This window comes from Manis pentadactyla, chromosome 4, assembly GCF_030020395.1.
Source record: "Manis pentadactyla isolate mManPen7 chromosome 4, mManPen7.hap1, whole genome shotgun sequence".
Taxonomy (NCBI): domain Eukaryota; kingdom Metazoa; phylum Chordata; class Mammalia; order Pholidota; family Manidae; genus Manis; species Manis pentadactyla.
The window spans coordinates 44,437,652-44,509,740 of record NC_080022.1 but is presented as its reverse complement, the minus strand read 5'-3'; the positions used below and the strand labels follow the sequence as shown (position 1 = coordinate 44,509,740).

Below are 72,089 nucleotides of genomic sequence, written 5' to 3'. Positions count from 1 at the left end.
CCCTCGACTCACCATAAACCTGAAATTCAATCACGCCCTTGTCCTCACATCATAGCCAGACCTAACTATAACTGTAACCCTATCATTCCCATACATCTTACAGAACATCTATCCCTAAACCTAGCCCTGTTCCATGGACCTGACCCTTCACCATCAGCATCGATGTCACCAATGCATCACCATAATCCTGAAGCTCAATCTTGACATCGCCCTCATATCAGAGCAGGATCCTAACTTTAAGCATAAATTTATTCTCCCCATACACCTTACCAAACAACTAACCCTAACCCTAGACCAGGACCCTGGACCTGACCGGGCACCATCATGATCAATGTCACTCATGCCTCGCCATAACCCTGAAGTTCTCTCATGCCCTTGCCCTCATGTCAGGGCCGGACCCTGACTCTAACCATAACCCAGTCCACCCAGTCCACCTTACATAACGCCTGTACCCAAACCCTAGCCTTGGCCCCTGGACTTGACCTTCACCATCAGCATTGACGTAATCCATAGCACACCATAATCCTGAAGCTCAATCTTGACATCGCCCTCATAACAGAGCCAGAGCTTACCTCTAAACATAATCCTATCTTCCCCATACACCTTACCAAACACCTAACACTAACCCTAGCTCTAGCCCTTGGCCCAGACCCCTCACCATCAGCATCAACATCACTCACGCCTCACCATGAACCTGAAATTGATATCGCCTTTGCCCTCACATCAGAGGCAGATCCTAACTCTAACCTTCACCCAATTCTCACCATACACCTTTCTGAACACCTAAGCCAAACCCTGGCCCTGGCCACAGGACCTGACCCCTTACCATCACAATTGACATCACTCACACACTACATTAACCCTGAAGGGCAATCTCACCCTCGCTCTCACAATAGAGCAGGACCCAAATTCTAACCGTAACACTATCATCCCCATACACCTTAACGAACACCTAATCCTAACCCTAGCCCAGACCTATGACTGAACCCTAATCGTCACCATCGACGTGCCACATGCCTCACCCTGAACCTCAATCTCACCCACACCCTCACATCAGAGCTGGACCCTAACTTTAATCATAACCCTATCCTGCAAGTACACCTTACTGAACACCCATCCTTAACCCTAGCTCTGGCCCCTGGACCTTAACCCTCACCGACAGCATCAACGTCACCCAAGACTCACGATGACCCTGAAGCTCAATCTCGCCCTCAGCTTCACATCATGGCCAGAACCTAACTTTAATCATAACACTATACTCCCCATACACCATACCAAAAACCTGACCCTAACCCATGCCTTGATCCCTGGACCTGACCCTTCACTGTCACCATCAACGTTACCCATGCTTCACCATAACCCCGAAGTTCAATCTTGCCCTCGCCCTCACAGCAGAGTTGGACCTTAACTCCAACCAAAATCATATCCTCCCCGTGCACCTTTCTGAACACCTAAGCTTAACCCTAGCCCTGGCCCTTGGACCTGACCCCTCACCATCACCATCAATGTCCCCAAGCCTCACCAAAAACCTGAACCTCTATCTCATCATTGCCCTCACATCAGAGCCCTTCCCTATCTCTAACCATAACCCTATACTCCCCATACACCTTACTGAACACCTAAGCCTAACCCTAGCCAAGTCCCTGGAAATGACCCCTCATCGATACCATAGATGTCACCCACACCTCACAGTATCCCTGTGCATCAATCTCGAACTTGCACTCAAAACAGAAACGGACCCTAACTTTAATCATAACTTTATCCTCTGGGTACACCTTTCCGAAACCTAACCCTAATGTTAGCCATGGACTCTGGATGAGACCCCTCACTGTCATCATCAACATCACCCATGCCTCACCTTAACCCTTAAGTGCAATCTTGCCCTCACCCTCACATCAGAGCCAGATCCTAACTCTAACCATAAACCTGTCCTCCCCATACACCTTTCCGAACACCTAACCTTAACCATAGCCATGGCCCCTGGACCTGACTCCTCACCATCACCATTTACATGACCCATTCATCACCTTAACCCTGAAGCAAATCTCACCTTTGCCCTTACATCAGAACCAGACCCAAACTCTACTGTAACCCAATCTACCCCATACACCTTACAGAACACCTAACCCTAACACAAGACATGGCCCTTGACCTGACCCCTTACCATCACCATCAACATCACCCATGCTTCACCATAAACCCGGACGTAAATCTCGCCTCACCTTAACATCAGAGCAGGACCCTAACTCTAACCGTAACCCTTTCCTCCCTGTACATGTTACCGTAACCCTTTCCTCCCTGTACATGTAACCCTAACACTAGCCCTGGCCCATGGCCTGATCCCTCACCATCACCATTGATGTCTACCATGCCTCACCATAAATGTGAACATCAATCTTGCACTTGTCCTCATATCAGAACCAGACTCTATCTCTAACCGTAACCCCATCCTTCCCATACACCTTTCTGAACACCTAACCTAAACACTAGCCATGACCCCTGGACCTGACCTCTCGCTGTCACCATCGACATCACCCATGCATCACCTTAACCATGAAGTACAATCTCGATCTCACCCTCACATCATAGCCATACACTAACTCTAACCGTAACCCTATCCTCCCCATACATCTTAACCAAACACCTAACCCTAACCTTACCTCTGGCCCCTAAATGTGACCCATCACCATCAGCATTGATGTGATCCACATCTCACCATAACCCTTAAGTTCAATTTTGCTCTTGCCCTCACATCAGAGATGGATGCCAAATCTAACCATAACCATATCTTCCCAGCCTTATCAAACACCTAACCATAACCCTAGCCCTGGCCCCTCTACCTGACACCTCACCATCAGCATCGATGCCAACCCTGCCTAAACATAACCCTGAAAATCTCACCCTAACCCTCATGTCAGAGCTGGACCCTAACTCTAACCATAACCCTATCCTGCCCATACACCTTACTGAACACATAACCCTAAACTTAGCCCTCGCCACTGGACCCAAACCCTCACTATCATCATCGACAACCCCCACTTCTCACCACAACCCTGAAGCGCAATCTCACCCTCACCCTCACATCAGAGCCAGACCTTAACTCTAAAAGTAACCCTATCCTCCCTGTACACCTCAACAAACACCTAACTCTTACCCTAGTCCTGGCCCTTGGTCCTGACCTTCACCGTCACCATTGCCTCACTGTAAACCTGAACTCTATATCGCCCTCACCCTCACATCAGAGGTGGAGTCTAACTCTAACCATAATCCAATTCTCCCCATACACCTTTCTGAACACTTAAGCCATACCCTAGCCCTGACCTCAGGACTTGACCCCTCACCATCACCATCAACATTACTCATGCATCACATTAACCCTGAATCGCAATCTCACCGTCACCCTCATAACAGAGCAGGACCCTAACTCTAACTGCAACCCTTTCTTCCCAGGACACCTAAACAAACACCTAACCTTAAACCTATCCCTGGCCCCCTGCCTGACCCCTAAACATCACCATCAATGTGCCACATGCCTCACCCTAAACCTGACCTTAAATCCCACCCATGCCCTCACATCAGAGCTGGACCCTAACTCTAAGTGTAACCCTATCCTCCTGGTACACCTTACAGAATACCTATCCTTAACCCTTGCCCTGGCTCCTAGACCTGAACCCTCACCATCAGCATCGATGTCACCCACTCCTCACTGTAACCCTGAAGCTCAATCTCACCTTTGGCCTCACTTCAGAGCCAGAACCTAACTTTAACCATAACGCTATACTTCCTGTACACCTTACCTAAAACCTAACCCTAACCCTAGACTTGGCCCCTGGACCTCACCGCTCACCATCACCATCGACATCACCCATGCTTCACCGTAACCCTGAAGCACAATCTCGCCCCAGCCCTCACATAAGAGCCACACCCTAACTCTAACAGTAACTCTGTCCTCCCTGTACACCTTTCTGAACACCTAAACCTATCCCTAGCCATGGCCCCTGGACCTGACAACTCACTGTCACCATCGACAGGACTCTCGCATCACATTAACCCTGCAGTACAATCTCGTCCTCGAGCTCACATCAGAGCTGGACCCTAACTCTAACCATAACTCTTTCTTCCCAGGACACCTTACTGAACACATAACCCTAACTCTAGCCCTTGCCCCTGGACCTGACCTGTCACCATCAGCATCAACATCAGCCACGTCTCACCATAACCTCCTCACATCAGAGCCAGACCCTAACTCTTACAATAAATCTAACCTCTCTGTACACCTTACTGAACACCTAACCCTAACCCTAGCCCTGGCCCCAGGACCTGATCCCTCACCATCAGCATCAATGTCAACCCTGCCTAAGCATGATCCTGAAACTCAATCTTGCTGTCACCTAAACATCACAGCCAGACCCTAACCCTGACAGTATCCATATCCTTCCTGTAGACCTTTCCGAACACATAACCCTGAACCTAGCCCTCACCACTGGACCTGAACCATCACTGTCATCATCCACATCCACCACGCCTCACCACAAACCTGAAATGCAATCTCGATCCCATCCTCACATCAGAGCCAGGCTGTAACTTTAAATGTTACCCTATCCTCCCTGTACACCTTTCTGAACACCTAAACCTAACCCTACCAATCGACCTCACAAATGCATCACTTTAACTCTGAACTGCAATCACACATTCGCCCACATATAAGATATGGAACCTATCGCTAAATGTTACCTTACCCTCCCCGGACACCTCACTGAACACCTAACCCTAAGCCTAGCCCTTGCCCCTGGTCCTGACCACTCACCATCAGCATTGATGTCACCCACGCATCACTGTAACCCTGAAGTTCAATTTTGCCCTCACTCTCACATCAGTGTCTGACCCTAACTCTCACTGTAACACAAACACCTAACCCTAACCCTAGACCTGGCCCCTGGGCCTGAACCCTCACTGTCACCATACATCCTCCATGCTTCACAGTAAAACTGAACCTCAATATTGCCCTCACCCTCACATCAGAGCTGCACCCTAACTCTAACCATAACCCTATCCTTCCAGACACCATTCCAAACACCTAACTCTAACCCTAGCCTTGGACACTGGACCAGATGCCTCACCATCACCATCGACATCACCCATGCCTCACTGATACACTGAATGTCAATTTCGCCTATGCCCTCACATCGGAGCCAGACCTTAACTCTAACCATAAGCTTATCCTTCACGTACACCTTATAAAACACCTCACCCTAACCCTAGCCCTCGCCCCTTGACTCAGCCCCTCACTGTCATCATCGACATCACCCACGCCTCACCGTATTCCTGAACATCAATCTCACACTTGCCCTCACATCAGAGCCAGACCCTAACTCTAACCATAACCCTATCCTCCCCATACACCTTACCAAACACCTAACCCTGACCCTAGCCTCATCCCATGGACTTTACCCCTCACTGGCACCATCGATGGCACCCATGCCTCACTGTAATCCTGAATCTCAACCTCTCCAACACCGTCATATTAGAGCCTGTCCTTAACTCTAACCATAACCCTATCCTCCCCATAAACTTAACAGAACACCTGACCCTAAACCTTGCCCTGGCCCTTGGACATTACATGTCCCTGTCATCATCGAAGTCACCCCCACCTCGTCATACCTCTGAACCTCATTCTCACTCATGCCCTCATATCAGAGCTGGACCTTAACTTTACCCATAACACTATCCCCCTGAACACCTTAAAGTACACATAACCCTAACCCTACCCAGTCCCTGGACCTGAACCCTCACCAGTACAATCGATGTCACCCACTCCTCACCATAACCCTGAACCTCTTTTCTGCCTTTTCCCTCACATCAGAGATGGACACAAACTTTAAACATAATCCTATCCTCCTCATACACCTTAATGAACAACAAACCATAACCCTAGCACTGGCCCCTGTACCTGAGCACTCACCATCACCATCAACGACCCCCATGCCTCACTGTAACCCTGAACCTCAGTCTCGCCCTCACTCACACATCAGAGTCATACCCTAACCCTAAAAGTAAAGTTACCCTCCCCATACACCTCATTGAACACATAGCCTAACCCTAGCCCAGTCCCTGGTCATGATGCCACCCATCAAAGTCTCCCATGCCTCATCATAAACCTGAACCTCAATCTTACCCTCCCCCTCACATCAGAGCCGGATCCTAACTCCAACCAAAACCCTATCCTCTCCATGCACCTTACCAAAGACCTAACCCTAACCCTAGCCCTGTCCCTGGACCTGACCACTCACGGTCATGATCGACATCATCCATGCCTCACCGTAACACTGAACATCAACCTTGTCCTCGACCTCATATCAGAACCCCTAACTGTAACCATAACACTATTCTCCCCATACACCTTACCAAACACCGAACCCTAACCCGCCTTGGCCACCAGACCTGATAACTCATTGTCACCATCGACATCACCTATGACTCATGGTATCCCTGAATGTCAATCTTGCCCTCGCCTTCACATGAGAGCCAGAACCTAACTCTAACCATGTCACTATCATCTCCGTACACATTACTGAACATCTAACCCTGACCCTAGCACTGGCCACTAGATCAAACCCCTCACCATCACCATCGACATTACCCATGCCTCACCATAATGCTGAATCTCAATCTCACACTCACTCTCACATCAGAGCTGGAACCTAATGGTAACCCTATTCTCCACTTACACCTTACTGAGCACCTAACCCTAACTCTAGCCTTGGCCACTGGATCAGATACCTCATCATCACCATGGACATCACCCATGACTCACCAATACACTGAAAGTCAAACTTGCCTTCACCCTCACATTGGAGCCAGACCTTAACACTAACAGTAACCCTATCCTCCAGGAACACCTTACTGAACACCTAATCCTAACCCTAGCCATAGCTCCTGGTCCTGACCCTTCACTGTCACCATCGACATCTCCCATGACTCACCATAAACTTGAACCTCAATATCGCCCTTGCTCTCACATCAGAACCAGAACCTATCTCTAACCATAACCCTATCCCCCCATACACCTTACCTAACACCAAATCTGAACCCTAGCCTTGGCCATTGGACCTGATACCTCACCGTCACCATCAACATCACCCATGCCTCACCATAACCCTGAACCTCAATCTCACTCTTGGCCTGCCATCAATCCCGGACCCTACTTCTAACCATAACTCTTAGTGTACACCTAACACTAACCTAGCACAGTTCCTGGACCTCATCCATCACCATCACCCATGCCTCACCATGACGCTGAACATCAATCTCACCCTCGCCCTCACATCAGTGCGGGACCCTAACTCTAACCATAATCCTATGCTCCCCATACACCTTAACAAACACTTAACCCTAACCCTATTCCTGGCCCCTACACCTGACCACTCACCATCACCATTGATGTCACCCAAGTCTCACCATAACCCTGAACCTCAATCTCACCTTTGCCCTCACATCAGACCCAGATCATAACTCTAAACATAATCCTATCCTCCCATACACCTTAACGAACACCTAACCCTAACCATAGCCCTGGCCCCTAGACTTGACCTGACACTGTCACCACCTACGTCACCCATACCTCACCATAACCCTGATCCTCAATCTCTCCCTCATCTTCACATCAGAACTGGACCCTAACTCTAACCATAACCATATCCTCCCCATACATCTGACCAAATACCTAACCCTAACCCTTGCCCTTGCCCTTGGTCCTTACACCTCACTGTCAAGATCGATGTCATCCCTGCTTCACCATAACCCTGAACCTCAATCTCGCCCTCTCCCTCACATCAGAGCTGGACTCTAACTCTAACCATACCCTATCCTCCCCATACACCTTACCAAACACCTAACCTTAACTCTACCCCTAGTCCCTAGGCCTGACCCCTCACCATCACCATCAATGACACCCCCACCTCACAGAAATCAGAGTACAGGAATACAGAGAAGTTGAGGCAGAGAGAGATGAAAGGATCTCTAGGAATGAAATAATATTAAGATAACTGTATGCCCAATCCAAAAAGAACAATATTTACATTATAGGGTTATCAGAAGAAGAAGAAAGAGAAAAAGTGATAGAAAGAATCTTTGAAGAAAGAGTTCCTGAAAACGTCCCCTATCTGGGGAAGGAAATAGTCTCTGAGACCATGGAAGTCCACAGATCTCCCAATACAAAGGACCCAAGGAGGACAACACCAATATATATAATAATTAAAATGGCAAAGATCTAAGACAAAGATAGAGTACTTAAAACAGCCAGAGAGAGAAAAAAGATCACATACAAAGAAAAACCCATCAGCTTTCATGAGACTTCTCAGCAGAAACCTTACAGACCAGAAAGGAGTGTCATGATATGTTCAATGCAATGAAAAACAGCAGGGCCTAGAAACAAGAATACTGTATCTACCAAGATTATCATTTAAATTTGAAGGAGGGATTAAGAAATTCCCAGATAAGCAAAAGTTGAGGAAATTTACCTCCTACAAAACATCTATACAATGTATTTTAAAGGGACTGCTCTAGATGGAACTATGCCTAAGGCTAAAAAGCTGTCACCAGAGAAAATAAAACCACAGCAAAGAAAGTAGACCAACCAAATACTAACAAAATGCAAAATTAAATCAGCTATCCACAAAATTAGTCAAGGGAAACACAAAGAGTACAGAATAAAACACCTAACATATAAAGAGTGGAGGAGGAAGAAAAAGAAGGGAGAGAAAGAAAGAATCATCAGATTGTGTTTATAATAGCATAATAAGTGAGTTAAGTTAGATGGTTAGATAGCAAAGAAGCTGCCCTTGAACCTTTGGTAACCACAAATCCAAAGCCTGCAATGGCAAGATAATCACCCTAAATGTAAATGGACTGAATGCACCATTCAAAAGACACAGAGTAATAGAATGGATAAAAAATCAAGACCCATCTGTATGCTGCCTATAAGAGACTCACTTCAAACACAAAGACATACATAGACTAAAAGTGAAGGAATGGAAAAAGATATTCATGCAAACAATAGGGAGCAAAAAGCAGGTGTTACAGTACTTGTATCAGACAAAATAGACTTCAAAACAAAGAAAGTCACAAGAGACATAAAAGGGTATTACATAATGTAAAAGGGTTCAGTCCAACAAGAGGATATAACCATTATAAATATTTATGCACCCAACCCAGGAGCACCTACATATGTGAAACAAATGCTAACAAAATTAAAGGAGGAAATAGAATGCAGTGCATTCATTTTAGGACACTTCAACACACCACCCACTCCCAAGGACAGATCAACCAGACAGAAAATAAGTAAGGACATAGAGGCATTGAACAACACATTAGAACAGATGGACCTAATAGACATCTACAGAACTCTACACCCAAAAGCAGCAAGATACACATGCTTCTCAAGTGCACATGGAACATTTTCCAGAATAGACCACATACTAGGCCACAAAAAGAGCCTCAGTAAATTCAAAAAGATTGAAATTCTACCAATCAACTTCTCAGATCACAAAGGTATAAAACTAGAGATAAATTGTACAGAGAAAACAAAAAGGCCTGCAAACATATGGAGGCTTAACAACTTGCTCCTAAATAATCAATGGATCAATGACCAAATTGAAACAGAGATCAAGCAATATATGGAGACAAATGAAAACAACAGCACAACACCCCAACTTCTGTGGGACACAGTGAAGGCAATTCTAAGGGGAAAGTATATAGCAATCCAGGCCTATGAAGAACAATCCCAAATAAATAGTCTAAATTCACAATCACTGAAACTGGAAAAAGAAGAACAAATGAGGCCCAAAGTCAGCAGAAGGAGGGACATAATAAAGATCAGAGAAGACATAAATAAAATTGAGAAGAATAAAACAATAGAAAAATTAATGAAACCAAGAGCTGGTTCTTTGAGAAAGTTAACAAAATAGATAAGCCTCTAGCCAGACTTATTAAGAAAAAAAGAGAATCTACATACATAAACAGAATCAGAAATGAGAAAGGAAAAGTCATGGTGGACAACACAGAAATACAAAGAGTTATTAAAGAATACTATGAAAATCTATATGCTAACAAACTGGATAACCTAGAAGAAATGGACAACTTTCTAGTAAAATACAACCTTACAAGACTGACCAAGGAAGAAACAGAAAATCTAAACAGGACTGATTACCAGGAATGAAATTGAATTGATAATCAAAAAACTATCCAAGAACTAAAGCCCCATACCAGATGGATCCACCACTGAATTTTATCAGACATTTAGAGAAGACATAATACCCATTCTCCTTAAAGTTTTCCAAAACAGAGGAGGGAATACTTCCAAACTCATTCTATGAAGCCAGCATAACTCTAATACCAAAACCAGGCAAAGACACCACAAAAAAGAAAACTACAGACCAATATCCCTGAACACAGATGCAAAATACTCAACAAAATATTAGCACACCAAATTCAAAAATACATCAAGAGGATCATATACCACAACCAAGTGGGATTCATCCCAGGAATGCAAGGATGGTACAGTGTTAGAAAATCCATCAACATCATCCACCCCATCAACAAAAAGGACAAAAATCACAAGATGGTTTCCATAGATGCTGAAAAAAAGCATTCAATAAAATTCAACATCCATTCATGATAAAAAACTCTCAGCAAAATGGGTATAGAGGGCAAGTACCTCAACATAATAAAGTCCATATATGATAAACCCACAGCCAACATCATACTTAACAGCAAGAAGCTGAAAGCTTTTCCTCTGAGATCGGGAACAAGACAGGGATGCCCACTCACCCCACTGTTATTTAACATAGTACTGGAGGTCCTAGCCATGGCAATTAGACAAAACAAAGAAATACAAGGAATCCAGATTGGTAAAGAAGAAGTTAAACTGTCACTATTTGCAGATGACATGATATTGTACATAAAAAACCCTAAAGACTCCACTCCAAAACTACTAGAACTGCTATCAGAATACAGCAAAGTTGTAGGATACAAAATTAACACACAGAAACCTGTGGCTTTCCTATACACTAACAATGAGCCAATAGAAAGAGAAATCAGGAAAACAATTCCATTCACAATTGCATCAAAAAGAATAAAATACCTAGGAATAAACCTAACCAAAGAAGTGAAAGACCTATACCCTGAAAACTATAAGAAACTCTTAAGAGAAGTTAAAGAGGACACTAACAAATGGAAACTCATCCCATGCTCTTGGCTAGGAAGAATTAATATCATCAAAATGGCCATCCTGCCCAAAGCAATATACAGATTTGATGCAATCCCTATCAAATTACCAACAACATTCTGCAACAAACTGGAACAAATAGTTCAAAAATTCATATGGAAACACCAAAGACCCCGAATAGCCAAAGCAATCCTGAGAAAGAAGAATAAAGTGGCGGGGATCTCACTCCCCAACTTCAAGCTCTACTACAAAGCCACAGTAATCAAGACAATTTAGTACTGGCACAAGAACAGAGCCACAGACCAGTGGAACAGATTAGAGACTCCAGACATTAACCCAAACATATATGGTCAATTAATATTCTATAAAGGAGCCATGGACATACAATGGGGAAATGACAGTCTCTTCAACAGCTGGTGTTGGCAGAACTGGACAGCTACATGTAAGAGAATGAAACTGGATCACTGTCTAACCCCATACACAAAAGTAAATTCAAAATGAATCAAAGACCTGAATGTAAGTCATGAAACCATAAAACTCTTAGAAAAAAACATAGGCAAAAATCTCTTGGATGTGAACATTAGTGACTTCTTCATGAATATATCTCTCTGGGCAAGGAAAACAAAAGCAAAAATGAACAAGTGGGACTATATCAAGCTGAAAAGCTTCTGTACAGCAAAGGACACCATCAATAGAACAAAAAGGTACCCTACAGTATGGGAGAATATTTTCATAAATGACAGATCATATAAAGGCTTGACATCCAAAATATATAAAGCACTTACACTCCTCAACAAACAAAAAGCAAATAATCCAATTAAGAAATGGGCAGAGGAGCTGAACAGACAGTTCTCCAAAGAAGAAATTCAGATGGCCAACAGACACATGAAAAGATGCTCCACATCGCTAGTTATCAGTGAAATGCAAATAAAAACCACAATGAGATATCACCTCACTCCAGTAAGGATGGCCACCATCCAAAAGACAAACAACAACAAATGTTGGCGAGGCTGTGGAGAAAGGGGAACCCTCCTACACTGCTGGTGGGAACGTAAATTAGTTCAACCACTGTGGAAAGTAATATGGAGGTTCCTCAAAATGCTCAAAATAGACTTACCATTTGGCCCAGGAATTCCACTTCTAGGAATTTACCCTAAGGATGCAGCACTCCAGTTTCAAAAAGACAGATGCACCCCTATGTTTATCGCAGCACTATTTACAATAGCCAAGAAATGGAAGCAACCTAAGTGTCCATCAGTAGATGAATGGATAAAGAAGATGTGGTACATATACACAGTGGAATATTATTCAGGCATAAGAAGAAAACAAATCCTACCATTTGCAACAACATGGATGGAACTAGAGGGTATAATGCTCAGTGAAATAAGGCAGATAGGGAAAGACAAGTATCAAATGATTTCACTCATCTGTGGAGCATAATAACAAAGCAAAAACTGAAGGAACAAAACAGCAGCAGACTCACAGAACCCAAGAATGGACAACAGTTACCAAAGGGAAAGGGACTGGGGAGGATGGGTGGGAAGGGAGGGAGGGATAAGGGGAATAAGGAGCATTATAATTAGCACACATAATGTAGGGGATTGGGGCACGGGGAAGTCCGTATAGCACAGAGAAGACAAGCAGTGACTCTATAGAATCTTATTATGCTGATGTACAGTGACTGTAATGGGGTACATGGTGGTGACTTGATAATGGGGGGATCTAGTAACCACAGTGTTGCTCATGTAGTTGTATATTAATGATACCAAAAAAAAAACACACAGGGGAGCCTGAGCTAGCGATGCAGTTATACATAAGACCTTGGCTGCAACTGCCCTCAGGTTGTACAGTGCATGGGCTGTGCGCCTAGTCTGATGCAGCTGGGCAGCTTTCCCGAGGCCTGTCAGTAAAGCTTTGTAGCCACATGTGCTCAGGCCACAGGTTTTTGGCCTACAGCCAGATTCCTGAATAACAATGATGTCAGACATTTGTTGAGCACTTACTGGGTACCAGGGGTGGGACACAGTGTGTGGGAATTAGGGTGTGGGGAGCCAAATGATCATTCTTTGCCTTTTAAGTGAATAATGATCATCTATCCGATCTAGTAACCTGTGTGCACATTCAATATTAAATTCAATGGTGAATACTAAAACCCCAACAGCTTCCCAGCACCAAACCAGGGGAAACTGACAGGAAACCTAAGCTGGAGAGATCTTCCCCTCCAGCCCGGAGGACAGCCACACTTCTGAGGGTAATTGATTAGGTGCCCCTTCCAGATTTGACCTGGTCATTGGGGATTACTGAAAACTTGTCTCCAGCGGCTTGCCAGCACATGTCCAGGTGGCCATGCCAGAATGACATCCTTCCTCAGCAGACACTTCATAGGCAGAATCTGGGCTGTACTTGGCTTTCTCCTACTTCTTGCTGAAATCTTGTTCTCAAGCCATCCCATCAAGTCTGGGGGCTTCCTGACATCCTCCATAGATTCCTTTTCCTCATGGATTGGTCAGAACCCCTTTCTGAGTTGAAAAAAATAGAAAGTCTGACTAAGAGAGCTGAATTTTATTTTGTGGTGAAATACCTACAATTAAAATCTAAAGCCAGCTGTAAGGTTGAAAGGTTGAGGTCTCTTCTCTCTCTTGCTCTCTCTCCAGTGGACATAAACAGAAGCATCATTCTTGGACATGTCCTGGCCTCTGTCAGGAATGTCAAGATGTGTCATCCGATCTGACAGGGAATGACATTCTCTGTATCTTCAGGAGCTAACTATTTATTTCTGCAGGACGTCAGGAACTTGAGATTAACACTCTCATAGATGGCTAACCAAGAAGCATTGAAATCAAATATACTGCTTGGAGCCAGTCAAGATTTTCAGTTCCCTCTCTCACCTTTACCCCTCTTCATGACTCTGGAGAGTTCACTGACTCTCCAAGTTCCCCCACATCTCTGTGTCTTTGCTCAGGCAGGGCTCTCTGGAAGCAATCTTCCTCCTCTGCCTAATGGGATTATGCCCACCTAAAAGGCTGAGGCCACCTCAGTGAAACACCACCCACCCCCAATTCCAGAATCAACACTTATCACTCACTCCTCTGTATTGTTTTTCAGAGCATTTTGTACTGATTATGCACACAATCAGTTCTATATCCTCTGACAATTTTATTGAACTACAGGTTTGTTGACTCCCTAGCAATTACATAATGCTGGTCACTAAATGATAATCAGTAAATGTTTTATGATCAAATAAATGAATGTATTCTGTTTGGTCTTCTCAGTTGACAGATGAGGAAACTGGGGCTCAAAGAAAGAATGAACCTGTTCTAGGCAATAGAGTAAGTAAGTGATGTGCTGAGTTTTGAACTCAAGTAAGTCTGAATCTAGAGTCCTGTGCTCCTTCTAGTTCTATGCCTTCACCATGATCGTCATCATTGTGATCACTATCAACCTTATATGGTTGCATGATCACCTCCACCATCATGCAACCATACAACTATCATACAATCATACAGTCATCAGAACTACTATCATCACCATGACTAGCACCACCTCCATCACAATCACAACCATTTCTATTGCAATTATCCCCACCACCATCACCAGCACTGCTGCCACTATCAGTATCACCACCAGCTACACCACCACATCAAATCACTGCTACCAACACCCCCATATGACCATCCCCACTACACCATCACTACCACCCCTGCTGCCATTCCCACCCCCACCCCCACCATCATCGTTCATTCATATCTCAAGTTCATTCAAAGATTTTTAGAATGCTTATAGAATCCGCTTCACTTTCTAGATGTCTGTTCAGTTGTTAAAGAAACCAGTTGTCCCAGTGTAGTTAATGCCCAATGTGTCATGTAAACCTTTCCCTGGTGTCCACCTTATGGCCTTGGTGGGTTTCATATGGGACTCTCTGTGGCCTTACCAGCCAGAGAGTACACACAGAGCATGCTGTGGACAAGAGACAGAGCTTTGTGTCTATGAGAAGCACACCAGCCAGGAACATCATGCTCCTACTAAAGAGTTATAGGCAGGCACAGCCCTTTGCTCCAACTACACTGCCTTATACAGTGGGTTCCGAAGTCAGAGTGATTTCACCAAATCATGACTCTACCTTAAATGGCTCCATAAGTCTGAGCCAGGCCCTTAACACTTCATCTATAAAATTAGATTAATAGCACCTATTCATAGAATTGTTGAGAGAAGAAATGAGATAATGCCTAAATGTGGCTGGCTCCAAGCTTCCGTGTACTGAGCATTTCCTGTTAGTTCTGTCTATCCAGAGTCTGGCATAATGCTTGGCACATCAGTCCTCTCAACCAGTTTCCTGGACTGATCTCACTAGAGTGTGTGATACATTCTTTACAAACATAAAGAGCAACCAGGCTTTAAAGGAGGGAGTGCCAGCATTCACTGGAGGCTGGAGGCAGGGCAAGGGTACTGATCAAAGAGAGTTCTGGCAGTAATTGAGCTTAGTTTGAGGAATAGACAGGGTTTCCCTTGGCCTGGATGGACTGGATGAAGCCCATTTATTGTCCCTTTCCTGTGTTTATTTTTAGCCTCAACTGTTATACAGTTCTTGCTGCAGAGTGCCTAACACAGAGGTGACTTGCAAAAAGAAAATAGTTGAATGGATAAATATAAAGGGACTTGGTTTACATCTTGCCCCACTGCCATCAGTAAACTGGGTATCCTTCAGAGCAGGAACTAGGCCTTCTTTGTGTCTGTCTACCCAGCACCGAGCACAGTGTCCAACATATTGGCAGTGAGATTTGTTAACAAGAAACACATCCCAACTCCAGATACTGAAACAGAAAAGAAACGCAGTAAAGGTCCTTGGGTATACCAGTGCACCTCTGGGAAGACTGGAGAACCAGTCTTGGAGCCACACTGACTTGGAAAGGCCACCGAAAGCTTCTGCTGTGGCCCCTGGTCACAGACTCCATGGCTTGCAAGGCCAACACCATGATCTGGGCCCCAGAGCTGCCACAGGAATAGTGTGGCTTCCACCACCCTCACTACCAGGGTGCCCACACAAACCCTGCTTCTTGGTCTCCAGCTGCTGGGTCAGAGCGGGGCCAGTTGCCCCAGCTGGAAGGGAGGCTGGGAAGGCCAGGATCTGGCCCTTTCCACTCCTATGTAGCCCGTGCCACCTCCAAGACTCAAAAAGTGGGCCCTCCCCAGAGGTGGGAAGGAGTTGGGCAGTGGGTTCTCTGAGAGAATCTGGTTTGTGGAAGCAGGCTGTGTGCACACACTGTGGCAAGGACATGCCCAGAGAACAGGCCATCCCTCACACCAGTCATACCTTAAGGGGCATGTTGTGCAACAAATTGGAATAAAATCCAGAAAGGTGGGGTGGGGCACATTTGGAGGCTTTGAATGCCAGGGTAAGGAGTTGCTCCTTTATTCTGTGGGCCTTTGAAGGTTTCTGAGCACCTATGTGACATGGGGAGTGGCACGAAATAGAGAGAGGCCATGTTGGAGAAAGGAAGGAAATGGATATTGAAGTGGACAGCCAATACATGCCGAGGACAGGCCTTTCCCTAAAAGAGAGTAGCCCAACCTCATTTCATTATCTAAAACCTCCCCAGCTGATAAGTCAGCACTCCAGGTCCCACTCCTCCACAGAAAGAAAAGAAATGAGGGATGAGCAGTCTTCTCCAAAGGATGCATAATTCTCATCTTGCAGGATTATCTGTGAAATGCTTACCTGAATGTTAAATGAGATGAAGTACCTAAAGCATACATCACAATAACCTTTAATAAAAGGTAACTAGCATTTTCTGGGCATGTGACATACACCAGGCGCTGTGCTGAGCACATCTGTGTGTGGTCTCCTTCCACCCTCACCACATCCCTGGGAAGTTAGGTGTTATCCCTTTTCACAGGTGAAATCTGCCTTCGACTTGCCCGAGGCCACACAGGTAACAGGAAGAGGAACCGGGGTTTGAATCCAGATAGTCTGTCTCCTGGACCAGCGTTCTTAGCCACTAACTAAGCTCCTTCCTGGGGTGGAGCTTCCTTTTGGGTCCAAATGAAATGGCAGTTGAGTGAGCAGGGTGGGCTGCCAGAGAGGGAAGGCTGCAGGACAATTTAAGTAGCAGGGTGCCCTCCGAGCTTTGTGCCTGCCGTTGTTTTCTCACTTGCCCCTTACTAAATTCTGAGCTCCTCAGGTCAGAACCTACTTTAATTCACTGTCCCCTAACCCAGAGCCCAGTATCCAGTTGTCCCTTGATGTGAGTTGAAGGAATTGATTGAATTGATTGTGCTCCCAAGACAGCAAACTTCTCCCATCCACCTGTGTGTGTGTACCTAGTGCCTGGCTGTGTCTGGCACATGGAGGGTCCTCACGTCTATGGTCACCAGGCACTTCATAAACCCAAGGCCTCTGTTCCCTCCCTGTCTTCCACATCATTAGAAAATTAGGTCCCATTTATTTTTCTTCACAGACAATTTAACTTTCCTAATTCGCCATGTGTTTCTTGTTCTTCTCTGCTGGAACCTGATTAGAACATCGACTTAATTCCCTTTGAACACACTGTGCCCTGGCAGGTCTCCAGGTGCACTCCAACCACGCTGTCAGCCCTTTACCTCCCTTACTTCTAATTCTAAAGACAACCAAAAGTCAGATTTATTATCCCCATCTTCCAGAAGAGGAAATGTAAGCAATTTGCCTATTAAATAAAAGATCTACGATTAGAAGCCCAAGTCCTTTTGATTCCAAACCCGGACTTTTTTCATTCCTCACCACCAATAGGAAGCCAAAAATTTATTTTCAATTCAACCAGCCTATATTTAATAAAAATAACCCTCTGTGGGTCTAGCACAAGAGAAAAGTGTAACAGCTTTACCCACTGCAGAATGCACGCACATGTGCATCATCATGCTCTAGGCACTCACCCCATCAGGCCCAACACAGCTACCCAGTGACTGCCCTCCAGGAATTTAGAGTCTTGTGGAGATGTTTTGTTTATTTTTCACATTAATATGTCATAGAGTATATTAGTCAAAGTCTAGTTATTTTAACAGAGAGAACTTAGTATATAGAAATGTAAGCTGGTTTAAAGTTGCAAAGTCAAAGAGAAAACACTTAGATACCACAGAGGGAGCAAGTGCAAGAAGCTGCCTATATTCCAGGGCTGGGGTTTGGGGTAGGGACAGGCAAAGGGTTGGAAGAAGAGGTTGGAACTATTAAAAGTAAACCCTTGGAGGAGGGGTCCTGTGGGCCTGGGACCCAGCCCCTGGAGAAGGGGTGTTGGTAACTGGGGCCAGTGCTGCTGAGGCTGAGGCATGATCAGGAGGTTCTGGGGGCACTGGGGAAACTGCAGATTGGATCCAGGTGCTGGTGCAGGAAGGACCTGCTTATGCACTAGAGGTATTGCTGGGGTGCTGCTCATAGGAAGAGGAAGCAGACAGAAGTCCCCCAGAAGCAAACAGGAAGGAGCAAGCACCTTCTCCTCACCCCCAGCCCCCAGCTGATAGCTGAGTAGTCTCTCTCTTTCTCCTTCCTCTTGAGCATGTGCACGGATCCTAACATGGGTCAAAGCAGAACAATGTGGTTTGCACAATCTCAGCTCCAGAATCCAAAACCAAGTGTAGAAAGGTAGGGCTGAAGCTGGAAGGCTATAACCGAATAACTGACAGGTAACTGATTGCCTAGTAAGGTAGACAAGGCTATGGACTGGAAATCGGATTCCTGAATCCTGCCTCTTCCATTAACTTGCTGTGTAGCTTGAAGCAAGTTACTTTACTTCTCTAAGGCTGGTTTCTTCTGCTGCAGAATGAAAGGGGTTCTCTAACCTTCAGCTTCTCAAACACTGGTTCTCAGGCCAAGAGCAGGGGAATCACTCAGGAGCTTGTTAAAATGTAGAATCTCAGATCCTGCCCTCAATGTCCTGATTCAGAATCTTCATCTTAGCAAGATTCCCAGTGCACAGTCAAGATTGAGACGTACCATTCTAAGTGCCCCTTGTAGGCAAGTCCACGATAGTAAGCATCCAATGCAATGGAAGGGAACAAGATTTAGGTAGGCAGATAAAATCTGAATCCTCGTTCTGCCAGGGAAACCAGAGCAAGTTGCTTAGCTTCTTTCAACTTCAACTTCGTCATCTGAAAAAAAAAATGGGGAGGGATTCCATGAAACTCATAGAATCATGGTAAGGACGAAATGAAGTGAAGTATGTGAATGCTCTCAACACCTGCAGGGGCTCAAGATTAGGGAATCCTTGTGGGTCAGAACATCAGGGCAGGCTACCTAGAAGCAGCACTGAAGCTGGGCCTCCAAGAATTCACAGGATATGAACAAACAACTCACACCCCAGAGAGACTGGAATCTGAAGAGACTTTTTTAAAAAGCTGGAAATGTCAAACATTTGTTCTCTTCTCTAGGACAGATGGTGCAATAGGAAAGGTGTGACCTTGGACTACTTTGTATTGTCCTGTGACTTTGCTGTCACGACAATTCTCCTGGCCTCAGTTCCCATATCAGTAAAATGGGATCATTTTGTAACTTTTCCAAGGTAGACATTACTTATATAATGAAAAGGTTTGCATAATGGTTTGTTATTTAAAGAGTGAGTCCTGAGTTTCCTGCCTGGGGGACTGTACTGATTGTGCCATAATCCAGAACAGGACCTGAAGGAGGGTGAGCTAGCCTGCAGTGGGAACATGAGGCGTGCCGAGTATGAGGTTCCCACAGGACTCCGAGTGGAGCTCTCCAGTAGCAGCGTCTATGTAGGATGAGAAGAGGCTATGTTTGTGTATGTATGCCCGATACGTAACTCTTCACCTGCTCAATGTACAAATATGGTTACATCTCAAGTCCTCACCTGCCCTTCTCAACAGAAAGTCCCATATCTCTCCCTTAAGAGACCTGTCTCCTTCCCAGTTAGCCAAGAACCCTCAATTGAGGCTCTGAGGATTAAGTCCTCACTTCACTGTGGCAATGACCCACCACTGTCAGAAGGTGTCACTGTTGAACACCACTCCCACAGCAGCCCAAAAAGGCCAGCCCTCTCCATTTCACGAAACAGAACAGCATAGCTCCGCACTGCCCAGGAGGCAGCCCCACATCCTCACCTACCAGACCCCTGTGGTGTGCTGTTCTCTGAGGCTGTAGGTGCCCTTTCTGCCAGCGCCAGGACCAGGGACAAGATATGGGGTCTACCTGCTGGGTGTCTCTACCTTCAGATTCTAGGGAACGGATCAAGGAGGGGATGGTGTCTCAGGCCCTCCTCTCCTCAGGGTGCCAAATTCCTACGTACATTGGCCCATGCTACCCTCAGCAACTCTGCTTATCAAGGGGAGAAGCAGCATTGCCTAATGCCCTCTACTCCCGGAACAGTGTGGCCGTGGTCAGGTCCAAAGACCCTGAAGAGAACCAAGAAGATCAGCACCAAGGCATCTTACTTGAAAACTGTATTTCTGCCTTGTTGAACCTCTGCTGCCCAGAAAGTTTGGGAGCATCTCCATGTGGATTATAAGTGAGGACACACTGGGGCTGAGGCTGTGGATTATCAGGAAACCATGGGCCTAGGTGTTATGGAAAATACTGGAAAACCTGGACTGGATCACTGACGAAGAACCAAGCAGCACTCTGAGGTCTCATTTTACACCTGCGGGCTCAGAAGGGTTTTATTTTACACCTGCGTTTAGGTTTTATTTTGCACCTGCGGGCTCAGAGGGGAATCATCTCCCAAGGTCTGAGCCCTGAGCACAAGCAAGGGGAGCAATTTATATTATTTTGATATGTGGCATTTCGGCATGTGCAGGGCAAAAGAGGAGCCCAGAGAAGGAGGGGAGGGGGGAGCTGGGAGTGCTTTGCCAACTGTAGGAAAAAAAGCAGTTTGCTGACCTTGACGGCTGTGTTGAATATTTTCCTTATTATAGAAGGGGCCCTGAGCCACACCAAGGCTGAGGAGGGGTGGGGATGGGAGAGAGCCAGGCATGAAGCTGAGGGTCAGACTGGTGGAAGGAGGGCACTGGGTCACATGCCAGGGAAGACAGGGTTTCAAGGAGGAGAGAGGACTAAGAGGGCAAGCAGGGCTGAAAAGGGCCTTCTGGTCAGGCAATCCTAAAGTCATCGGTGGCCTAGATGTCAGCCTGTAGGAGAGGGTCATGGGAGCCAAAATAGGGATGCAGTGGGAACAGCAACGAGCAAGTGGGGACAAGTACGGGCAGCCTATCCAAGGATAGCATCTGTCACAAGAAGCGAGAGTTGGGGTGGGGAGAAAGGCAGGATCAAGAGAAGGCTTTGTCGTTACAGGGGCACAGGACAGGGAGAGGAATGATTGTCTTGAATGAAGCAGGAGGAAAAAGATGGATTGAGGCCAAAGGGGGTGTGAATAAAGGGAGGGCTGGAAGATGAGCAGGACGATGGCTCCAGCTCCAGGAGGGTGTGTTTGCTCAGACTGCAGGGAGACCCGGGGGCTGAAAGGACCAAGCTGTGCTTGGAGGGGATTATGTACCTGGGGACTTGCATATGACCAAGCTGGGATCTCTAGGGTTGGTAATATGTTTTAAGCCTATTTACCAGATGAATATCTGTGATTTAATTAAGATATATTTCCACACTGATTTCTCAGCCCCCTCATCTCTACAATGGGCCAAGCAACATTACTTTGCCAGTGAAGAAGGGCAGGACTTGACTTGGGCACATGTGTGGCTTATCTTACAGAGATAAACATGCCAGTTTCTTTGGCGTATCAAATGTTCTAGAACTGGATACAGTGATGGTTGCACAGTTCTGAGAACATACCAAAAAATCATTGAATTGTATGTTTTTGATACCTGAATTTCTATATAAATCCTATCTTAAAAAAAGCAACCTTGTATTCAAGTAACTGTATGAAGCACCAAGCCAAGGGAAACAACTGCTTTTCCCACCTATAGAGGACCTTATTATTCCTGGAGATTCCACCTCTTCCAAGCTGTCTACACACATTAGTCTCAAATGTCAACATCTGCAGCCCAACGATGCTGGGCCCCACTCCACTAGTCCACAAGGCCAGTGCTAGGCTGAGTTCATTACTGCAGAGCCCTAATTGTAGAATGTCTGATGTGCACTGTGGTGTCCCCACCACCTAGCAAACTGCCTGACCAATCATGGGTGCTCAATAGATATTTGCTGGGTGAATGAAAGAATAGCATAACTGGAAGGAACATAATTTAATTTTAACATCACTAACTTTAAGGGCAAGAATACTGATACCCAGAGAGGTTGAGTGAACTGAGACCACTTAGCTAGCAAAAGGCAATTAGTTCAGTTCAATGGGTATTTGCCAAGCATCTGTACATAAAGAATTATTCTAGGTACTGTGAACGACACCAACATGATGAAGATGAAGTTCTTGCTGTCAACAAATTGGGGATATAAGTTATGTTATGCACATAGGGGAGAAGGGAACAGAAGCTTAGTTGATCAGGCTCTGAGCAGGTGCCTTACATTCCCTAGTCTCTGAAAGTCTTCCCAGACACCATTTGAGGAGGATTTTATTATCCCCATTTACAAATATGGAAACCTCAGGGACATGATACACTAATCAGAGGAAGATTCATAATTTAAACCCAGGTCTATGTGGTGGCAAAATATAAGCTTTTTTTCTAATACTATTACAATTCAAGAAATAAAGTCCAGATGAATTCAAAGGAAGAAGTTGCCTGCATCTCTCTGAGAGTTGGAGGAAAAGTTTCATGGGAGATGTAGTATTGGATCATTGAAAAAACTTTTGACAGAAAGCCTGGGGCAGCAGGAGGTTAGGCAGAGATGGGTGGCCATTTTGGATGGGAAAATGGAGGAAGAACTTTGTGTATGAAGAAAGGCATGTAACTCAGTTCACCTGGAACCAGAGTCTAGGGAGGGCAATAGTGGGGACAAAGGGAGAGTGGGAACTTAGGGCCATATCTGTGGGTAAAATTGTAACATTTTCAGAGTATCTTGCCTGGCTTTAGTGCATTTAGTGCACAGGGGTGGAGAGAAGTTCATCTCCATGTCAATGGTAATTACCTGGGCATGCAGGGCGTGTCTGAACCTGAGGGTTTAAGGGGAGGGGCTGGCTGGCTTGCTTGCTTGCTGGCTTGCTTCTTCTGGAGCAGGGAAGAGAGAGATGGCGCTGGACTGCAGTTTGTAAAAGATGAACGGTTTTAAACTTTATTTCTCCCTTTGACTGATTTCAATTTTTAGAGGTATTTTGCCCCAGGATTTCCCCTCCCTGGACTTACAATATCATATTCAGAGCCCTGAAAGCCTGGAGGAGAACTTGGACTTAATCAGAAGATGGAGCTTTAGCAGGGAGATGACACCCAGAGCAAGGCAGAGCTTTAGGAGATTAACTGTCAGGATGTGTTGGTTGGCTGGCAAAAATGAGAATCTGAAGGCAGGGAATCAGTTAGGAAGTTGCTCAAATAGTCCAGGTCCAGAAATGAGTGTGTGTTCAGTGGAGATGGTAAGGAGATAGTGCCATATATTGCTATAATGTACCTGTGTCTGGAAATGACCCATCTATATTATAATTATATACTTGCTGAGTATCTCTACTCAGCAGTAATAATGAGATATTTACTGAGTACTTACTATGTACTGGGCACTTTGTTAAGTGCTTTATAAGCACTAATTCTTTTGGTACTCATAGAAGCCTTATGAGGTAGCTGTTATTATCCTGCCTGTACAGATGAGAAAATTAAGGCTCAGAGAGAGTGGGAAACACACCCATGGTCCATAACTAGGAAGTGTAGAAAATGAAACTCAACCCAGATTTTTTTGATTCCAGAGTCTGTGCCGTTACTCACACGTTACAGCCTCAGCCCTTACGACCATCTCATCCTGGCTTAGCCTCCCCTTAACTGGCAATATTTTGATGGAAGTGTAAGGGCAGTGTGGTGTAGCAGAAACCGCACACGGCCTGGAGCGTTGCATAGCTGCTGAGGGAATCCTGGCCCAGCTACTTACAAGCGAAGTACATTGGACATGTTGCTTGACCACCCTGAGCTTATCTTCTTTCTGTGAAACCAACTTTCTGGGGTTGTTGAGAAGATTAAAAGATGGGAACATATGGAATGTCCCCAGGCAGTGCAAGGCACCTAGAAACAAGTGTGCAATAAATGGTAGTTGTTAATAATAACAAAAGGGCACTCAGAGAAGGGTGACCAGGCTGATGAGAGGACAAGAGCTCAAGTCATGTAAGAACTAGTTCAGAGCAAAGTAACATGAGAACTAGTTGAAAGCAAAGTAACCTGTGCTGACCCAAAGAGGAGAGCTATGATAGTTAACCTCCTAATGTATACGTATTGTCAAGCAGAGGAGACAGGGGAGACTCATCCTGTGTGGCTCAGGAGGGCAAGAGTGGGACCAGGGAGGCCAGTGCAGCTTTTTCTAACCACCCAAGGTGACTCACACTGGAACAGGCCTCTTTGCGAGGTGGTGCGATCCTGCACTTGGAGGGCTGCCAGAGAAAACCTGTGCAACTCATCTAGACGAGATGCTTTACAACAGTGGTTCTCCAATTTGGGTGTGTCCCCATCACTTGCAGGGCTTGTTAAAACACAGATTGCTGGGCCCACTCCCAGAATTTTTGCTTCTTTAGACCTAGGGTGGGGACTGAGAACTCGCATCTATAATCAGTTCCCACATTATCAGATGCTGCTCTGCAGGTCTGGGCCTTTGAGAACCATTGTTTTAGATAGTTTTGTTGGGGGGGTGTTGTTTATTTTCTTCAGTTCTTGTGTCCCTGCTGCAACAAAGAATTGAAGGGCAGAGACACAGTAGTAGAAGCAAACCAGAAGTTTTATTTAAAGTTACGCACTTAAAGAGATAATGTGTGGGCGACCTCAGAGAGAAGTGCCCTGAAAGGCTGAGTAAAAATTTTAAGGTAAAAAGGTGCACACTTGGAGAAAAAGGAGTGTGGGCTACCTCAGAGAAGAGGTGCTGAAAGGTTGGGAAAGATTTTTTTAAGGCTCTGCACTTCTAAGTGCAGGCAACCTCAGAGAGAGGTGCATGCTGAAAGGTTGGGGTTCCCCCTTTTAAGGATTTTTCAGGAATGTGACAAAGGGCTAGAGGTGTGGACTTGTCAGGTGGTCCCAAGATGTTTATCTTTGATGAGAGACATTAAGTCTCTTCTATTATCAGTCCTTTAGGTAATGCTGCAAAATTAACAAAAGAAATTTACTGCTCTGATTCCTTCCCAGGACAGCAGCTTAGCTCTGGGAACATACCAATTAAGACCATTGCCCTATTCCCAAGGTGGGCTGAGTTATTGTCTTTGCTAAAGAGTAAGTTAAGAATCTTACTTCTCAACTTCTTGCAATCTTAGGTTTAAAATGGAATCTTTCCTGTTTTTAGTATGCTGGGTTGTTTGCTTAATTAATCATGATGCTTGTCTCCTGCTACTTGGTTAGGGGCTAGAGAAGGAAAAAACAGTGTATATAGGTTAAGTTAAAGAAAAAGCTGAGCCTTTTAGCATGCTAAGTGGCATGATCTAATTGAAATAATGAAGATATGGGCTGTGATCAGATGCTTTTCTTTATCTGGGGAATATTTGGACATTCCAAGTTACTCCTGGCCGTTGGAGCTTCAACTAATTAACTCATTAACTCTGTGAGTCTTTTCTGGCTCTCTACTTTCAAGTGATTAACTGAGTCCCTTTTAGTGGGCTTTACTGGCCTTAATTCTCTCTCCACCCCACTCATATCTATTTTCCTGCCTAACAGTTTTAGTTATAGCAGCAGTTTCTAAATTCCAGGCACATTTGGTTGCTCTGTAAAATGCCACAAGTTGCAGCAAAGTCAGAAAAACTATGAAATGCACCAAACATTTCACAATGTTAAATGTGTTTGATTTGTCCTTTTTTCTCAGATGGTAACTTTCCAACTTTTTCTGACATTAAAATTACTTTCATGGAAAGATAATAATAGATAGTGGTTCTTTTGTTAGTTAATTTCTTGGTGTCTTGATATGGTAAAACAACAAGTTGGCAACCCTGTAATAGTCTCAATTTTTTTTTGGTATCATTAATATACAATCACACAAGGAACATTGTGATTACTAGATTCCCCCATTATCAAGTCCCACCATATACCCCATCACAGTTGGAGCTAAAGTTTACTCCATCAGCATAGTAAGACGCTGTAGAGAGGCTCAATTTTTTAAAAATCTTTTTGGTCCATGTAATTTAAAATTGAGAACACACTGCTCCTTGACGTGTAGGAGTTTAGTACTAAGGGTTCACTAAGAGATCCCTTTCAAAGTAAAAATCAGGTGTTTTTAAAAAGACATTACACAGTGACTGTAATGGGGTATTTAGAGGGGACTTGATAAAAGGGGGAGTCTAGTAACCATAATGTTGTTCAAGTAATTGTACATTAACAATATCAATTTTTTTTTAATTGAAAAAAAAGACTACAAACCTCTTTGCCTGGCTGAACAGCTTACTTGGAAACATATTTGACCTTTTACTGATGCTTCACGTGATCATTATGCACATCTGTTATCATAAAGAGCTGTCAAACCCACAGCCATTCCCTCAGGGAGGCTACTTAGAAAGGACTGCCCGTCATTAAACACCCAGGATGCTTTTCTGTTTATGTGTAGCAATCCTGCTGCCTCTACAATTCACCCCACCACCAGCTGTCCTTTCTCTGGGCCTCAGCTTGTTCCTTCACCATAACCCAAAGCATGTCATGTCAGGCCACCAAGCTTATTAAATCAGTGGTTTCATTTTACACATTAATTTAAGTCAATAGTCTGTGGCTTTGGAACCATTTATCTCTGCTAAGGAACAAGGGCATAGGGTCTGTAAATGATCAAAGAGTTTTGCCCCTGTCTGTTGGGAAATGGTAATGACAGATAATTTTCACTGGGAACTCACCACATGCCAGGACTTATCTAGAGAGGTTAAGTAACTTGCTCAAGATTAACATACAGGCTACTCACCTCTGGAGTACCCGCACTCCCTCCTTGAGTGTTCTGATAACATAACCTAATAACATAACCTGCCTAACAACATAACCTGTGCCTAGAGATACTTTTGGATTTCTGGGGATGCCTGGACAACCCTTAGCCCCTTGGGGATCAAGGATGCCTGGTTCCCCCTGGTGATAGTGGGAAACTCCTTTCTCCTTTCAGGTCCTGACTTAGTCATGGTTGACACCTCCTCCATTCTGACTCCCCATTAGGGTGCAACCTCAAAAACTGGGAGGTCTTTAAACTAGACTCCCTGAAATGGGAGAAGTTAATCTTTTGCAACACAGCCTGGCCCTAAATGGCACCCTAAACTACTCTCCTTTAGGGTATATTGTTACAAATGGAGACATTTTTTAATTAGATGGATTAAAAAGAAAGAAGCTGATTTCCTTCTGTAACACCACTTGGCCTCAATACAAACTGCTGTGGGTAAAATTGCAATATTTCCAGAATCTCTTGCCTGGCTTTAGTCCATATCAGTAGGTGTTTTCGAGGGGTGGAGAGAAGTTGTTCATCTCCATATTAATAGGAAATTACATGGGCGAGCAAGGGCTTATCTGGACCAGAGAGGCTGGGCGGAGCTCTCTTCTGCTGCAGCCTGGTCAAGAGAAAAACAGGATGACTGCTTGTAAGAAGTAAATGGGTTTATTTTCTTTTCTTTTTTTTAAGGTACCATTGCTATACACTCTTATGAAGGTTTTGAGACAGGGACCATGGGCTTAGACAGAGTAGGGTGAGGGCCTCGGGAAAAAGCAAGGCAAGTTATTTACAGTCAAAGCAATGTAACAATGTAAAGTCCTATCGAAACTCTGTGTTCAGCATTATGAAAGTCAAGGTCACACTAATTCTCTAGGGTAAAGATACCAGACTAGGAGTATAGACATCTTCAGTGAGATCAGTTAAAGGTCAAAAGACCAGAAGCAACGTGGCCTGGAATGTCTAAGTGTTCCGCAAGGGTATCTCAGCATAACTTCACTGTAAACAGCCCTAGCAAACAGACAACAACGCAGCCCACCTTGAGGGCAGGGCAGGTGGTACAAGTCCATAGCCTAAGCCCTCAATTCCCAAAAATCCTCAACTGCCTATAAATCCCCTAGACAACGCACCACCCCAGGCTCTCTTGTCCCCTCCTGGAGTGAGCCAGGAGCTCTTTCCTCTCACTTTGTTTCTAAATAAAAGCCTGTACCTTGCTCTCCTACCTTGACTATTGGCTAAGTTCATTCTTTGACTCCGCAAACAAGAACCCCGACATAGTCCCTATTTGTCTTCTCTGAGCTATACTAATAAATGGGTTTCTTAAACTTTATTTATTCCTTTGACTGATTTCGATTTCAAAGGTATTTTGCCCCAGGATTTTTCCCCTGGAGTTACAGGCCCCAGATGGGACCCTTAATTATAACATTGTTTTACAATTGGATATTAGTAATTATAAAATATTTGTATTGTTTTCTCTTTCTGTGTATGTGTTCTTATATGTTACCTTCAGATGGTATTACTAAAAATTAATTGGTTTAAAAACAAGCACTTGTAAAAATTGGTCATTCCAAACTTTCAGAAATTCTGGTAGAAAATATTCAGCATTAAATGCTAATTTAAGTTTAATTAAAATAGACATCTCTCTATGGTTATCAGCATTAAAATGAAAAGTTTTAGTCTGCCCAGGTTTATTTAAAGTCATTAAGTTGATGTTATCTGTTAAATATTTTTTAAAAAGAGAGAGAGAAAAGCTTGGGAGAATGGCTGACTTTGATGTTTAATGAAGCCTTTGCATATAACCTAGTATGGTTGTTAACAGCAGGTGAACAAATAGGTATAGTAGGTAAACTTTTTAACAATAATTAGGTGTTACAGTATGTATACCTAAAACCAGCTTTAAAGTCTTTTTTGGTAACTGAAAGAACAAACCGGGACTGACTCCATTTTGTTCTGTGCCCTCCATCCTGAGTAACTATGTCCCCGGCAACCTGCACTCAAGCCCCGGCAATGCTCAAACCATGCCCAGCAACCTGCGCAACAGGGCCCTGACCCTTCCCCAGTCAATCGGCTAAAGCCACGACCATCACCCCGCCAACTGTCCCTAGACCCCTATAAAACCTTTGTGCTTTCGAAACACGCTCTCTCTCTCTGGCATCTTGCTGCTGCGTCGGTGCAGATAGGAGACTGAGCTCGAGCCAGCTCAAATAAAGGCTCTTTGCTTTTGCACTGGACTCGGCTCCCTGACAGTCTTTGGGGATCATGAATTCTGGGCATAACAGTAACCTGAAACCTTAGTTCTGCTAAGTTAGGTAATGAGTCAAGTTAATGAATTAGATCATTTCCAAATAAGATAAAATAATGAAACATTACTTACTGAATGTAGGTTTATCTACTTTGGCTTCCTTATTACAGAGAAACCAAAAACAAATTTGGGTCTATTAGTAAACATATTTTATGCTTATTGAAATATTGTATGATGAAGAAGCACATGTTTCTAGAAATTATGAAATATATTCGGATGGTATTACTAAATTTGCCAATCAATCTAAAGAATGCTAATGTAACAGTTTACAGTTGCTAACTTCTTAGTTTTCACAGAAAATTAAGGTTTCTAAGGGTTTTAAGCTCTAATTAAGACTACTTGAAATAATAAAGGAAACATCGCTGCCTGCAAGAAGAGTAGAATGTGTTTTGGTAAAACAAGGTATGAGAAATGGATATGCATTTCTGAGGGAAAAGTCATAAAGTTCAACTGATTGTTTAAAGATGGAAAAGTCTGAATGTAGAAAGAAAGTTGTAGAAGGTTTGTGGAAAAGGAGTTTAATGTGGTCATGCTATCTGAGATTGAAGCAAATAAGTTTTCAAACCAAGATTAGAATTTTGTTCTCTGTTTGTTAAAGGACAAAGTTTTCTTGAACTATTTGTTTGCTCTTAATATTAAGATATTCTGAAGGGTTTTTCTAATGGTTTTGTCAGAATAATTTCTTGTGTTTCATGTTGTCTGAATCAGGTCTTTGAGTACTCAAGAAAACAGAATTTTAATATTAAAAGAACTAAGCTTTGCACCCCTTTATTTATTTATTTATTTATTTATTTTAGATAATTATTTTTTATTGAAGGGTATTTGACACACAGTATTACATTAGTTTCAGGTGTACAACACAGTGATTCATCATTTATATACATGATAATTCTAGGTACCAGCTATCACCATACTAAGTTGTTACAATATTTTGACTATATTCCTTATGCTATACGTTACATCCCGGTTACTTATTTATTTTACAATTAGAAGTGTGTATTTTTTTTTTGTGTGTGTGCGGGCATCTCTCATATTTATTGGCTAAATGGTTGTTAACAACAATAAAATTCTGTATAGGGGAGTCAATGCTCAATGCACAATCATTAATCCACCCCAAGCCTAATTTTCGTCAGTCTCCAATCTTCTGAAGCATAACAAACAAGTTCTTACATGGAGAACAAATTCTTACATAATGAATAAGTTACATAGTGAACAGTACAAGGGCAGTCATCACAGAAACTTTCGGTTTTGCTCATGCATTATGAACTCTAAACAGTCAGTTCAAATATGAATACTCATTTGGTTTTTATACTTGATTTATATGTGGATACCACATTTCTCTCTTTATTATTATTATTTTTAGTAAAATGCTGAAGTGGTAGGTAGATACAAGATAAAGGTAGAAAACATAGTTTAGTGTTGTAAGAGAGCAAATGTAGATGATCAGGTGTGTGCCTGTAGACTATGTGTTAATCCAAGCTAGACCAGGGCAATAAATAAAACATCCATGTATGCAGAAGATTTCTCTCAGAACAGGGGGGGTGAGGTTCTAAGCCTCACCTCTGTTGATCCCCAATTTCTCACCTGATGGCCCCCCTGCGACTGTGCCTGTCTTAGGTTGTTCCTCCCTTGAGGAATCTTACCCATCTCTGGCTAACCAGTCATCTTCCGGGGCCATTCAGGGAAATGTAAAGTTGGTAAGTGAGAGAGAGGCCTTATTGTTTGAAAAAGTTAGTTTTTTACTTTGCATATTTATGCCCTGTGGCTTCTATGCCCAGCATTTGTCTTGAGGTATCTTTACCACTTGGAAGAATTATGATACTCGGTAAATTCGATATGAGGCATGAATTCTATTTAGGGGTTGTAATTAGGAAGGAAGAAGAAAGCTATAGAAGTAGCAGGCGGAAGAAAACATGGGAAGATTGATTATTTCTTTGACATATCTTCTTGTGGAGTAACTTCAGCATGTATAGGTTTTAAACTACTAATTAAATTGTGCACACACATTAACATAATTGGAGTACAGTTACATAACCAAAGCATACCTGTTATTACCAGCCATCTCCAGTGAAACCAAGAAAACCAGTTAGGCACCTTAGGCATTTGTGAAAACTTATCTATGATATGGTGGATATTGTCCAACTGAACTTGAACAGTCTGAGAGAAATCAGACAAATTAAAACAACCCATTCCTGGGGACTGTTCACATCCCATATGTTCTTTCAACAGTAAATAGTCTGTAGTTGTAAGATTTTGGAGCGCAACAATTTGCACTTCTCCTAATTCTTGGTTGAGTTCCAACAGTATAGATCCAGTCAAATTTGTTGTTTTACTGTATGCACAGGCCAGCTTAGATATCTCCTTCTTCATTCCCATGGCAAGTCCAGGAACTGGTGGGATGAGTGCAGCTACAGCTGTAGCAGCGCGTGGATCTTTGTTGGGGTTTTTTGATGATCATCTTCTGGCATGAGTCTTCCAGAGAGTGCTGATGTTGGAAGTTCTTTTTCATATCGTATCTTAGTTCATTTTCGGGGTAGCCAAATTAGGCTTTGATCCTCTGTATAAACACAAACAGACCCTTTGCCTACACTTTTATATGCCCTTTATACCATTGTGTAGAACTCATTGGAGGTCACCACACAGGAACTGCTTTCTTTTGTTGTTGTTGTTATCATTAATCTACACTTACATGACAAATATTATGTTTACTAGGCTCTCCCCTATACCAGGTCCCCCCTATAAACCCCTTTACCGTCACTGTCCATCAGCATAGCAAAATGTTGTAGAATCACTACTTGTCTTCTCTGTGTTGTACAGCCCTCCCCTTTCTCCCACCCCCCTATGCATGCTAATCTTAATACCCCCTTCTTATTCCCCCCCCTTATCCCTCCCTACCCACCCATCCTCCCCAGTCCCTTTCCCTTTGATACCTATTAGTCCATTCTTGAGTTCTGTAGTTCTGCTGCTGTTTTGTTCCTTCAGTTTTTCCTTTGTTCTTATACTCCACAGATGAGTGAAATCATTTGGTATTTCTCTTTCTCCACTTGGCTTGTTTCACTGAGCATAATACCCTCCAGCTCCATCCATGTTGCTGCAAATGGTAGGATTTGCCCTTTTCTTATGGCTGAGTAGTATTCCATTGTGTATATGTACCACATCTTCTTTATCCATTCATCTATCGATGGACATTTAGGTTGCTTCCAATTCTTGGCTATTGTAAGTAGTGCTGCGATAAACATAGGGGTGCATTGGTCTTTCTAAAACTTGATTGCTGCATTCTTAGGGTAAATTCCTAGGAGTGCAATTCCTGGGTCAAATGGTAAGTCTGTTTTGAGCATTTTGATGTACCTCCATACTGCGTTCCACAATGGTTGAACTAATTTACATTCCCACCAGCAGTGTAGGATGCACCCCTATATTTATTACAGCACTATTTACAATAGCCAAGATATGGAAGCAACCTAAGTGTCCGTCAGTAGATGAATGGATAAAGTACATGAATGATGAATCATGAGTCAGTAGATGAATGGATGTGGTACATATACACAATGGAATATTATTCAGCCATAAGAAACAAATCCCACCATTTGCAACATGGATGGAGCTGGAGGATCTTATGCTCAGAGAAATAAGCCTGGTGGAGAAAGACAAGTACCAAATGATTTCCCTCATTTGTGGAGTATAACAACAAAGCAAAACAGAAGGAACAAAACAGCAGCAGACTCACAGACTCCAAGAAGGGACTAGTAGTGTGGTTACCAAAGGGGAGGAGTGTGGGAGGGCAGGTGGGGAGGGAGAGAGAAGGGGATTGAGGGGTATTTTGATTGGCACACATGGTTTGGGGGGATCATGGGGAAGACAGTGTAGCACAGAGAAGGCAAATAGTGACTCTGACATCTTACTATACTGATGGACAGTGACTGCAACAGGGTATGAGTAGGGACTAGATATTATGGGTGAATGTAGTAACCACATTGTTTTTCATGTGAAACCTTCATAAGAGTGTATATCAATAATACCTTAAAAACAAAATAAAACTAAGCTTTGCTAACAGTTATATTACCTTCTGTATCTGCCTTCAAAATCTTTTAACTGTCACTGCAGTTAAATGGATAAGTATTATTTCATGGTGACCTATAGTCCTATTTAGGCAAGTGCCTTTAAACTTTTTGATAATTTGATAACTTCCCAAAATCAAATTCTAAATAAAGTCCTTTTACTTTTAGTGAACTCAGATTTTCCAGATGGTCCTTGGAACATGTCAGAGGCTTTCTGCTCATAAAGGAGAACTATTTAGCTAATTTGATATGTAAAATTACCTGGGAAACATTGTCAAATGAATAATGCTAAACTTTAGGTTATTGAACTGTTACATGGTACAAAAATAAACCAAATGTCCTTGTCAATTGCCTTATGATGAACTCTCACAGATATTTTACGATTGCCATTTTCAAGTCTTTTGTCATCTACAGATAGTAACTGTTTTACTCTGGAACTAGCAGAAAAGCTAGATTCAGGCAGAACAGGAATTAATTACATAAGATGGAATAAACTGAAGATGATGATTTTAATTTTTATGGACTTTTGTTTCAAATATTTATGATCTTTTCAAAAATGTTTGCTTTTAAACTTCTAAGCTAACTTACAACAGTTTAGTAAATTATACCTTTATAAGCAGAACTGAAACATTTATCTTTCCCTCGCTACCTGATCATTCCAGAATTTGGAAACTCTCAGTGAGTACTTTTATACTTTAGGGCAGTATATTTATCTGTATGAGTTCAATAAGAATCTGTTCTCCTTGTAACAGGAAGCAGTTGAAAACATCTTTTATAGTACCAAGGCTTTGACTGGAATGTCCTTTTTGAGAGAGACATGCGTAGACTCAGATATGGTCAGACAGCTTTAAAGAACTAAAGTTGACTTTATGGAGCCAATAAAGCCCCTTGGAAGAACTGGCCTGGTACCTTGCTTACAGGAGTCCCAGCAGCCTTACCCGGTGAGTGAGGAAGGTCACTTCCTGGCAAGTGTAGGAGCCTCAGAATATCTTGGGGACCTCAAGAAGAGAAAAACTCACCCAAATCTATAGGTTCTGTAGGTGAAACCTGATGGTAAGTCCCTGGCTTGGCATCCTTGACCTCAGGGCATCTTTGAGAGTTCAATCTCAAATTCCTCATGAAAAGTTCCAGCAGAGCACACTTAAAAGAGCCTATTTGATCAACTGCTATTCTTGCTGCACTTATGTAAATAATCAAGCTGAATGGTTCGAAGCTGAACTTTTTTTTACAAACAAATTAGGCTTAGTATGATTACCACTAATAAAAATGAGGGTGATTTTAAAGAGAAGAATTATGTTTCAATAGTACACCTTTATAAATATTAAATTCTAATACTGGTCATTGTGAAATGGACTGGATCCTGAATTCCGGCTTCCTCAAAATATCTGGCTATGAAGCTCTAAATGGTTCCAATATTTTCCCATCATTTCAACTGGGGTCTTAAAATTCCTAGTCTCATATTTGGGCCATGCATTCTTAATCTCCTTGTCCAGTTTGTTTCCTCCAGATTACAGAAAATCTAACTCCAGATGTTGCTCAAAGATTTCAAGCCATCCCTCACAGTGATGAAAATGTAAATCAACGACCTTGCAAACAGCTGCATCCTTTTAGGTGCTTTGTCTGTCTGGGCCACTGCTGAGACAGCTCCATGACCCCTCCCCTCCCTGACAGACAGCGAGAAGCTGCTGGACCCACAGGCAGGGTCAGTGTCCTTCCTCAGCAGGAAGCAGCCACAGAAGAATGATCAGCACCCACTTTCCCTTGAAAGATTTCAAGAGTCCACACTCCTTGAGTGGGGAATGTTATAGTAGGTGGATAGCCAGACAATGGGCAGGGAGGGAGCTGGGGACTTCAGCCAGTGTTTACATCCAGTTAAATACTTGTTTATATTCTAAACATTCTGGGTAAGCTGTTCTCACAGAATGTAGGGAGGGAGGATATTCATATCTGACCTGATGAAACTAACTAGTTCCAACATGGAGGAGAAGCTGACCCTGATTTTACTTCAAAGTACATTATTTGCTCATTAGCATACTAAAAAATCACACCCCGTGGCAGCATGACAGCTCCAAGGAAGACCATCTAAGGACGAGAAGAGGGCATCACCCTATTTCCAGAAATCCCCTTCCTGTTCCAAGAAAAACCCCACCTAACCTGATGAATATTCCATGCCTGCTTAAACTCTAGCTATAAGATCACCCAACCGAACACCCCACCATGCCACTCACCTCTGGAGCACACGCACTCTCCTTTCTTGAGTGTGGAGTTTTCTTTATTAAACTACTCCTTGTTTGCAAAAAAAACAGAGACAGATTAATATGTGGAAGAGTCAGGATTCAAACCAGGGCTATCAGAATGAAATTGGTATGGTGAATCTTTACCTGGCTTCACTGATGTTTCCAATAATGCGCTGCTGGAAGGCTGACCACTAAATAAATGAAGGCATATAAATGATATTGTCTGTATGTAGTGTTTATTTGCTATAGTTTTTTAAGGGATGTTCTGACTTTGTTAGAAACTGAGATTATTCTGATTCAAAAATCAAGCTGGGGACTGGGTGACTTCAGGACACTGGCCCCATGCTGGGCACTGGGTGTGAAGAGATGGGGAGATGCTCTCACAGACCCAATGGTACCAGCTGCAAGAGAGGAAAGCAGGACTGAGGGAGCAGGATAGTTATTTTTGTTTCGAACCTTTTACAGTTAATTGGCCTGTTGAACTACATGCTGGTATCCTTTGTTAATGTTAAACAAAGCCCAGACCCATGCTGGCTATGTGTGCCTAGTTTGTGATATCTTTCTTAAGAGGTCAGGTGTCCAGCACCTTACTCTTGTCCAACTCCCTAACTTCCCCAAAGACCGACATATCAAGGGCATATCATTGCCCACTTTACAGGGTTGAATTAAGATGATGAGTGTGTCATGCCTAGTACAATAGGAGCTCAATACACGTTAAGTCAGAAACATTCAGCCCCCCGCTGCCTTTTAAGTATTCTGCAGAATTGGACCACTCATGAGGGATTTACCATATTCCACTTTGTGCTGTTGTATTGTGCTTAATTGCATTATCATTATAGATTTGTGCCTGACAAATAATACATGCTCAATAAATATTAGCAGTTATTATTATGATTGGCATTGCTTTTTCTGAATACATATCTTACCAACTGAACTCTGGCTGGTGGATAGAGGTCCTGTTGGACATATCGCTATGTCCTGTTACAACCTGTGCCCAGCAGTGGTGGACATATAGTAGGCATTTAATAAATATTTTTGGAATGGGTTATTGCCTACTTTATATAATAATGAATATGTATATGAAGATTCTCAGCATTCTTTAATATCAGTTCTGTTTGTCCCCAATTTCATAGCACTCACATTCTGCCCTGCTTTGTATTTAGTTTTTTTCATGCCTCCCCCATTGGCCCATGACCTTCCTGTGGGCAAGGACTGTGTCTCTGTCACCTAAGACCCAGCTCAGTTTGTTATATAGAATTAAAGCTGGGCACACAGAAAAGTATTTATAAGAAAGTTGAGCTTCAGGGCCTCTCACTTGAAGGAGTGTCTGATTAAAAAGCATCCTCAATTTAAAAAGAAGAGATTATATACCGTGTCAGAAATTTGGAATGGTTTGAATCCATACATCTCATGATCAAAAGAAAGTTAACAGAAATTTTCCCAACTTTGATAACAGTCCTACAAAATTTACATGACATTAACAATAACTATTTACACACTTAAAACATTTCTAAATTATCAATAAAAAATATTTTGATTAGCTATGTTGGAGGAAGGACTGAATTACCAGGTTCAGATTAAATATTGTTTTTTCAGGCAAATTGTCCCTCCTCCCCTGGAGAAGATCATATTAAAACGATGGTTCTGATTCTGTTGGTCTGGGGAGGGGCCTAAGATTATGCACCTTCCAGGTGTTTCAGTTGCTACCCATCCAAGGACCTCATTCTGAATAGGGAGACTGGAAGTCTAAGATCAGGGTTCCAAGACTGTCAGTTTCTTGATGACCTAGGATGAGAAGAAATATGTGTGAATCATATACCTGACAAAGGATTAATATCCAGAATATATAAAGAACTCTTAAAACTCAAAACAAAAAACAAACAACCCAGTTCAAAAATGGGCAAAGGATGTCATTTGGAGAAAAGATATTTCTCCAAAGAAGTTATATGAATGGCCAAAAAGCACATTAAAAGATGCTTAACATGACTATTTATTTGTGAATGCAAATTAAAACCCCCTCACATTCATTACCATGGCTACTATCAAAACAAAACAAAATACAACACAACAGAAAACAAAAAGATTTGGCAAGGGTGTGGAGAAATAGGAACCCTTGTGCACTGTAGGTGGGGATGCAAAATGGCACAGCCTCTGTGGCAAAGAGTATGGTAGCTCATCAAATATTAAACATAGAGTTACCATATAATCGAGCAATTCCACTTCTGTGCATATACCTAAAAGAATTGAAAGAAAGATTTCAAAAAGATATTTGTATACCCATATTCATAGCAGCATTATTCACAATTGCTAAAACATGGAAGCAATCAAGTGTCCATTGTCAGATAAATGGATAAGCAAAATGAGATGCAATGGAATATTATTCAGCCTTAAAAAAGGGAAGAAAGTCTGCAATGTGCAATGTTCAATGGATTAAACCTTGAGGACATTATGCTATATGATATAAGCTAATCACAAAAATACAAATACTGTATCATCCCACTTATATGATGTATTTAGAGCAGTTAAAATCAAAGAAACAGATACTAGAATGGTGGTTACCAGGGGCTGGGGGAAGAGAGAGTGGGAAGTTATTGTTTAATGGGTACAGAGTTTCAGTTTCACAAGATGAAAAAGTTATGAGGCTGGATGGTGGTAATGGCATAACAATGTGAATGTATTTAATACAACTGAACTGTACACCTAAAAATGGTTAAGATGGTAATTGCATTTTACCACAATTTAAAAAAATCTGTTAAAAAGATTAATGGGCCCAAGATTACACACTATATGATTCCATTCATAAGACCTTCTGGACTTAGACAAACTATACTACTGAGAACAGAGCAGTGATTGCCAGGGGCTAGGAGCAAAATTAAAGTGTGATGACAAAGGGGTCCAGGAGGGAGTTTTTGGGGTGATAAAACTATTTCATATCCTCATTGGTGGTTACAAGAACCATTACATGTGCTAAAATTCATAAACTGTACACAAAGATAATTAACTAATTGGCACAACTAAAGGTAACTGTTTTCCTTGCCTAGATAATAGCAACTCAGTGGGTTGGGGTTTGTGGAGAGAGAAAAGAAGAATAAAAGACATGAGGAGTATAAGCAGGAAGGGAGAATGAGAACATACATGCTGGCTAAACAGTTGTTTTGAGCACCTTTTCACTTTTTTTTTTTGAGAGTCGTGCCCTAATGATTAGTCTTATTGATGTCTTGGGGCTTCCTCCTCCTCTTTCCAAGTGTAAAACAATTCTGATTATCAGTAATTTCTATTGTTTCTCCTACAAAAACACTAAACAGTTCAGTCCAGCATTAATTTTTAGACTGATCTTTACCTCCCAGATTACTTCATTCCCCAACAATACCTAGAATGGTTAGGCTTTTAAAGCAAAGCCCACAAACAGTTCTAACATTTGAATTTAGACAGAGCCAGTGGAAAAGGCATTTTCCACAGTGGCTCTCCTCTACATTTTAATGTCCCCCTCTTGATTGGAGCTTCTACAGATATAATGTGAGACAAATCTCTAATTTAAAAAATTTTAGTAGCCACCTTAAAAAGGTAAATAAAGCAAGTAAAATCAATTTAATACTATATTTTATTTAACTCAGTATATCAGAATGTTATCATTTCAATACCTAATCAATGTAAAAATTACTAATGAGATACTTTGAAAGTGTAGGAGATTGTACCAAGTCTTTGAAATCCAGCATGTGTTTTATACTTAAAGAATACCTCAGTTTGGACTAGTCACATACCAGTAGCTAGGAACTGTTGTATAAGACAATACACGTCTAAACCATTCATGTTGAAGCCCAATGCAGTCTCTGTCCATTTGGACTCTGATCATTATTGAATAGCTGAGCCTCTGTGTACATTCTTCTTTGGTCAAGAAACACTCAAATGTCTACTATGCATTAAATATTATGCTAGAAATTGGAAATACAAAAATAAATGAAACATTGTTTGTCCTAAAGATTAGTCAGTGGGAGTGAGACAGAAAAACAATTATAAACTAATGTGAAAGGAACATGACATAGATGTACGCTGTTTTACCAGCACCTGAAAGTATAATAATGTTGCTTTAGAAGTGGCTCTGAGCTGGTTTCAAGAATATGCAATATTATCTCTATAAAGGGGATGGGAAGAGGTGCCAGCTTGAGCAAAAGCACTGAAATGAGGGATAGTGGTGATGCCGGTGTTCTTGTTCACGAAGCCGAAGAATGAGCTTCACAAACAGTCAAGGTAGGAGAGCGAGGTACAGGCTTTTATTTAGAGATAAAGTGAGAGAACAGAGTTCCTGGCTCACGCCAGGAGGGGACAAGAGAGTCTGTGGTAATGCATTGTCTAGGGGGTTTTATAGGCAGTTGAGGATTTTTCAAGAACATGGAAAAAAACTTCGGGGTGTGGACTTGTTAAGTGGTTCCTGAATATTAAAGATTAACTTAACGTAATGAATTTTCTGCCTTGATTTCTCTCTGGGACACCAGCGCCTTGGTCTGGGAGCACATCAAAAGGCTGTCCGCCCAGCCCTCAAGGTGGACTGAGGTATTGTCTATTTGTTAAAGAATCCTGCCTCTTGAACTTTCTGGGTGTTAAAATGCAATCTTATCTTTTAAGATGGAAGTCTTCCTGCCTTTTACCATGTCGTCTACAGCTGGGTCTGTATGCTAAGTTAGTTGCTCAATTTGCAAAATCACTTCGTCAGATCTGAAGGAAGAAAGCACATAGGCCTGGGCCTTTTAGTATGTTAAAGTGAATATTACACATGGCTACACATGATTAGCGTAACTGAACATGTGCCACTCTTCCCCATCTGGGGAACATCAACTGATCTCACTGACGAATGGTTCCAGAACTTAATGTTTAACATAGAGTTTCAATAGGGATTTTTTTTTCCATTGTCACATTGTTCTGACTGTAAATATTCCACCCTGCTTTTCCCGGAGACCCTCACCCTACTCTGACTACACCTACGGTCCCTGTCTCAGTGGGGCCCAGGGAACCTATTATGAGTTCATGTTTCCTCCTATGAGAGAAGACAGTGATAGTTCATGGGTAAGCAAAGTGATTGAAGGGCCTGGTATTATGTTTGGCTCCTAAAATATAATCTCCTACACTATCTAAATTGTCAGAAGATGACTATTATGAAAATAAATAAAGGGGAAAGCTCACTAAAGTGGATTTGGGAGGCCAGAAGTAGGAGCTCTCACCATCCTACCAGTCATTGTCTGGTTTTCTCTTCACCTGTCACAACTCAGCCAATGAGAAGCTACTGAGACAGGGATGGTGGGTGTAGTCAGAGTAGGGTGAGGGCCTCCGGAAAAAGCAAGGCAGGATATTTACAGTCAGAGCCTACTAAAACTCTGTTAAACATTCAGCTCTAGAGTCATGCTTCAGTGAGATCAGTTGATGTACCCCAGATAAAGAAGAGTAGCACATGTTTATTTTATGTTAATCACTTATAATCATGTGTAAGATTCACTTTAACATGCTAAAAGGCCCAGGCCTATGTGCTGTCTTTCCTCCTTCAGATCTCACGAAGTGATTTTGCAAACTGAGCAAACGAATTTAGCATGCAAGCCCAGCCATAACACAGTAAAAGGCAAGAAGGATTCCACCTTAAAGATAAGATTGCACTTAACTTCCTTTAGCAAACAATGCCTCAGCCCTCCTTGGGGGCTGAGCAGGTGGCCTTGTTTCATATGCTCCCAGACTAAGATGCTGGTATCTCAGGGAGAAATCAACAGAGCAGGAGGTTACTTGTATGAAGTTAATTGTAAATATCCTGGGACAACTTAACCAGTCCACACCCTTAAGCTTTTTTTCATGTTCTCGAAAAATCCTCATCTGCCTATAAAACCCCTAGACAACACACCACCTCAGACTCTCTTGTACCCTCCTGGCGTGAGCCAGGAGCTCTGTCCTTTCACTTTATCTCTGAATAAAAGCCTGTACCGTGCTCTCCTACCTTGAGTGTTTATGAAGCTCATACTTCGGCTTCGTGAACAAGAACCCCGGCATCACTACCACACTTGGATCTGATGGACTTTTTGTTTAGAACAGCCCCACCCACCTTTCCTTTTCTTTATTAAAAGAGCAATTCTTGTCTTTGCTCTCCATCCTCACAGGTAGTTCACCCTAGCTTCTTTGTCATGAGTTGCAATTCCTGTGCTATTCCTGAGAAAATCCACTTTTGCTAGTAAGATAAGGGATAGTTTTATTTTTAAGGTTAATACTTCTATCTACAGAATTGGGGTGAAATGCAAATGACACTGTAAGATAAATCCTAGCCGAAATAAGCAGGTGACAAGCGGCAACAAAGGGCCAGGCAGTTTATTTGAGCGCAATTCCTGGGCGAGGTTCACCACTCTGAAACACAGGCTGGTGGAAGTTCCCGCATAACCAGATAGGCAGGGAGTTTTTATAAGCACAGGGAGCGGAGGGGGAAGTGGGCCGTGCCAGGGATATGTGGGGAATTTTTTATTGGCTCAGGGTTGGGTGATGGACAGCCAGAGGTCTCCTCCTTCAGGATGGAGGGGGTCTGCATCCAGGGTTTGTCAGCACGTCAGGGGACTGGAATCCCGGAAGAGCTGTCTGTTCCTTCCTCATATGGCACAGAGCTATTTGGTGCTGTCTTTGTTCCGTTTGCACTGTCCTCGTTTTCCTCCCTCCAGTGCCTCCAGCCTTACAGACACCAGATTTCAACTTTTACAGGTAACAGTCACTGCTCCTCTGGACTGGCTGCTCCATGGGGAGCATCATCTACTTTGCTCAGCACCCTACCCCGGGGCTGCAACACTGCCTGGCGCAGAGTGGGTACAAGAGGGTTTATGATGGCTGGACTTCATTCATTCTTTCTCCTCCAGTCCTCCCCATCCTCCTCAACCGAGAAGAGTAGGAAGGGCACCAGCCATAGCCTCTGCTTCCAAAGTCCTTTTAGAGTTCAGGGACAGGTCTTCAGCCTTTTAGGTTGGTTCATGTGGGTAAAATTATAAAATTTCCAGAATTTCTTGCCTGGCCTTAGTGCGTCTGCATGTCAATAGGTGTTTCCAAGGGGTGGACAGAAACAGCCATCTCCATATCAATAGGTAATTACAAGGGCTAGAGCCCAGGAGAAGTTGGGTGGGGTCTCTTCTTCTGCAGCTAGGTGGTGAGAGACAAGGGAGAGCCGAAGGGGAGGACTGCTTGTAGGCAGTAAACGGGTTTCTCCCACTTTATTTCTCCCTTTCACTGATTTCGGTCTCAATGGTAATTTGCCCTGGGCTAGGAACAGATTCCCCCACCCCACCCCACCCCCCATACAGTCATCATAGCTCATAGTGAGACAGGGACTGTGCATATAGTCAGAGTCTGGAAAAAGCAAGGCAGGATATTTACAGTCAGAGCAATGTAACTACATGCAAGAAAACCCCCTACCAAAACTGCGTTAAGCATTAAGCTCTAGGGTCGTTCTTCAGTGGAATCAGTTAATATTTCCCAGATAAAGAAGAGAAGTACATGTTTTTATTATGCTAATCATTTGTAATAATGTGTAAGATTTACCTTAGCATGCTAAAGGCCCAGGCCTATGTGCTGTCTTTCCTCCTTCAGACCTGATGAGGTGATTTGCAAACTGGGCAACTAATTTACAATGCAGGCCCAGCCATAAACAACATAGTAAAAGGCAGGAAGGATTCCACCTTGAAGATAAGACTGCATTTTAATACCCAAGAAATTAAGAAGTAAGATTCTTAATTTACTCTTTAGCAAACAATACCTCAGCCCACCTTGGGGGCTTGGCAGGCGGCCTTGTTTGATATGCTCCCAGATCAAGACACCGGGTACTCTGAGAAATCGGAGCAGGACGTTCCTTTTGTTAAGTTAATTCTAAATATTCTGGGACCACAGAACAAGTCCACACACCTAAGCCTTTATCCCAGTTCCCAAACACCTCAAATGCTTATAAAACCCCCAGACAACGCAGAACTATGGGCTTTCCTGTCCCCTCCTGGAGCGAGTCAAGAGTTCTGTCCTCTCACTGTATCTCTCAATAAAAGCCTCTCCCTGGCTCTCCTACCCTGGGTATTTGTGAATTTTATTCTTTGACTCCGCAAACAGGAACGCCGTCACCAACGGCTACCCATAACCCAGCACTGCTGCGTAACTCAAATTAATTTACAGAGAGTGCCAGGAAAAGTGAAAAAGCACATATCTGGCCTTATGCACAAGAAGTTAACACGACAAGCCGAGGTCAAGGCCAAGTGTGCACCCTCCCTGGCCTCGGGGAGTGACCCAGAGCGGGAGAAGCAGTGTGCACCAAGCTGCAGGGTGACTAACCCAGCGCCGTGGGGCGCCACCACCCGCATCCTTCCAGCGGTAACCCAACGCGTGACTGCTTAACGTGCCTCTAGAGGAGGCGCCATCTAAGGAGGCGGATAGGAGAGAGCAGCCCCCGCAACCCCCGGGGCCGGGAAGTCCAGTCAGGTGCGCGCCTCAACTAGCTCCCAGCAGCAGTGCCCTTGCCCCCGACAATGCCTCCAGGCGGGACGGCGAGGACAGGGTGGAACGGCCTGCCTCCTGGAGCCAATAAAAGCAGCGGGTTCCTGGTCCGATCCCCGGAGCGGCTCGCCATTGGTTGCCATCCGTATCTCGGCCCACCGAACCTTCCCGACCCGAGCCAATCGCGAGAGGGCGAAGAGCACTCTAGCCCCATCCCTGGCGCTTTGGGAACTGAGGCGGGCGCGGGAGGGTGCGGAGCGGGTGGTGGTGACTGGCGGTGCCAGCCGGCATCCCCTCCCGACGCGGTGCGCCGCGTGCTCCACCATGGAGCCCGCCGTGTCGCTGGCCGTGTGCGCGCTACTCTTCCTTCTCTGGGTCCGCGTGAAGGGGCTGGAGTTTGTGCTCATCCACCAGCGCTGGGTGTTCGTGTGCCTCTTCCTCTTGCCGCTGTCGCTCATCTTCGACGTCTACTACTACGTGCGCGCCTGGGTGGTGTTCAAGCTCAGTAGCGCGCCACGGTTGCACGGGCAGCGCGTGCGGGACATCCAGAAGCAGGTGAGCGGCGCCGCGTGGGGCGCGGGAGCCCCGGGCCCGCGGACAGGGCCGTGTGCCTAACAGTGATGTGCGGTACAGGTGGGGGGCGAGGGGCAAGGCTTCGCGGACGAGGTGGCGTGGAGCAGGGTTTGAACTAACCAAAATGTGACCGTGGAAGCTTCCCCGAGAGGGAATGGGGTGAACAGAGACATTGAGAGAATAAAACATTGCTCCGATGTTCATGCAGTACCTACAATGTGCAGAACGTGTGCGAGTACCTGATTCTTTAGGGGAAGGTGAGTAATGCACAGGTAGCTACCACCAGGCCCAAGAGATTTAGGAGGAGAGAGGGCTTCCGGGAGCGGCATTAGAGACCGGGAAGTAGGTGTAATGATTGCAGGAAGTGTGTCTGGTGGTTGGTCTTGTGTGAGCAAAGGCCGAGATGGGGAGTGTTAGTTTGGAGCTGGGATAGGGAGGGACCATCCGTTTGGAGCAGTTTGTTGTAGCAGCAAGGAGCTTTACCCACGTTTAGTAGACAGGGCTGAAGTGAGAAGGCAGCGCCCAGCCAGGGCCAGGAGCCTAGCAGCCTGTGGGCCAGGTGCCCACTCCTTGAGGAGGCGCCCCCAGTAACTCCTACATCTCCCCTGCGCAGGCACTCACAGAGCCAGCGCACCTGCTGCTGCCCACAGTGGAGCCTCCTTCTCCGAGGCCAGGGTTGGCATGACCATCAGGCCTGGGCATTTTCCTGGCTCCCTCTGCCCCTCCTTGTGTTCTTCTCTCACTGGCATCAGGTTGCAAAGAGCTTCTGTTTCCTGCTGCCACCCTCACTGCAAGTGTAGCAGCCTCCATGTTGTTTGCACAGAGCTGGGTGCTGCAGGCAGGGGCATGAAGATGAATCCGGAGAGCCATCCCGGTGGGGAGTAAGACCTTGAACCTGGTGGGAGAACACAGCATCTGGGAGTATCTGGGAGTTCTCTGCTTGGCCTGCCCTAGGTGTTGCTGGGCACTCACAGCTCCCAGAGCCCTGCCTACTTACCATTCCCAACTGCACCCTCTTTCCTAGCTTTTTCCTTGTGTTTAGATTGTCGATTTACGTGCTTGTCTCCCCCTTCAGAGTGTGAGCTCCACAAAGGCAGGGACTTTTGTCTGACTCACCCCTGGTCCATGGAGCCTTGGCTCAGAGCAGCCCAGCGAGCACTTGTTTACCTAAACTAAACCAAAGGGTGCACTGTGGACAGGAAGACACGTGGCTCCTCCAGGCCAGCCCACTGCCTGGTACCTGTCAGGTGACACACCGTGTGCCACTGACATCCATTATTTCTAATACTCTACAGCAAGCCTGGTAGGTCTTGTCCCCGTTCTACAGATGGGAAAAACTGAGGCTCAAACAGGAAGTTATGTGTTCAAGATGATGTAGCTAGCCCACATCAGCTTGAGTTCAGAGCCTAATTGCTGATGTTTCTTTTGTCCCATTCTTTTCTGTTGTGCCCTGTAGACCTAGCGCTCTTGCCTCACTTTTGGCTTGTAATAGCTGTCTGATGAGATGCCCCTTTATTGGGCTCTCCCCACCTCTTTTTGGGCCTGCACATAGTCACAAGGGCAACATTCCATAGCATTGCCTTCCTGCCCCAAATCGTGGTTGGCTCCTATCGGGATCCAATCCAACCAGTGTTTCAGGCTTTATATCTAACACATCTCACTTCATGTGACCCACCCTCCAGATTGAATGTAGGGCTCCTGATCCATTTCCCACACCTCAAGCTTGTATTTATGTCCTGGGACTGCAGTCAGGCAGGGGCAAGGCCTGCTTGATCATGGAATCCCCCCTCTCATTCCTTCACCCGTACCCGCCTTCCTCACAATGCCCCTCTGCTCAAACACCTCTATTTCACATGGCACCCTGGCCTCTGATCATAGTCCTTCTCCATGTTGAACTGTTTGCCCTCTCAGCCACAGTATCACCTCCTCCAGGACTCTTGCTTGTAAGTGGTACAAACTCAGCTCAGCCTGGCTTGAGCAAAAAGGGACTTTATTGACTCAGCTCCTGAAAAGTCTGGGAGTAAAACTGACTTAGTCATGACTGGCTCGAGGATCCCCATTCCCCCATCTTCATCTTTCCATCCATTTGCCATCTCTTGGCTCTGCTTTCCTGTGACTTAACTTCATTTTCAAAGAGGCCGTCTCCCTGTGGAGGCCCCAGCACTTTCTGGCCTACATCCAACCAGCTTAGCAACCCCCTAAAGTGAGAATGCCTCTTTTGGAACTGGTCTTACTGGCTTAATTTGGATTATAGGACCATCCCTAACCTGGCCACGAAGGCCAGGAGGATGGAATCAGACTGCAGTCATGTGCCCACCCCCTTGGGGGGGTAGAATCAGCACCATCTGGACCAAAGGAAGATGGGAGTGTTAGAAGCAGATGAAGAGGAAATGGATGGTGCAGAACACATCAACAGATAGCCACCTCCCTGCCCCTGTCCATCTCAGCAGGAAGGGAAGACTTCCTCCGTGTTGCTGATGGACTTTGTTCTCTGAGTTTTGTGCTCTGATCACTTAGAGTTTTTCAAAAGCTCTTCCTTCCATTGGCTTGGCAATCCTCTGCCCGTTCTCTCTCCCTCCCAGTGATACGTGAGTTACCACACACAAATGCTGAAGAGAGGGCTTGGTACGTAATAAGCCTTAGTAAGTATTAGCTGTTACTCTGCTGACTATTAAATACAAGTCCATCTATCCTTCCAGACCTGAATTTGGATAGTCCTGGCTGTGAATCTGGGCTCTGCCCTTCACTGGCTGTGTGACCTTTAGCACGTTATTTTGCCTCTCAGTTTTCTCATCTGCAAAAGGGCTGGTCAGCTCTTCCTCCTGGGGTTATTGTGAGAATTAAATGTGACACTGTGCAGTAGGTGCCTGGCACGGTGAGGGTACCCAGCAAGTGGTTTTATCTGTATGGTTGCTATTACTACCATTACAAAACCTTTCCTGAACTTCCCAGCTAAGTTAATGTTTTCAAAGCACTTTGATCCTGTATTCTAGCTCTTTCGTCATTCTGCTTTATGGTATGCAGTACCTCAGATTTTCTGTCCGCCTCACTAAGCAGGAAGGTTCCAGAAGATAAGGCCAGTGCACTCATTAAATGTTTGCTGACAAGTGACAACATTGTTCCCAGCTCCCTCCCCTGAAAGCAGGGCTGCAGGCTGCCTTGGGGGCTCCTAGTGGGACCTGCTCAGCGCTGTCCCTTGGTTGCAGGTGCGGGAATGGAAGGAGCAGGGCAGCAAGACCTTCATGTGCACAGGGCGCCCCGGCTGGCTTACGGTCTCACTGCGGGTTGGGAAGTACAAGAAGATACACAAAAACATCATGATCAACCTGATGGACATTCTGGAGGTGGACACCGAGAAACAGGTAAGGTGGCATAGTTTCCTGACTCTGGGAGTAGGTGGGGCATTGCCCCTGGTGCAGGCATCTCACAGGGAGAAGATTTAGTCATGGGCATCTCAGAGTGGACAGGGCATCACAGAAGTCTGCCCCCTCCCCATGCCATCCTCCAAAGCCTTATAGGTTTAGAGGAGATTGATGACAACCCCATCTCACAGGTAGGCAAGCTGAGAGCTCGGGGATTCTTTGTCTACAGTTCCACAAGAAGTCAGGAATAGGAGGAAGTCATGGGCAAAAATGAGACAAAAGGGAACTTCTTTACCCCTTCCCAATAAGGGAGTATGCTGGTAAAAAGAGGGCTATGGGAGGTGGCCAGGAGGTTGGGCCTTGTTCCAGGCTTCCTGGGGACCCACTTGTTTATAGCCTTAGACATGTGCACAATCATTGGCCTACCTGTTTCTTGAAACCTAGTTTAAGGAAACAGGAAATAAGCTTAACTCAAAAGACACTACAGAGAGATTATATCACATCTTGCTTGCTTTCTCTCTTTCTCACAGCTTTGTTTTTAATCCAAGATAACTCCCAGTAGTAGGGAGTTTTGCATATGGTATAAACACATGATATCATTGTTTTATGAGGCCTTGGCTAAATTACTTAATCTCCTGTGCCTTTTTTCTCAACAGCTTTATTGACGTATACTTGGCACACAGTAAACTGCATTTAAAGTGCTCAGTGATAATACATTTTGACACAGATATGCACCTGTGAAACTGTTACCACAATCAAGACAATGAACATACCCATTACCCCAAAAGTTTCCTCCTACCCCTTGGTAATTCCATCCTCAGACCCCTCCCTGCCTCTTTCCCCCATATCCCTAGACAAATAATGATCTGCTTTCTGTCACTATAAATTAGTTTGTAATTAGGATTTTATGTAAATGGATTATGCAATATGTACTCTTTTATTTTGCCTGGCAACTTCTACTCAGCATAATTATTTTGAGATTCCTCCTTGTTGAAGCACATACCAGAAGTACATTCTGTTTTATTGATGAGTAGTAGTCCATTGTGTGCATGTATCACAGTTAATTTATCCATCCACTTATTGATGGACATTTGTAGTGATTCCAATTTGGGGTTATTACAAATAAAATGGAATATTTGTGCACAGTTTTTGTATAGATATGATTTCTTTTTTATTGGGTACATACCTGAGAGTAGAGTAGTTCGATCATATGATAGGAATATGGTTAACTTTTTAAGAAACTGCCAAGTTGTTTTCCAAAGTGGTTGTAACACTTTACATTCCCCCAGTGTTTGGTTGTTACACATCATAATTAATCATTGATATGGTTAATCTTAATTTCAGCCATTCTAATAGGTGTGTAGTAGTATCTCATTGTGGTTTTTGTATTTTCCTGATGACTAATGTCAGTCATCTTTTCATGCACGTATTTTCCATTTGTGTATCTTTGGTAAAGTACCTGTTCAAGTCTTGCGTCAAATTTTTTTATTAGGTTGTTTATTTTCTTATTATATATGTAGAAACAAGTCCTTTATCAGATACACAATTTGCAAATATTTTCTCCCAGTCTTTGGCTTGTCTTTTGAAAAGCAGAAGTTTTTTATTTGATAAAGTCCAATGTGTTAATTTCTCCTTTGATAGACTGTGATGTTTAAGAAGTCTTGCCCTAATCCAGTGTCCCAAAGGTTTTCTTCTAGAAGTATTATAGTTTTAAGTTTTACATTTAGGACTATGATCCATTTTAGTTAATTGTTCTGTATGGTGTGAGATTTGTATCAAAAAGATTTTTTTAAATGTGGATTTCCAATTGTTTCAGTCGCTTTTGTTGAGAAGATAATCCTTTCTGTGTTGAATTGCCCTTGCTCCTTTGTTGAAAATCAGATGTCCATATACATTCTATTCCTGAACTTCTGTTGATCTACTTGCCCATCCATAGTCTAACAACACACTGTCTTGATTACTGTAGTTTTATATTAAGTCCATAAAAATGACTTGAAGTGTTCCTTTCATTTTTCTGGATGAGTTTGTATGAAATTGGCATTATTTCTTTATTCAATAATTAGTAGAATTAACTGGTGAAGCCATCTGGTCCTAGAATTTTCATTGTAAGTTTTTAACTACAAGTTAAAATTTTATAATAGATACAGAGCTCTTCAGTTTATTTGTTTCTTCTTAGTGAGCTTTGGCATTTTGTTTCTAAAGGTATTTGTCTATTTCACTACGTTGTATAATTGGTTGATATAAAGTTATTCATAATATTCCCTTACTATATTTGAATATCTATAGAATCTGTAGTGGTATCACATCTTTTATTCCTGTTACTAGTATTTGTGTCTGCTCTTTTCTTCCTGACCAGTCTGACTAGAGGTCAGTCAATTGTACTGATCTCAAGATCAGTTTTGGTTTCACAATTTTGGTTTCACTGATATTTTTCCTCCCTGTTTCTTTGCTTTCTGTTTTATTGACGATGACTTTGATCTCTTATTAAAAGCTTTCTTTTACTTTGGGTTTCATTTTACTCACCTTTGTCTATTTTCTTAAGGTGAAAGTTGAGGTCATTGACTTAGACCTTACTTTTTTTGTAATATGGATTGATGTGTAATGGTACACATTTTCCTCTAAGTCCTGTTTTAGAGCCATCCCACAAATTTTTATATCTTAACCTTTTTCATTTTCATTCAGTTCAAAATAGTTCCTGGTTTCTCTTTTGATATTGCTTTGACCCATGGGTTATTGAGAAGCATGCTGTTTAGTTTCTAAATATTTGAAAATTTTCCATACATCTTCTGTTACTGCTTTCTAATTTAATTCAGTTATTGTCAGAAAACAAACTTTATAGATTAGAATGCTTTTCAATTTATTGAGACTTATGTTATGGCCCAGAATATGGTCTACCCTAGTAATTGTTCCATGTGCATTTTTGTATTCTGTTGTTTCAGGGTGGTTTGTACTATAAATATCAATTAGGTCAAGCTGGTTGATAGTGATCAAATCTTCTGTATCCTTACAAATTTTCTCTCTACTTACTCTGTTAATTATTGAAAGAGATATTGAAATCTCTGCCTGTGATTGTGGATTTATTACTCTTGCAGTTCCATCAATTGTTGCTTCATGTATTTTGAAGCCCTGTTATTAGGTATACAAATGTTTGGGATTTTTATGTCTTCCTGATTATTGATCCCCTTATCATTATGAAATGACCCTTTTTATTTCTATTTATATTCTTTGCACTGAAATCGTAATCTCCTATTAATAATACCAGCTTTCTTTTGACTAGTGATAGTATAATGTATCTTTTTCCACCCTCTTATTTTTAAGATACTTGTACCTTTATATTTCAAATGTGATTCTTGTGGGCAGTGTATAGTTATCTCTAGCTTTTTTATCCAAGCTAGCAGTTTCTGCCTTTTTATTGAGATGGTAAGACCATTTGCATTTTATGTTATTGTCTATAGTGTTTGGTTTAAATCTGGCACCTTGTTCTTTGTTTTCTATTTGTCCCATTTGTTGTTTTTTTCCCTTTTTCTTCTTTTTTTTTCCTGTCTTCTTTTAGATTACTGAATAATTTTTATGATTCTGTTTTAGCTCTTTTGTTGGCTTATTAGCTCTAACTCTTTGTTTTGTAATTTTAACAGTTTGAGGATTTGTAGTGTACACTTCACTTACCATGGTCTACCTTCAAGTGATATAACCCCATTTCACATATAGTATAAGAATATTGTAATTTACTTCCATTTCTCTTCTCTCCACTTTTGTACTATTGTCATAACTTCACTTTTATATATATAATAAATCCCATATTACATTATTATTTTTGGTAGTTATCTTTTGAAGAAATTTAAAGAAAAAATCTTATTGACTTACCCAGATAAGTTACCATTTCTTATTCCATTGTGTAGATTCATATTTTCATCAGGTTTCATTGTCCTTCTGCCTGAAGTAACTCCTTTGATATTTCTTACATGGTGATTTTGCTGATGCTAAATCTTTCAACTGTTGCCAAGTTGGAAAACATTTGTGTATATATATAAATGTTTATTTCTTTTTCAACTTTAGTTTTGGAAAATACATATAAGTTTACCATTTTAATACTTTTTAAGTGTACAATAGTATTAAATGTATTTGCATTAAATATATTTACATTGTGCAGTCATCACTACCATCCATCTCCAGAACTCTTTATCTTGTAAAACTGAAACTCTGTACCCATTAAACAAATCCACATCCTCCCCCTGGCCCCCAGCCCCAGCAACCACCATTGTATTTTCTGTCTCTGAATTAGAGTACTCTTAAGTACTTCATGTAAGTGGGATCATACTGTATTTGTCTTTCTGTGCCTGTCTTATTTCACTTAGCATAATGTCCTCAAGGTTCATCTGTTTTGAGGCACATTGCAGAATTTCCTTCCTTTTTATGTTCATTGTGCTTATGTGTATTTTGCTCACCCATTCGTCAATGCTTGGAGACTTGATTGTCTTCCACATTTTAGCTATTGTGAATAATGTTGCTATGCACATGGGTGTACAAATATCTTTTTGAGACCCTGTTTTCAATTCTTTGGTATATACTCAGAAGTGGACTTGCTGGATCACATAGTAATTTTATATTTGATTTTTTTGAGGATCCACCCTACTATTTTCCACAGTGGCTATACCATTTTACATTTCCAGTACCAGTGCATAGGGTTTTGTGTTTTATTTTTTATTAAGGTATTTTTGATACACACTCTACACTCTTATGAAGGTTTCACATGAAAAAAACAATGCGGTTACTACATTTACTCACATTATCAAGTCCCCACCCATACCCCAATGCAGGCACTGTCCATCAGTGCAGTAAGATGCCACAGATTCACTATTTGCCTTCTCTGTGCTACACTGTTTTCCCCGTGATCCCCGACACCATGTGTACTAAACATAATACCCCTCAATCCCCTTCTCCCTCCCTCCCCACTATCTGCCCTCCCACACCCCTCCCCTTTGATAACCACTAGTTCCTTCTTGGAGTCTCTGAGTCTGCTGCTATTTTGTTCCTTCAGTTTTGCTTCATTGTTATACTGCACAAATGAGGGAAAACATTTGCAGTGCATAGGGTTTTAATTTCTCTACATGAACACTACCACTTACTATTTTCTGTTTCTTTTGTTTTATTAGGGGGCTTGTTTGTTTTTGGTAATCTATCCCAATGGGTTTGAAGTTGGCTTCCTTTTGAAAGATATTTTCACAGGGTATGGGATTCTAGGTTGGCAGTTTTTTTCTTTCAGTACTTTAAAAGTGCTTCACTGTCTTCTACACTGTTTCCAACAAGAATTCTCATCCTTATCTTTGGTCCTATGTATGTAACATGTCCTTTTTCCTCTGGTGCCTTTTAAGATTTTATCACAAGTTTTGAGCAATGTATATTATTATATGCATTGGTATAGTTTTCTTCATAATTCTTGTGCTTGGGATTCATTATAATTTTTCATCAAATTTGGAAAAAAATTTGGGATCATTCTTTCTTCAAATGTTTTTTCTGTCCCCTCTCTTTCCTTTGAGGAAAGTTATTACAATATATTAGACCATCTGTAGTTCCACAGCTCAGCTCATTGTTAATGCTGTTCATTATTCTAAAAAAATTTTTTTTCCTCTGTGTGTTTCATTTTGGATACTTTATATTGCTGTGTATTGAAAGGCCATGCTCATTTCTTCAGTATCTAATTTGTTGTCAATCTTTGCATGCCTGGTAAGCTTTGATTGGGTTCTAGACATTGTGAATTACCCTTTTTGAATGCTGGATATTTTTGTATTCATGTAAATCCTCTTGAGCTTTGTTCTAGAACACGGCTATTTTACTGGGAATAGTTTGATCCTGGTGGCTCTTGTTTTTCAGGTGGGGCCAGAGCGACATTTAATCTAGGGGTAGTTATCTCTCACCAGACCGACATTTAATCTAGGGGTAGTTATCTCTCACTGCTGAGACAAGACCATTCTGAATACTCTACCCAATGCCCTGTAAAGCAAGAGGCATTCCAGTCTGGGCTTGTGGGGACAGATGCTCTTTCCTGCCTTGTGTGAGCCCCCTAGCAGTGTGACTTGTTACCTTTCCAGTGGTGCTTTCCCTGGCCTCAGCCTCAGGTAATTTCCTCAAGTGTATGCACTGATCATTACTCAGCTAAATACTCAGAGGTTACCCTTTACAGTTCTTCAGAATGTTCTCTGTGTGCAATTCTCTCCTTTCCAGTATTCTGTCCTGCAAACTCTATTCACCTTGGTCTTCCTGGGTTCTGAACTCAGAGTCCACTGGGCCCCTCTAGGCCCCCCTCCTGCATGACCTAACTCCAGGGAGTTAGCTGGGGCATTTGCAGAGCTCCTCTTGTTTTTTGCCTGTCTCTCAGCAATCATTAATTTCATTGTCCAATATCCATGATGTTGAAAACTTTTGTTTCATATACTGTGTCTGTTTCTGGTTTTCAGGCAGCAGGGTAAATCTGGTCCCTGTTGTTCCATCTTAGCTGGAAGCAGAAATCCACATGATGGCATTTTAATATGTCCATTAAAAATCATGTTTTCCAAGAATATTTAATGACAAGGGATGACAGTCATAGTATAGTGTTAAATCTTAAAAAGGAAGGCAGAAAAGTATGTGGCTATTTGGTATTCAAACATACAAAATAGCAATACAGATACGCATGGAAAATGACTGGCAGTAAATACACTCCACTGTTAACACTGATCATGAAGGGCTAGAGTGGATGATTTTTGTCTTTATATATACTATTTCTTCCAACTGAGTATGTCCTGTATAACCTACAAGAAAAGTAAACTAAATATTGAGTATAAAGATACTTGAGAGGATAAGATTAAACTAGCAAATCAGAAACCTCACTTGCTGTAAAGAAAGACTGAATAATGTTCTAGCAAGAGGCTGTAAAGGCTGTGTGGATTGTTTGGGAAGGTTTGGGATGATACATACCTTTTGGGTGAAGAAGTCCCTATTAGGCCCAGCAGCCTCCTTGTGACCCACGGTCTCTTCTTATGTCAACAGGTTGTCCGTGTGGAGCCCTTGGTGACCATGGGTCAGGTGACTGCCCTGTTGACCTCCATTGGCTGGACTCTACCTGTCTTGCCCGAGCTTGATGACCTCACAGTGGGTGAGGGCTCAGTCCTGGGATCAGAACTGAAGCGCTTGGCCCGCCTTCCGTCCAGTTCAGGATTCACCAGTTTCATCCATGACAGAAGTCACCCTGTCTCAGCCCAGATCCAAAGGCAGGGCGCTCACTGCCTGCCATCCCATTTCCCAGTAGCTCAAGTTGTCAGACAGCGTATTTTTGCCCCTGGTGCAAAGCTGCTTCCCTGTGACTCATACTCATTGCTCCAGTTCTGCCCTGTGGAGCACACAGAATAAGTCTAGTCTCTTTCCTTTTGTGGGAGTCATCGTCCCCAAAGCCTTTTCTTCTCCAGGGGACACAACTTCAGTTCCTTTAACTGTTCCCACAGGACAGTTTCCTGCCTCCTACTCCACCCCCCTTTCATTGAGGCCCCTCTTAAGAGGCATGCACACAGGATTCTAGGTTGGGTCTGGCCAGAAGGGAGGGTGTGAGTCCCTTGACGAGGGCCCCTGCCCATCCCCCCACCTCTGAGCAAGCCCTCATGCTCCCATCCGAGCCCTTCCTTCTCTCCCCTGCTCTCCAGATCCGCAGAGATGAGAAATGCACCCAAGTGGCCAGCCCTATCATGCCCACATCATGCTATAAGCTCCCCACTCCAGTGAAGTGCCCTTTACCCAGTTCTTACCCCAGCCACAGCCCACAGCTCTGCCTGGCTTAACACCTGTGCTTCTCCAGGGGGCTTGATCATGGGCACGGGCATCGAGTCGTCGTCCCACAAGTATGGCCTGTTCCAGCATGTCTGCACTGCCTATGAATTGGTCCTGGCTGATGGCAGCTTTGTGCGATGCACACCGGTGAGTTCAGAGATAGGGCGTGTCCCCACCAGCCTGCCCTGGGCATTAATGGTCAATCAGTGGAGGTGACTCCTCTAGGGGTGCTTCATTTCAAGTATGCCTGTTCAGCCTATGTATGTATCCATAACAATAACAGATCTATATAGCCCCTTACATGCACTCGGATACTGTTATAAATGCTTCATATATATTAAGGTATTTAATCCTTCAACAACTTTATGATGTAGATACTATTATATGCCACGTCTTACATATAGGAAACTAAAGCACAGATAGGTTAATAAACTTGCCTAAGATCACACAGCTAGTATCCCACACAGCTGAGATTCAAACCCAGATTATCAGGCTCCCAGATCAATGTCCTTAGCCATTCACTTTACTGCCTCTCTAGGGGAAGTCAGACCTGAACAAAGCTATATGTCAGATGTTAATGAGCAACACAAGGGGTTGTTTTGGAGAAATAAATGACAGTTCTACTGCCCAAAATGGGACATAAACAGTTAAGGCATTTTACCCTAAGGAGTGGAACAGGATTGAAACTAAATTCAAATCCCCCCAAGCATATCCACGGGGTCCTGGGATAGGGGGGGCAGTACAGTCCTTTAGAAATGGATGTTTCAGAGAGCCACTGGGATCGTTGGCCTCACAGAAGAGGGTCCAGGGCAGGACTCCTGGTGGAGAGCTCTGGTCTTTTTATAAGAGACCCCTTTCAGGATTCACACCAATTCAGCGCATTGTCCTCAACACTCACCTGAGCCCTGCCTTCTAACCTGTTTATTACCAGCAGACAAAAGGGACAACATTAGTGAATTACTTCCCTTCTTGAGGCCACTTCCTCATCTGACAAGTGCACTGTTAGGAGAAGAAGGTAGATTCCTTTCAGGAAGCTGGGCATGCAGCAGATGCCTGATTGTGACTGCTGTGATCTGACAGTGTGGGTAGGTGAGGGCCCAGTGGGGAGTGGTAGGCTGGCCTACTGCTGCAGTGCCAGCCTGCTGTGGAGCTTCCCTGCTTCAGCCCCCTCTGGCCCTCTGCATCCCATGGCATCCATACCAAGGTCAGAGGCCACACAGGGCTGACCTCTTGGTAAAGCCCAGATAAGGCTGGATTCTTTCAAAAGGAGCTTTATTAGAATCAGAGATTCTGAATTAGAATAGACGGATGAAAATTATCTCCAAGACAAATAAATGCCAAAACAAGAAAAGAAGGAGCTTAGAAGCAGATTTGTATAATCCAATGAGTGGTCGCGGGAAGAATGCTTGGACTGCAAGTAAGGCGTTCATGCCTGTGCCCCAGCATTACTGCACTGCCTGTGGAAAGCCTTGGGTGGGCCCTGTCATCTTGTGGACCCTCACTTTCCTTACCTGTTCAGGTGGGAATGCCCATGCTCTCCATGGGCTGTGGAAGGACCCCACAGCTAATGGACTAGGAAAGGTTTTGTAAATGCTCCCCTGGTGACCCTGACCTTCAGTAAGGGTTCAGCTCTTTTTTTAGAGCCTGGTCTGAGATCCTGACCCTTAGTCCTCCATTCTGGGTCTTTGGGCAGTGTTGGTCATGGTCTCCTTCTGGGTAGCCTGTGGTCAGGGACTGTACACAGGTGGAGGAGAGGACATGCTGTCCATTATATTCCTGGTGCAAGGGCAGCATGAGGTCAGATACGCTAAGCTGCAGAGAGAAAACAGGCCCAGAAAGTATGGTTTGGAAAATTCCTTGCTCGACTCTACACAACACAGTGACAGAACAGGAATTTAGCTCAGGCCCTGGGTTCTTTGTACCCATATTGACTGCATGCCTCAGTGCAGGGTCTGACATTCAGGCTCTCAGCACATGACCACTCTGTCTTACAGTCAGAAAACTCAGACCTGTTCTATGCTGTTCCCTGGTCCTGTGGGACCCTGGGCTTCCTGGTGGCCGCCGAGATCCGCATCATTCCCGCCAAGAAGTATGTCAAGCTGAGATTTGAGCCAGTGCGAGGCCTGGAGGCCATCTGTGACAAGTTCACCCATGAGTCCCAGAGGCTGGAGAACCACTTCGTGGAAGGACTGCTCTACTCCCTGGATGAGGCCGTCATCATGACAGGGGTCATGACGGACGAGGCAGAGCCCAGCAAGGTAGGCTAGGGTGTTAGCTGCCTTGGACTGAGACCTGCAGAGAGGAAAGCCCCGGTGGGGGGGGACTGAGCATGGTCTCCCACCCTAATTCTGGCAGATACCCTCTTGGAGGCTGCAACCTAGGTCAGCCCACTAGGGGTTTAGGCAACAGGATCTGTAGTCAGAGCTGTAAGACGGGAACAACAGCTTCCATTTACTCTGCCCCTACCCCCTGCTAGGTGTGCGCATCTCTTGATAGGTGCTTCCTTGATCCTCAGAGCAACCACATTTCATAGATGAGCAAACCGATGCTCAAAGAAGTCATGTAAACTTCCACAAGATTGACAGAGCCAAGATTTGAGTAGTGGATTTGAGGCCTCAGAATCCAGATTGACCTTTAACCTACACTATGTAATTTTTAATAGCATAAATTTGTTTCTCCATTGAGAAAGGGTTTGTGCTTACTATGAGAGACTTAGAAAATATAAACAAAACAAGTAAAAAGAAAGAAAAGACTCAACCTTTAAACATGACCCAAAGCCAGCTCTTGCTAATCTATTTGGTATGTTTACCTCCTTTTTGCTGTATAGATTTTTTTTTTTAAGTTTTAAAATAAAAATGTAGCATAACAATGTTGAAATTATAAAGGAAAAGTTAAAATGGATCTCTTCACCAAAGCACACTCCCAAGGTAACCACTTTCAACATTGTGCATTCTTCAAGGAGTGCGTATGTGTGCACGGGCGTGTGCATATGTGTAAATGCCCTCATTTCATTCCATTGCATCTCCTTGTGTGTAAATAACTGACCTAAGTCATTGCTTACTCATGAGCATTTATATTGCTTCAAATGTTTTGCTCTTACAAGTGAAATTGCCTGAAGATTTTCTTACATTTATTTTTGGCCTCTCGTACAAGCATTTCTGTAGGATTGACTCCAAAAAGTGGAATTCTTGACTCAAGGTTCTGAGCACGTCAAGTATTGATAGCTACAACCAGATGGCCCTCCAGCGATGGCTTGTGGGAGTGCTTTTCCCCTGCATTCATGCCAATGCTGAGTAGTATCACTCATTTTTGCCAATTTGATAGGGTTAAAAATAGTATCTTGTTTTATTTTACAGTTCTCTGGTCACTTCAAAGATTGAGCATCTCTGTGTAGTTTTCCGGTTTATTTGTCTTCAGCTGTGTCCACCTATTCAAATTTGTGTTTTTTGGTTTAGGTTTAATGTTATAAGTATTTCCCCACGTTGTTACGTTGCCTTCAAAACCGTCATATTTAATGACGGCAGAGCATTGCATTGACCAATTGCCCCATCATTTACTAAACCACTCCCTATAGTTGGAAATTTAAGTTGCTTGCAGTCTTTCCATATTTTAGTTAATGCAGCAATGAACACCTTTTGTCTCTAACTTGAGTAACATCTTAATGTAGAATTAGTACATCACAGAAAAAGCGCTCTTGATGTCTCTTGACCTTTACCTGTGTACTTTAAAACATTTTAAAATTGGAAAGGGCTTGAAAATCATTTGGTACAATTCCCTCTCCAAAAAAGGAAATGAGTCCCAGAGTGGGTAAGAGACACACAGCTAGCATGGGGCAGAAACATTGATTGCGTACCATCCTCCTGGGACACCGGTGAATGCTGGGGTATGGGAATCCTGGAACCAGGAGTGTCATGTCTTTGATACATTAGATGCCGTCTAAGGTTACAATTGGGCAGAGGAGTTTGTGCAGCTTTTAAAGTGTTTGAACACCATGACCGATTCCTTTATTTCCCAAGAAGACCAAGGCCTTACCCAAATATTCACCTGGGGGCAGTGGCTTAGGGGCTAGGCCCCCAGGCCACAGACTTTTGCCAGGTGTGCTGATGAACAAGACCCTAATGCCCAACGGTAATGGGGCTGGGAGAGGAGAGTGACAAGTGCCTTTAGAAGTGTGGACATTTCATTTGAGGAACATTTCTTCCAAACATTCCTATTTGGTAGGCTGCTCAGGAATTTGCTCCTGTGTGCCAAGCACTGTGATGAGTCCAATGCATGCAATGTCTGGTGGAAGGCTTACTGCAACCCAGGAGGGGAGGCAGCCCACTCCCACTTTACAGGGGGAGCCCAGTGAGAGGAAGTGGCTTGCTATCTAAATTCAAGGGCATGAACTGGAACTAATCCAGCTTCCCAGTTGCCTCAGCTGACATGTCCCTGGGGAGGGATGCATGATCTGGGTTCTTTATCATATCCTGGGCTTCTCTGGCATGAATGGCTCCTGATGAGCCAGTGAGCACCAGCAGGGCCTGTATCCAGGTACCCTTGAATCTCAGTTTCATACGCAGCTAGTACCATTGGCAGGTGTGTGGCCAGGCCCCACCTGGGGTGAGAGCAAGTGGCTGTGTTCCTGTTGGGTTTCACTCCCCTTTGCAGGCAGAGCGAGCATGCAGTATCCTTTGCCCCATCTATACCATGCATGCTGAAACAGATTTGGACAAACAAGATCTTTAGCCCAGTTTCCTGGCACACTGGCCCCCCCAGTTTCCTCCCTGCAGAATGGCTCACCAGAGAGCCGCACAAGAGTGTGATAAGCTGCAGGTGTTGGCTGTCAAAGATGGAGAGCAAAGGGTTGGCTGGCTCGAGGGTGGAGGGGTAAAGACGGTGAGAGCTCCAGGAAAGGAATGCTGGGCCCCACTCTGGGTAGGCAGTGTGCTTGGCACTTCCCATATAGTTTCTTTTAGTCTCCCAACCACTCCAGGGGGGAGTAATGTGTCCCTTCTGCCTGAAGTTGAAATGAATTTCAGAGAGGCTAAGGACTGGCCGACTGTGTTAAAAGTTGAAAACACAAATTGGCAAACAGTATGCACAGAACAGTCCTGTTTTCACAAATTTTTTGTGTGCATTTATGTATGTATACCCAGAAAATAAAACCTAATGAATACACATTGGTTGTAGTTGTTAACTTCTTGAAGATGAGGCTACAGGTCTGTCTTTCCAAGTTATGGATTTCTGCAGGGTTCAAAGTTTTCATGAGTGGGAAATGAACATTGCTTTTGAAATCAGGAAAGAAAATCACATATTAAAAAAAAATAAGACCCGTATTCCAGATCCTGCCACTCAAGGTGCTCTGCCTTTTCAGCCCAGCCTTGTGCAACATGGGATAGGTTTGAGTTCATGCTCTGCCTTTTGCCAGCTTTGCGACTCGGGCAGTCTCTTTGATGTTAGTGATTCTCAGTCTTGTCATCAGTGAAACAGGACCAGCCCTGCTGTGCAAGGTCATGGAGGAGATCCAGCACCGACAGGTTATGTGCCAGCAGTGTCTGCCCGGAGCATGGACGCTGCACAGCCTGGGGCATGGTGTGATTATTCTCTACAAGCTACCCTGTGGGCTTGGTCACTTTTGCCTCTGCTGCTGCCTTGATCTTCCTGATGGTCCCCTGACAACATTTTACCTCTCCTATATGGCCTCTACTCTCTGCTTCCTTCAAACCCTTTGCTGAGACCCAGCTGGGTGTAATCTCACCTGTCCTGTAAAACCCAGCAACCTCTCCTGCCCCCTAGAGAAGCTCACTTGACATGGGGCGCGCGCGCGCGTGCGTGTGTGTGTGTGTGTGTGTGTGTGTGTGTGTGTTCTAAGAGGCACAAAAAACTCCCAGAGAGTATATATATTTTTTGCCATTTTAAATATGAAGAAACATGCTGAGAGAACTACCTGCCCAAGGTCACACACAAGCTCGGACTTGGCCCCAGCTGCTCAACCCTGGAGTCTGTACTCCTCCTGGGCTGCCACCCTGTCCCTCTCTGAAAGCATCTGCCCAGAATTCATTTCATGGATGTGGAAGGTGAGGCCCAGAGAAGCTCAGTCATCCCAGGGCGCACAGCAGGGAAAGTCTTGAACCATTTAGGACTGAAGAAGATACCAGTTAAATATAAGATACCATGGGGCCTGGTGCCAAAGAAGCATGTAGGCTTACTCTGAGCATCCTCTATTGATGGCAGCTGTGGGGGAGTGCTGTGCCTAGAGGATTGCAGGGCCTGGGTTAAAGTGGCAGGGAAAATGCCATGTCCCTTAGTGCTAGTGGCCAGGGGACCCAGTGACAAGGGGTGCCCCATGCTCAGTGTTTGCCATCTCTGGCCTGGTGATGCTTCCTCTGCATGGAGCACTATTGTGGCAGATGCCGTTAGACATCTGCACGTGAGACATCTTTCAGTGAGAAGGAGCGGCAGACTAGGACAGCTGGGCAAGCTCTCTAGATGGTCAGGAACCAGCTGTTGGGCCCTAGGCACATCACTTAACACCTCTGAGCTTCTGCTTCCTCTGCTCGAGAACGCCTGCTGTGCTTAATTTCACCAGGCTTTCAAGAGTCTTGGGGGGGATAGAGACATGAAAGAACTTTGAAAAAGCTTGGAGTGCTGAACAGAAGCCAGGTATTGCTGTTACACCCCAGTGCATTTGGTGCTTGTCTGTGGGCTGACACAATGCCCTCTGTCATTTCAGCTGAATAGCATTGGCAATTACTACAAGCCTTGGTTCTTCAAGCACGTGGAGAACTACCTGAAGACAAACCGAGAGGGCCTGGAGTACATTCCCTTGAGACACTACTACCACCGCCATACGCGCAGCATCTTCTGGGAGCTGCAGGTGAGGCTCAGATTTCTCAGGTGTTCTGGCTCCTCCTGGCCAGCCTGGCAAGGAAACAGGGCGGTTAACACTGTAGCTGCACACACACCCTTAGGGGAAAAGAATGGCTTTGTCTTAGAGAACTGGAACCCTGCAACACGGTCATCTCCCTGAGGGAGTGGATCACCTTTACTGAAAGCAGCAAGCTGTCAGTGAGCATCTGCTCCATGCCAGGACACTGGGCCAGGTACTTCGAAGAACAGTCCTGTTCTGTCCTTGAGGAATTAAGGCCTAATCGTTAGGAAGGAAAGGCCTCAGCTCGGTTTCGCAGGGAAGTCAGATATAGTGAGATGAAAGACCAAAGTCAAGAAAGCAAAGTCAGTTTTAATACACTCTGCATAGAGCAGCAGAGCTGGCCTGCCTAAGATAAGACAGGCAGGCGTGAATGCTCATTCTGAGGCCTCTTTTATGTGGTTTTTGGCAGGGCAGAGAGGTTCTTGATTGACAGCTGTCAGCTCTCTAGGCTTGTTCTGATTGGTGAAATGGGGACAGGAGCTGTGCTGTGCCTGTGCCTCTGATGTTTCTTATCTGGGGGGACCCTGGACATTTCCTGAGTCACTCTTGGACCCTGTGGCTTCATCTGATTAACTCTTTGAGTCACTTCTGGCTTTCTGGTTCTATTTGATCAACTCCCTGAGTCATCTTTGGGGGGCCCTTTCTCCTTTTCTTTCCGCTCATTTCTGTCTTTCCGCCTAACATAACCCAGCATACAGACTTGGGCACATAAAGGGCCCCAGGAACAAGAGAAAGAAGCAGTTGGGCCTACCTGGGGCTGGAGGTAGCTGTTAAGCTGGGCCTTGAAAGTTGCGTAAGGATCTTTGTCAGGCATGGAGGGGTGGGGAACAGTGCCATTTTAAAAAAGGCATCAGGGAAGGCCCCTCAGGAGATGCCTTAGGAGCAGGGGCCTGAACATAGGGAGGACAAGCCGTGGAAAACTGGGAGAGAGTGCTCCAGGCAGAGGAAGAACCAGAGCACAGGTCCGTAAACCAGCCTTATGGGCTATTTTTTTTCCTTTTTAAAAAAATTCACGTGGAATTGTGTAACATAAAAATAACCACTTTAAAGTATATAATTCCATAGTATTTAGTACAGTCATGATGTCTTGCAACTGTTACCTCTTATCTAGTTCCAAAACATTTTTATCACCCCAAAAAGAAACGCCGTGCCATTAAGCAGTTACTCCCCACCCCCTTTCCCTTAGGCTCTAGCCACCTCCAATGTGCTTTCTAGGCAAATATCTAAGAATCTGTTGTTAAATCCAAGGCCATGAAGATGTTTTCTTCTAAGAGCTCTATGGTTTTAGCTCTTATATTTAGGTTGTTGATTCATTTTGAGTTAAGTTTTGTATATGGTGTGACATAGGGTACAACTCCATAGCCATCCACTTGTCACATCAGGGTTGCACGTTTTTGAAAAACAGCAAGAAGGCCCTGAATTAGACCCATGGTGGTGGATGGGGTCACACAGAGAATCTTAAAAGCACCAAGAGAAAAGCAGCTCATTAGGTACAAGGGACTTCCCGTAAGACTATCAGCTGATGTTGCAGCAGGAACTTTGCAGGCCAGGAGTAGCATGATATATTCAAAGTTCTGAGAAGAAAAAAACCAACGAAGAATACTCTACAAGATTACCATTCAGAAATGAAGGAGAGATAAAGAGTTTTCCAAACAAACAAAAGTTAAAGGAGTTCATCTCCACCAATCCAGCCTTAAATGTTAAAGGCAAATCAAAAAAGAAGGGGCTTCTCTTTCTTTGACTTTTTCTTACTATAAAATATAAAAGGATGTGAAAGAAAAAGTCTCACTGGTAAAAGCAAAAAAGCACTTACAAAGCTAGTATGAAAGTTAAGAGACAAAAGTAAAATCAGCTATACCTATAACAAATAACTAAGTGTGCACAAAATCAAAAGATGTCAAATATGGTGTCAAAACATAAATCATGGAGGGGGTGGATAGAGTGTAGTGCTTTTAGAATGCATTTGAATCTAAGCAACCAGCAGCATAAGTAGACTGCCAGCCACGTAGGTTGTTCTTGATGAGCCTCATGGTAACCACACATTAAAATCCTATAGCAGATACACACACAAAGAGGAGAGAGCAGTCAACATATAACACTGAAGAAAATCATCCAGTCACCAGGGAAGAGAGCAGGAAAAAGAGAAAGGAACAGAGAACTACAGGAAAACCAGAAAACAATGAACAAACTGGCAATAAGTGCATTCCTATCAATAATTACTTTAAATGTAAATGAGATAAGTGCTCCAATCAAAAGATATAGAGTGGGCTCAATAGAAAAAAATAATAAGACCCACTTCCTGCATGAGACTCACCTCAGACCTGAAGACACACGCAGCCTGGAAGTGAAGGGCTAGGAAAAGATACTCCATCAAATGGAAATGAAAAGAAAACTGGAGCAGCAAAACTTATATCAGACAAAATAGACTTTAAAACATTAGACTAAAACAAGAGACAAGAGCATTACATAATGATAAAGGGATCGATCCAATATGAGGATACGAGGATACAATAGTAAATATCTGTGCACCCAACAAAGGAGCTCCTAAATATATAAAGCAAATATTAACAGACATAAAGGGAGAAATTGACAGTAAGAAAATAATGGGAGGGGACTTTAACATCCCACTTACATCAATAAATAGATCATCCAGATAGAAAATCAGTAAGGAAACAGTGGCCTTAAACAACATATCAGAGGTAAAAGCAAGCTTCTAGTTATCAAAGAAGTAAGTCACAGGGATAAAAAGTACAGCATAGGGAACAAAGCCACTAATATAATAACTATGGTGACTGATAACTAGACTTAACTATGGTAATCATTTAATAATATATATTAATGTCAAATCACTAAGTCATATGCCTGAAACTAGTGTGATATTGTATGTCAACTATATGTCAGTATAACAAAAAAAAGAAAAAGAGTGGTTCCAACTGGTATTTTTCACTAATAATTGACTGTTTATCAGGAAAAAGTATAAATGGCTTTTAAACATAAAAAAGGTGATGCGCTTTCACTCAGAATTTCAAGACAGATGAAACCAAACCATAGGAGTCTCATTTTTCACCTATCAGAGTGACAGAGATGCAGAAGTTTGATAACACACTTTGCTCGCTGGGCTGTGGGGAAAATCATTCTCCTACGTTATTTGGTGGAGTATAAAATGGTACAAACTCTTGAAATAGTATACATTAGAATTGCAGTGTTGGAACCAGAATTTTTTCCACTTCTAGCAATTTATCTTACAGATAAGTGTACATGTAAGTGGGTAAAGACACATGTATAAAGGACATTCATTGAAATAGTTTGGAGACAATTTAAGTGCCTGTCAATACAGAACTGATTAAATCAATTAGGGTATAGCCATACAGTAGAGCAAAGGCCTGCAGAAATTCTCGGTAAAGGACCGATAGTAGTTTAGGTTTTGTGGACCATGAGGTCTCTCTAGGAGCCACTGTGCCCTTAGAGCCTGAAATCAGCCACACATAATATGTAAATGAATGGACATAGTTGTGTTCCAATAAAACTTTATTTGTGGGCCAGGTTTGTCCAAGAGCCATAGTTTGTGGGTCCCTGCAGTACAGTATTAGATTTCCTCAACAAAGAAAACACTAGCTGTCTGTGTGCCAAACAAAACACACTGGACACAGTGATAAGCAGGAGGCGGGCAGATGCTACCATTTGTGAGCAGTGTTTTTAAAGCCTTTCTGTTGTTCTGTGGATCAAATGTCTCTAGAAGGATACACAGATAATTCCTAATGATGGTTGCCTTTGGGGCAGGGAAAGCCTGGGTTGGAGGAGGAATGAAATGGGGTCAGGGCTGGGAGGACAAAGGTCGGATTCAGGGCTGGGTGGGAGATGGTCACAAACTTGAGAGGAGGCTTAACCTGGACTGTTGGAATTACTGCTGTGGGCACGCATAGCTTTTCAGAAACAGCCAAGGAAACCATAAACCCGTGCTATGTACTGCACTCCTGTTGTGTGCCAGGCATCAGTACAGGTGCCCGTCTAACAGAAAAGAGCAGACAGGCACCTCCCTCAGCACAGTGACCTGGTGATTCCAGGGGAGCAGAGGGGAAGAGGCACTCACCCTCCAGAGCTTAACGTGATGGCCTCTTCAGGAAACTGCCCCAACCCCTAGTCTGATATGTGGGCTCTTTTATGAGCTGCCTCTTCATCTCTTGCCCCAGTTCTTCCTTCAGAAAGACAGCAGACTTGGAGTAGGAAGGAGGATCGTGAGCCAGAGACCAAAGTCTTCCCTGTCGGGGCAGCGGGGTTGCAGGACTGCCAGCTGGTGGGAGGCAGTGGGTGTCTTTGGAAAGCAGCAGGGCTAAGTGAGGCTGGCCCCCTTGTGGTGGTTTGAGGTGTGGAAAAGGAAGAAGAGCCTCTGTTCAGGAGGGTTTCCAGGGAGGCCTAGTTGGAGGACTGAGTAGGGGGAACAGCTGGGGGGCCACTGTGAAGAGGCAAGAAACAAGAACAGGAGGTAGCTAGTCCTCCCTAGAGTTGGAAGTAGCCCATCAAGCTTGGTCTGGGAAGGTGAGCAAGAATTGACTGTTGTGTGAAGGGGGGAATGGAGAACAGTGATACTTTAAATGAGGGACGGGGAGGGGTGTCAGAGAAGGCCTCTCAGGTGGTGCTACAAACCAGTTAGCCCACTGTTGAATCTGAGCCAGACCTTGCCCACACAGGTGAGAGCCATCCCTGGCTGTGTGACCTTAGGGAAGTTGCTTAAGCTCTCTGAGTGTCCCTCTTCTCATTCACCAGCATTTATTTCTCAATATTTATGGAATGCCTGCTCTGTGTCAGCCACTCTGACCTCAACAACTAAAACAGCAATTAGAGCTGCCTTTTATTTTGCTCCATGCACTGGGCTAAGTGCCTTCCATTTGATATTTATTCTCACAGGTTTCATCTTACAGATAAGGAAACTGATCTTAGAGAGCTTAAGTAGTAGCCCAAGGTCATAGCTGGTAAATGCCAGAGCTGAGAACCAGAGCCAGATCCGACTGGACAAATCCTGGTACCACCCCGCCCCTCCAGATCGGAGGGTGTACCTGCCGCACTTCCATCGAGCACTCAGGACCTGGCGCCTGGCACACAGACACTCCCCCCTTGGGGGTTCCTTCTCTCCGTCCCAACTGCTGTCTTGCAGGACATCATCCCCTTTGGTAACAACCCTGTCTTCCGCTACCTCTTTGGTTGGATGGTGCCTCCCAAGATCTCCCTCCTGAAGCTGACCCAGGGCGAGACGCTGCGCAAGCTGTACGAGCAGCACCACGTAGTGCAGGACATGCTGGTGCCCATGAAGTGCCTGATGCAGGCTCTGCACACCTTCCACGAGGACATCCACGTGAGCCAGGGCAGGGTAGGGTGAGCCGCAAGCCAGCCTGTGGACCCTAGTCTTCTCAGAGCCACGGGACTGACCATGGGCACACCTGCCCTCTGGGCCTCGTTCTTCCACTGTTACGTGGGCCCACTCAGGCACAGCCTGGTGGGAGAGAGGTCGCAGAGGCCACAGATGAGCACTTCTGTGACCTGCTCAGATTGTGTCCCCTGTGTGGTGGGCTTGAGGTGCTCGCAGCCGTGGCTTGGGGGCTCGGGGATAAAGCTGTGCACAGCCAGAGAGGGGTACCTGGAAAATGCTGCCAGGCCTCCCACTAGGTAGGGATGGGGTGGGCCAGCCATGAGCCTGTCGCCTGTGGGAAAAAAAGCACCACAATACCCTACCTGATCTACCCCAGGTCTACCCCATTTGGCTGTGCCCGTTCATCCTGCCCAGCCAGCCTGGCCTGGTGCACCCCAAGGGAGACGAGGCGGAGCTCTACATAGACATTGGAGCATATGGGGAGCCACGTGTGAAACACTTTGAAGCCAGGTCCTGCATGAGGCAGCTGGAGAAATTCGTCCGAAGCATGCATGGGTGAGTCGCCCAGAGTGGGGTGTGGTCCCTCTGGCTGCCAGCCCCAGGGTGCTGCTCCATGGGGAGCAGAGTAAGGGCCCCACAGCCAGCTCCAGAGCCACACCAGCTGGTGGCTTAGGGACTCTGTACTGCGTCAGCCCCTGACTGGGGAAGGGCCTTGTCAGATAAACAGGTGGAATTGCAGGTTTTTTGGCCCTCTTCTTCCTGCATCCGCCTCCTGCAGTGAACTCACCAACATCCCTCTAGAGGCTCCAGCCGGAAACTCAGGAATCACCCACTCCTCCCCCAGGGCAGATGACAGCATTCATGGGCTGCTGCTCCTGGTTGGGTGGAAGACCAGCACTAAGGAGGGAGATTCCTGCCTCTGAAAGGACACAGGCCAGGGCAGAATTGCTCAGGAAACGGCCTGGAATAGACTATCAGTGTACCTAACATGGACAGATCTCAGAATAATCGTGGTGATTGGAAGAAGACAGGAAAGAGGAGTACTGTATGATTCCATTTATATAAAATCCAGAATCTGCCCGGGGTGGTGGCAGGCAATGGATAACACGCGAGCATGAGGAAAGTTTGTGGCCATGAGTATGGTCATTATCTGGTGATGGTTTCAGGGTTGTATACATAGTCAAACTTAAAATCAAGTTGTATGCTTTAAATATGTGCGTTTTACTGAGTGTCCATAAAAAAAGAAAGAAAGTAGCCCACGGCCCCCATCAGGGAGGCAGCCAATCAGTTCACAGAGCACAGGGGGAGACCCAGCTGACCAAGTTGGACTCCTGTCTCTGTCTCCACTGCTAAGCCACGTAGCACCTTGAGCCTCAATTTCACATCTGAAAATGGGGGTGAGAACTCCTAACAGCCTCCATCACTAGGTCATGAGGGGAGTTAAGCAAGAAGAGTCCCCTCAAAGCACTCCCTGCACAAGTGTGCTACGCATCAGGGACAGCTGGGGTTCTCTCAGGTCCCTGTCCCCTCCCTGCACCCAGGCCGCCACCTTCTGCATCTTCACCCGCTTCTCTTTGCAGGTTCCAGATGCTATACGCAGACTGCTACATGAACCGGGAGGAGTTCTGGGAGATGTTTGATGGCTCCCTGTACCACAAGCTGCGGAAGCAGCTCGGTTGCCAGGACGCCTTCCCCGAGGTGTACGATAAGATCTGCAAGGCCGCCAGGCACTGAGTGTGAGCTGCCTGGAAGGAGACAGACATGGGTGGGCCCTGTCCCCAGGGCCAGTAGGCACCTTCCCTTCACTCGCACTAGGTTGCCCTCCCAGATGCACGCTTTTAGAAGAAACCCCTCCAGCACTCCCACCCAGACAGCACCAAGAGCCAGCTCCCAGCCCCCAGGGCCCGTCGAGTGGAACGGAGGGGATGTGGGATTTGGAGTCAGACAAACCTGACTGTCCAGCTCCCAGTTCAGGCACTCCTTTAGCTGTGTGACTCAGTGAGTCGCTCACCGCCTCTGAGCCAGCTCTTCATCTGGCAAAACGGGCAGCAGTATCTGCCTGCAGGTGTTGTCACTTAAGCCCTGTGCCTATCGCTTTGGAGGCGCTGAGTAAGGGGAGCTGTTATGGGAGCTTCCCGTTCAGCATCACCTCTGACTACAGTGCTTTGGATTCGGTGGTTGGGGCAGAAGGCCCACGTTAGGTCACCTGGGCACAAGTTTGGCGGGAATAATAAGGGAATGCCCCAGGGTTGCACTGCCATTGTTTCAGTCAGCCAGAAGAGCTCCTCACTGAGGGAAGGAAGGTTCCTCTCCATCCCAGGGGCCTCAAGGAGGCGACCGATGGGGTAGGTAGGCCCAAGGTGTGCTGTGCCAAAGCTAAGTCCAATTCCAAAGTTCTCTCTGCCGTCCTTGGTGACTTCCTGCCCCTTCCTCCTTCCTACTCAGGCTTGCAGCCCCACCCCAGCCACTACCCAAGTTGACTCAAAGGACTGTGTTCCCTGGAGAAGACATTTCAGGGTTGAATCCTGTCTGGCCCAGAACCCAGACACATGCCCAGGGGGAGTGAGTGGTTTCCCCTCTGAATTGGATCCAGAGGATCTGGGCTGACTCTTTTCTCTCCAAACAACCCTCCATACCTCTTGTCATGGTGGCATGTGTCCACACTGCTCTGCGGCATGGTGGGCCATACCAAGCCGGAAAATGGAGCCCGCCTTAGTTAGGTTTCCTGAGGATTTTCACTGTGGGGCTGAAAGAGTATCAGCTTGATTTCTCCAACCACTCATCCCATTCCTTTCTCCCCCACCCACCTCTAGTTAATTTCAGTGCCTTATAAATCCTGAACTCAGAGAAAATTAGCTCCGTTTCTGTTCAAAGGGAGGGAGGCCTCCCTAGGTTCTTCCAACTTATTAAAACTTGGTTGTTTATGCAATTCCATCTGAAGAACTGGCCAGCTTCAGCTGAAAACCCGGAATCTAAGGGGGGAATTGTGTCATGTAAGGAAAGCTGGGGTTAAGTGAGCCATGTCAGGCAGGGGCATCCTGAGAGGGAGAGTGAGCACCCTACCAGGAGGCAGGAGACGGTGCTAGTCCCTGCACTCTTGCTAGTGTGTTGTGTGACCATGGCCAAGTCACTTGTCCCTCTGAACTGCAGTTTGCTCATCTTACACCGGTACAGACAAGACTTCCCACGACCTTACAGCTGTAGAAGTGCATGGCTGTCCTAGACACCGTGGTTGCAAAACCTGTAAAAAGCCTCACCGGTGTGGAAAGTTAGGAAAAATAAATGATCCAGGTATACGCCTGGGATTGTCTGTCATTTAAGGTCCTTCCTTCACCCAAGGCCAGCTCTCATCTCATTTTTAGAAAGGTGCATCTGTAACTTGCTGGAAAATGTCTGATCACTGCAGGTTGCCAGAATCCTCAGTCACATTTACTGACAGTGGTCTGGGTGCATTCATGTCTCTCAGAAAGTAAAGGAACCCCCCTTGCCCATTTGGCCTCTGGAAGGGGCATAAGAATAAACCTCATTCTCTAGCTTGTATATAAATTATGTGAATTCTAGCATTAGCTCTCTTAGTGGGCCCATGTGCTTCCTGCTCAGTACTAACCTGATGATCCTACTTGCTGTAGAGGAATGGTTAACATGAGCAGATTAACCCAACAGATAACAGCCTCAACATTGCACAAGTGTGGCCTTCATCCCTGAACCACTGGGAGTGGCTGGAGATGGTGGCAGCCTCACATCCTTAGTTCTGCAAACCAAAACCCTGCCCTTCACACACCTCACCTTGAACCTGGGGCTTGGAATGGCAGCAGCCTCAGGTTAATGCCTGGAAAG

General features: G+C 44.3%; 1 protein-coding gene across 2 annotated transcripts; it reads left to right on the top strand.

Annotated features, from left to right (window-relative positions):
• The first annotated feature begins 44,256 nt into the window (after positions 1-44,256).
• DHCR24 (24-dehydrocholesterol reductase) lies at positions 44,257-71,785 on the top strand. 2 transcript variants are annotated; one of them, XM_036911203.2, is made up of 9 exons: positions 44,257-44,797; positions 48,022-48,177; positions 55,204-55,309; positions 56,003-56,121; positions 57,969-58,232; positions 62,690-62,833; positions 68,040-68,252; positions 68,629-68,807; positions 69,833-71,785. In XM_036911203.2, the coding sequence occupies exons 1-9, from the start codon at positions 44,567-44,569 to the stop codon at positions 69,984-69,986; spliced, it is 1,566 nt and encodes a 521-aa protein (XP_036767098.2). In that variant the 5' UTR covers positions 44,257-44,566; the 3' UTR covers positions 69,987-71,785. The 2 variants fall into 2 exon arrangements, with proteins under 2 accessions (XP_036767098.2, XP_036767099.2); XM_036911204.2 differs by having other exon boundaries at positions 44,271-44,797; positions 68,040-68,237.
• The last annotated feature ends 304 nt before the right edge of the window (positions 71,786-72,089 follow it).

What these genes read in the sequence shown, in the direction of transcription:
- DHCR24 (XM_036911203.2), top strand. Translation starts at nt 44,567, where the DNA reads ATGGAGCCCGCCGTGTCGCTGGCCGTGTGCGCGCTACTCTTCCTTCTC. An exon ending in GCATCTTCTGGGAGCTGCAG is followed by an intron (nt 62,834 to 68,039) that starts GTGAGGCTCAGA and finishes GCTGTCTTGCAG; the next exon opens with GACATCATCCCCTTTGGTAA. An exon ending in TCCACGTGAGCCAGGGCAGG is followed by an intron (nt 68,253 to 68,628) that starts GTAGGGTGAGCC and finishes GATCTACCCCAG; the next exon opens with GTCTACCCCATTTGGCTGTG.